Raw genomic sequence first — 72,089 nt, 5'->3', positions numbered from 1 at the left:
AAAAACAATTGTGTTCATTGTCCGTAGCTTATTCCTACCCATACCACTACCCAATGGGGCACTCTGTTCACAACGTAGACATCAACAAACTGCTCGCCCAAACGCCATACAGTAGAAACCGGGATTTATCTGTGAAACTCACTTCTCCAGCGTGCCATCGAAGGTGAGCACTTGCCCACTGAAGTCAGTTACAACACCAAACTGCAGTCAGGTCAAGACCTTGGTGAGGACGACGGGCACGCAGATGAGCTTTCTGATAGTTTGTGCAGAAATTATTCTGCTGTGCAAACCCACAATTTTATCAGCTGTCCGGGTGGCTATTATCAGATGATGTGGAGGTCCTGGGCTGGCATGGTTACACACGGACTGCCGTTGTTAGGATGGTCAAACGTACAGCAAAATTCTCCAAAACGACATTGAGGCAGCTTATGGTAGAGAAATTAACATTCAATTCTCTGGCAACAGCTCTGGTGGACATTCCTGCAGTCAGCATGCCAATTGCACACTCCCTCAAAACCTGAGACATCTGTTACATTGTGTTGTGACAAAAAGCTGCACATTTTAGAGTGGCCTTTCATTGACGCCAGCACAAGGTGCACCTGTGTAATCAGCTTCTTGATATGCCACATCAGGTGTAGAAATGTAAACAAAATTGAGAGAAATACATTTTTAAGCGCGTAGGGAACATTTCAGAGATGTTCAGAGATGTTTCAGAGATGAGCTGAAATAAAATATGGGACCAACACTTTACATGTTGCATTCATATTTTTGTTCAGTGTACATTCATGCACATACCAAAAAGGGTGGTATTTCTCAGGATACTGACCTTCCCATACTTGCTGAACAGAGTCTTCAGATCAGTCGCTCTGGTGGTGGAGGAGAGCCCGCTAACCCACAGGTTTCTGCCACTACTAGCTGGAGCATTGCCTGCAGGGGCTTTTGGACCACAGACAAACATGACTAAGGTGGACATTCAACTCAGAGCTGATTCAGCACCTCATTCAGGTGAAAGCACATTATCTACAATGGACATCCCAATCACAAAATGATAGGGGGGACAATATTCACACTTACCCTTATCCTCTTTTGAGTCAGGCTTGCTACCCTTTTCCTCATCAGAACTAAAGGCAAAGAGAACACACAATTAATATTTGTATATTGAAAAAGGTGTGGGGGAGGGGGTCTCATCCAGATGAATTATACTTACCCTGTGCACACAGGAATTATCCCCAACATATACAACATCAGTGATTGGGTTGGTGTCAATGTCACTAGGCTGCCTTAAATGGCCAAAGAAACTCCCAATAGACGCAGTAAAGAGGTCAATGGAACGTAGACCATGAGGGCTAGAAGGATGCCGGAACGGTGCCCATTTGAATTGATTGGGCTGCATGGCTGCATTACATTTAGTAGCAGTGCATTTTCAGGTTTAGAAGTGACTGCTAAATGCTAAGTCCTGTTCGTATAAGCTGTAATGCAGTTGGAAAAGATGACATTAACATTCATTGTGGTTGACATCCATACAAGCATTAAACTCAAATTTTACCTAATAGTGTAAAAAAAACAAATAGCCTGAAAGGAGAGTAATTTTGCTTGGGGGGGGGGGCAACGAAGAGATTTGGGATCTTTCCCCCACGCGTTTCCATTGTTTTGGTCAAGTTCCATTGACCTCTTTACTGCATCTATACATTACTTTATGATGGTTAAGAGGTGAGGTATAGGTGGGGAATGACAAAATGAAAACTTGACAAATGCGCAGACCATTTTGCCTCCAAAAGAGCACCAAAACTTGCTAAAAAGGAGCCAATGCAACAGATAGCCATTGTTCTAGTAGACAGAAAACAACAAACCTCTTTTTCTGATCATCGCCCTCAACAGAAGAGGACTCTTTCACTGCCGTTGATTCTGCAGCGTTCTCTTCAGTCTTGTCTTCCTCCTCACCCTCAGCCTTAGAAACCATTTCAGAATCAACAGCGCTTTCGCCCTGCTCGTTTACACTAACAGCCTGATTACTTTCAGCGTCAACCGTCTCTTCAGGGACATTTTGCGTGTTCTCAGCATCTTTAATTTGACGTTCAGTTAGCTTAGCAACGTCCTTGTCGCTAGTCGACAGTTCAGTCTCTACATTGATGGCCTCCTCTGCATTAGTGGTGTCGCACACATCGTCTTCCTCTGCAACATTGATCGTGTCCCCGATGGTGCCTTGATCTTCAGTTGGTGGCTCCTGGCACTCTTCATTTAGTGGCTCAGATAAACAAGACCCGGCTACTTTCTCATTTTCTACGGATTTAACAGGAATAGAATGGCAGAGTTTAATTACTTCTGAAACACAGCAATGGTTAACGTGGAACTGGCAAGGCTGGAAAAGGACGTGGCCCTCCGCTGTCATTGAACTATGTATACACAGATATACACGTAACAAGAGACTGGAAAAACCAAAGAGACTGACCAAGCAGTATAACTCCTCATTCAAGTCGACCATTTCAGTACACCTGATCGCAAGGTAGAAAAAGATCTGATCTGAAGAAAGCCACAAGATCAGCAGAGGCACAAGGAAGGTCCGTCTTCATGCAATTGCTGACTTCATGAGTGTCCATAATGTGGTAAGTGACATCGAATTCAGAATTCCATTAGTCTCATGTCCAGTGAGAATACTAGTCAGTCCTAAAAAGGCTTTTGAATGGTTGGTTTCAAATGGGCCTCAGTCTTCTTTTCTTCTGGCTCTTTGTGTGGCAACCTAAAAACACTGCATATCACTTGCAACATCTCACTAACTACATCTTTAATTACTGGCTCTGTGCTTCAGATTGTTAACCAGTTCTGTGTTAATAATAGGAGGGTGCCAAAAATGGACAGAATAAATGTGAGTATTTAACAATTTTAGTTAACAAGCATCAACACACAGTCAGCAATTATCTTTGGATTTCCAGTCTCTGACCAACCACAGCAATAATTTGTATCTAAAGGACTTGCATTCCAAGGTTTACACTGCAAAAGGAAAGTGTGCATTCATATGAACTTCCAACCACTTCTCAAAAGGTACCTATTTCTTCCTTTGAGTCTTCGGGATCCAGAACCTTCTCTTGAACCTAAAGAAATAAAGGGAAAATGTATCTAGTGTAACATTGGTCAGTACCAACCACAAATGGCTTTTTACAGTCACTTAGTGTTTCTTCATTCCAACTACAAACAAATGACCAACTATACCTCCTTTGCTGATGGGCAAGTGAGATCTTCATTAACTTCCATGTCTGCTACTTTAGTCTGTACATCCTAGTTTTAGAAAGAGGAAAAAAAAAAGAATCACACACCAGCATGGTGCAACATTTCAAAAACAAGATAATATTGGCAACATCATTAGACACGACTGTTCCACACAACTCTTGCGCATGTGTCTCACCTCTTCAGGTTTGGCTTTGCCCATTGGCCCAGTAGAGCCAGAGATACCGATGTCGTGTTCATCTTCATTCAGGACTTCATCCGTGTCATACTCATCCTCTCCTGGCACACCGTTGTCATTCTCAGCTTCATCAAGCACATTCATATCCAGGATGTCCATGTCCTGCATGTTCTCCATGTCATCCTTGAAGGGAAGTGAATTCATCAATAGATTGTTATCCAGGGACACTAACAGTAGAGCAAAGCGATTACATTAGATCAAAACAGGTGATTCAACGGTTGATACACACCTGCCCATCACCTGAATCTTCCTCCATGGTGCAGTCCTCTGGTTCATCGTTCTCCTGTTTTTTCCCTGCAGAAGAGCAATGTCTCATTTTAAGTCTCTCTGTAATATATTTTATCTTTACTTCAAGATATTATTGTTGACTTAAGACCGTTGCTCCCACCCCTTTAACATACCTTTGGAGGTCCGTTTAGCCAGTGCCTTCTTAGGAGTTCCATCGAGAACAACCTCCATCTCATCTGGATTTCCACCCTCTTCTTCAATCGCCTGTGGAGAAATTGATGATGACATGGTGAATGAATGATGTTATCTAGCTACCTAGCCAACTATGTTAGATCTGGTTTCAGGAGTTAAGCCAATTTGGCTATCAAACACAGGGCTATGTGGTGCTGGCTGGTGGAATTATTGTTACTTAACGTTAGCTAGCTATGTATACATCTTTATATTAACTTTATTTAACTCGGCAAGTCAGTTAAGAAAAAATTACAGCCTACACCGGCCAACGCTGGGTCAATCGCGTGCAGCACTATGGGCCTCCCAATCACGGTCGGTTTAGATAGAGCCTGGATTCGAACCAGCTAGCTGCATGCCTAGGCCGTGTTTCGCAAACCTCGATTTTATTTAACTAGGCAGGGCAGTTAATTACAAAATATTATTTACAATGACGGCTTACTTATAATGCCCCCCAGGCCAAACAATCCCATTGCCCGAACGACACTAGGTCAATTGTGCGCCGCCCTAACCTCTCAGTAAGTTACCCTCCATTCAACGTATTTTATGTATTCTAAAACGAGAACGTATGATTCAAATGGTAGAACTAACCACCAAGATGTTTGGTAGTTGAATCGGGTGTGCTAGTTCTAGAATACGGAGTAGGGGTACTCGAGGAAAGGGAACCATGTGGCTAACGCCACGCAAGGCCATGGTTCACTAACGTTCACTTTCCATTTGGAGTAAATATCAAGTTTAGCTAATGCTAGTGGTTATAGCTAACTATTGATAATTATATTAACTAATTCAATTATACTGGTTCCACTTAATTGTGGAATTATCACGAAAGGTCATCTCAGTTGGCAAAATACCAAGCACATTAGCACAGCTATCCATCTACTAGTTAGCATGTCTACCTTTTTCAGCCTCTCAGTCAGCGTACTCTTGATGCCAATGGTGTCCAGATTTCGCCTTTTTAATTCGGCTTTTAAGTCAATGACTCTCAACTCCGACAATTTGCGAATCGCTCCCTCCGGAATCTCAACAGTCCCAGCTTCTCCTGCCGAAGAGTTTTCAGCCATTATTACACTGAGAAAACGCAACAATAAAAGTGTTTGCAATCACGGAATAGCTGCTCTCTTGCGCGAAAACAGGCGGTCTACTGTTACAAAATGGCGTACTTTGAAAAGGACATTTCACTGCGCATGCGTTTTTTGATAACAGTTTGTACCTGAGGGCAGTAGGTGGCAGTGTTCTTCCTCTTCGATGAAGTTTAACGGCGGTTGGCATCCAATAAATGCTGCATTACCGCCACCTACTAGACTGGAATAAAACTCCCTTATACTTTACTTGATAAACAAATACCCGACCATCTAACACTACACTCACAAAAAATAACATCACCATACTCCACTATTTAAATCTATTTAATCCTACCTCATGCCAAGAACCTGAAAGGATGGGACACCACCACTTAACACACCCAAATACCTCTCTGCAGCTGCCACCACAACCTTTTCTGCGACTTACGTTCCATCCATGCAATACAGTTGATAACCATCGCTATAAATGCAAAAATTCCAATATTACTGAAACATATATAACTTATTGGTCTATCCCTCTTTACTGGTACATATCTACTACTCACACCACTCCTCTCAGGATCCGTCCGCCTTGACCCATATTCCTCTACTTTCTTCACTGCCTCAGCATAGGACAACTTCTGCACTACTCTAACCCTGGAAACCTCGACCGGCCTCTCTCGCACGGGTAATTTCTGATACCCAGCCCCATGGGCACCCCTAAAATTAGCACATACCACTACTTTCCCCATTGATACACATCCCTTTGTCTCATGGCCTTCTGCACATTTCTCACACTTAGGAACCTCCATCCTACACACTGCTGCCACAAGCCTATAAGCTTGACACCTGCAACAATGTAATATATTCGGCACAAAAGCTTGTACAGGATAACTTATATATCTTAACATCATCACTTTGTCGGGCAAAGACTCAACATCAAAACTCAAAAGAACAGACAATGACTATTCACTTTCACCACTCACGCCAACCTGTCTCGGTCGCACCAAACGACTAGCATCACAAACACCTGGGACCTTTCCCCTTCAGTTGGTCAACTTTTACATTTACTGCTACCCCAGTAATCACTCCATTCAATGGCCCGCTTTTCTTGAGAGCAAAACAATTCACATTTCCTCGCCTCCATTCGATTAATGCAGAGCGCCTTCTCCCTCTGACCAGGTAAAACACAAACAATTATCACAAGACCACTTCTGGTTACCCTCACCGATTCCACAACACCCAACTCTGTTTTCAGCCACCCTGAAACCACAAATGGATCAGCCAAAAGGCAAGGGTCCACTTTTTCCAAAAACGTCACTTCTACTATCACAGACTCATCTTTATCCTGACCCTCGGTGCAAGCCTCAGGCTCCGAGAACTTCACCACACCTACCACCTCCGATACTTTGACCTCATTCACTTCTATTTCTCCTCCTGTCTTCAGCTCACTCTGCTTACACTTTCTACCATGGTTTGTTAAAGAACAAACCATCTCCCTTTTTTCACCATTTTGAACTGACTCAAGCTCATTTTGAACTGACTTGCCCTCCCTCTCTCTCTTAGACCTCCTCTGCCTCTCTTTTTCCCCCGCCATTCCTCCTCTGTATTCCAAGTATACGTTTCCTTATGATAATACTGCACTTCTCCTGACATACATCTGGTTCTAGCCTTCTCAAGGGATGCAATTTAAACAGCTGTCAACAATCTCCATACAATCAGCATGAAACCCTCAGAATTTAGTGCTCAACAGTGCATCCCGCTTATAAAGCAGCTGCTTCGTCTTAATGTTCTTCTTTATCAAAAGCTACCGCAACACTTTTCCATTTCAAACAAGCACACTCATCGAACCACCATCCCGGGCAGTGTCCTTGTTAGGAAATGATTTGTTTATATAGTATTAAAGGGAAATTTGAAATTCTGAATGTTCAAAAAACAGTTTAATAAGTGATTTATGTTTTTAATAATGACTAATATTTCATACCACAATGTGAAAATAATGTAATAATACCATGCCCAAAATGTAATGGTTCTGCTTTGAACTATAGAAAAGGCTCTATGTTTTCATACAATTTTCACAAACACCCATTATAATTATTATTGTTTTTTAATCTCTGTATCCTTTAACATATAAACAATGCAGGTTATAGGATCAATTTGTTGTAATGCTAGTTCAAATGAAAATCAAATCCAATTTGATTGGTCACAGACACATATTTAGCAGATGTTTTTGTGGGTGTACTGTAGCGAAATGCTTGTGTTACTAGTCACAATAGTGCAGTAGTATTTAACAATTCACAACAATACACCAATCTAAAAGTAAAATAATGGAATTAAGAAATATATATTAGGATGAGCGATGTCGGAGTGGCATTGACTAAAATACAGTAGAGCAATAAGTTGCACAATAAGTTAATGTGTATGTCTGTAGATAAAACGGAATGGGTTGCACGCTTACGTTCCACAAATTGACAGGACTAACATGAATGGAAGTTTTGCATGTTACTGAACCAATATGTGAGGTCCTCTACTTGACCATGAGGTAGGTTGTCGTGAGAGGCTGTGGGGAGTCAGAATCAAACAACTCTGCACTGTCATCCTCTACCTGTAGATTGACCTTCCCAGTGAAAGATGGGGTGACAGACTTGCCTGGCTCAGAGTAATATGACCAGGAGGTGGAGGCTGAGACATTGCAGGAAGTCTCTGAGACAGGGAAGCTTGGCCCAAAGCCCTTTGGGAAGGAGGAGGAATGGCTGAATGAGTGAAGGTCAAGTGAAGAGAAGGCTGAGTTGGAGCGGGGAAGCCGAGGTTCGTGGAGATTTAGTTTGGATACCAGTGGTTTGCCCACAATGACAGTTTGCTTTTCTTGGACCTCCTCATCCAAGTTCGTATACTGATACTGAAGGTACACAGTGAATGTCAGCTCCTTCTGTAATGAGAACAAGCTAAGACAGATGCATCAGAGCTCATAAAAAGGGATAGTCACATAGCTCATATAAACCACCGGCCTACACAGAGAAGGGATTCATAATCACCTTCAGCAAGGTTCCTACAGGGTTGCTGGGCTCTCCCATATCCAATATATTGTTTTTATTTTTAACTTTGCATCGTTGGGAAAGAGCTCGTAAGTACATATTTCACGGTAAAGTCTACACCTGTTGTATTTGGTGCATGTATAAAATAAAATGTTATTTGATTTTGACAAATCTGGTAACAATGATATCCGATTAGGATTTCCAATACTAACACTGGTCCCACTGTTTTGTGGAACCGCCAATGTGTGTCAGTGTGTAATTTGAACCCTCACCTTGAGTCTCTGTACGCCCTTCAGGTGGGTGTAGAGGCCTGGAAGCTCTGTGGGCAGAAGGATGTCCATTGGCAGTAAACTCCCTGCATCTAGGAGGCTCTCCTGATTACCCATCTTCAGATCCATATCCAAACCCTGCCATCACAAAGAACACAATAGGAAACAGGAACTAGTAAGATTACATGTCTACATGACAGAAACATATTACTGCGCTAGATTGTGCAGCAGTGGAAGACTATTGAACATATTAAGATGTTTTGACAATGGAGCAGCTAACCTCAGCAAAGTCTGTGAGATTGGCAAAGCAGGACCCAATGTCCTTGGTCTTCTCCAATATTCTGGTGTAGATGATCATGATGTTGGAGAACTCTGCTGCGAAGCCCAGCTACACCTTCACGCCACAGTCAAACTGCAGGTTACGGTTCTCTGGAAGAACTGGACAGAACTGGACACTGCAGGTTACGTGCTGAGGTGGTCTCTGACCAGCAAGAGCTCTGGATGCGGTCAGTGAGAGCACGTAGCTCAGACAGATTACTGCTTAACCCTAGAGCCTGCCACACTCGCGTGATCTCACACAGACCCATGTCTGTACAGATACATGAACCAAACAGAGAAACTACATTAACAGTCTTTTTTTTACAAGGTATATTGAATGTAATCAGTAATAGTGATACCTTTAGCCACCCTGTCCAGCATGACTGTGACCTTCTCGTCCTCCATGACTCTCTGTTTGAGGAAACTGATGAAGATTCCATTGGACACATCGTCTTTGTTCACCTCAAAGGCCTTTGCATCCACACGCCGAGGCATAATCAGAGATTCACATTCTGTGATACGTGTATTTGAGTGAAGGAGGTACTTTTAGGCGGCAGAGAAGAATCTCACGTGGCAATACCAAACACTAAGTTTGAAGTCACTTTCAGTTGCCCTGGCTGTGGAGGGATGCCGTCATTCAAGTTTCTCACAAGTCCTCAACTGGCAGCTTCATTAAATAGTACCCGCAAAACAGCAGTCTCAAAGTCAACAGTGAAGAGGCAACTCCAGGATGCTGGCCTTCTAGGCAGAGTTGCAAAGAAAAAGCCATATCTCAGATTAGCCAATAAAAATAAAAGATTAAGATGGGCAAAAGAATACAGACACTGAACAGAGAAACTCTGTTTCAGAGAAACGTCTCGGGCTCGGCCACTCATCTCTGACTTGGCAAAATGTCAGTGTTATAGTTGAACCACACCGCATTTTGGCAGATGTCTCGAGTTCATGCCAGATATGGGTCGAATCAGGAGAAAGTGATGCTGGCTAAGCAAGCAGTCATGTACATTACCTTATTATGTTCTAATATCATAGTTTATCATGGAGTTAACTGCGCTGGAGCTAGCTGACCGTACCAGGCGGACATGTGCACACTGGGAGAAGATTAAGCTCTCTTCATATTTGAACCTGCAGGTGCAGTGTCCATGGTAGGTTGGGGTTAAAGGGCAAAGGACCAGCTCTGGACTGCTTCCACCCAGAACCTGTTATCTCACTCACTGCCCAGTGGCATGGAAGCATCTTCTTCATGTTTTGTGTGTTGCATGTCTAAAATGCTTTCCTCAAATCAAAAGCACTTTTCACTGTATGTCGGAACTGGGTATATAATGACGGCAATATGCAATGGACTGACCTCTTCTTTGCCTCTGAACCACTGGTAGCCAATAGCAGTAGGACCACTGGCCTTACAGACCAGCACCACCTGCCTCCCTCTGTAGCATGCTGGGCCTTGGGCTGCATTATTATCTGGATCAGCTCCATCACTACACACGCACAAACACACACACCAGGTAAGATGACTGAGAGGATGCCTGTAGTGTTGATGTTTTGCCAAAATGGAGCTAGACTATATAGAGAGAGAGAGAGTCAGGAATTTGTTGAGGTTTTGACTATTTGTGGCAGTGAGGTACTGGACAGCGTCATGGTGCTCCATTGTCTTCAAGCAGTGCAGCAGGAAGCCCAGGGTGAAGGAGCGCTCAGACAGTCTCTCCCAGGAGGTAGCGGCCAGGGCTGCCTGTCGGGCTGAGAATCTGGAACGAACAGCTGATCATCTCATTCTCACTGTCAATCAATGGTGGCAAACCGTCAGGTCAGGAGAAACATTCATTCTCTCCATGGGTCTTTATGCCATCTTTCAGACTTCCACAGCTTCACAACATCACAAATTAAAAAGTTACAGATTGACCGTTATCATTGGGTAAAGATGACAAAGATTCTTCTGTGAAGAATATGAGGTATGGATTTACATATCAACATCAAATCTGTAATGATTATGAGTCAATGTTTTTAATATTGAGTGTTTAATTTCAAAGTCTTACCTGCAGCGGAATCGAAATTGCTGTGATAACATTGGCAAGTTGTCGCCATCCACATTTGGCATTGTCCAGCATGTCAGCTAACCTGTCCTGAGCTCCTTCACTTAAAGTCCCATTCCAGTCACCAGTCATCTATCTCTAATCTGTCTTTAAACAATACTGTTGTTTGGAGGGAAATAACAATTGTAAATAATGGTCATTGATCCTAGTTCAGTTCTCAAATTAAAACAATTTTAAGCGGTAATTTGACTGCAACAGTGGTCATCCAGAGTCCAGGGTGCCAGTCACACCTTGAGTGGCTGTGATGGCAGAACACTACAGAAGACACTGTCACAACTTTCACTTGCTGACGCTTAGTGATTGGTATGCAAAGCATGCAAAAATAACATCTGGTTTGATTTTACGTAGCCTCGCTAAAAGCTATAACATGTATACAAAAAAAAGCTGCTCTACCCCCAAAAGATTAACACATTAGATTATAACAACAAATAAATATCTGCCAACTGCTGTAGCCTATTTATCCAAATTTACCAAAAAACTGAAAGCGCATCCATTTACTTGTGTTCTATTCAGATGCTTACGGAATAACCTAAGATTCATTTCTTCATCCACGTAAACTACTATTTTTATCTCAAAGCATACAAACCCCTGCTTCTTTACCGATTCCCATGATGTTTTCGATTAGATAAGTTGTTCAATAATTTACAGAGGAAGAACAGACAGACCGAACTCTCTACTAGTTCAGAAATCTTTATCTCAAAAGTAGCCTACAGTAATTTGCCTTTGCCAATCTCGTCTTAGAGAAGGTGAAAATAGACTAAACCTATCTATGCCAATAGATTCACACCAACCCACAGCTTCAGGGGGAAATATACAGTATATCTAAGAATGCATTGACAGGTAGCCCCTTTTCTGATTTTTTTTCAATAATTTATTTTTTGACCAATCAGATCCGCTCTGGAAAAGAGCTGTTGAGAAAAGATCTGATGTGCTTGACCAATTAGTGGAAAAAATATCAGAATTGTGAACTCAGCCAGAGAAGCTTGGAATGATCAACAAACTCAACCACATGTTGCAGATTAATCAAAATAATAATAAAAAACAGAAACAGTCATTGAATATAGAATGATGTTTATTCACCATCGATAGACAAACTCTTGCATGAAATAAATAGACCTCAACGGGTATTTATTCAGGTGTTCACTCTGATAAATGACAAGAATAAACAAGGCCTTCATTTTTCTGAAAGTATCTAGCACCGCCATGCATGGATCACAGAGTATTCCAGATGCCATCTGCAAGATGGGAATCAAAACTCCTACTCTCACATAACATGTAAAAATGTAATGTGTGATATTTTTCAAAGAAGCTTATAGATGGTAACATTTGAGATAAGAAATCAAAAGGCAAAAGTTAAGATTAATAAAAAATCCAGGTCTTTCTTTTTGACTTTACTTACAACAAGTCCAAGTTCTCAAGTTGATTGGTGATTCCTTTTCAGCAGAAAGATGACATACTGACTGACAGTATTGAGTCAGTCAGGTTACAGCTATGCTGTAGTGTCTGGTGTACACAGATCTGCAGAGAGCAGCTGATCACTGAGGGGCTCTCTTTCACTGGCTCTGGGTCCTACAGCTTCTTCCCTTTGTGTAACCTGTTAAAGCGCAACATGTGCTCCTTCCTCAGGACCTTCCAGTACTCATGGCTATCTGGCTCCAGCTCATGGATATTCTTAGGGGGACCCAGCTGCAACCGGAACAGCCTGGGGGGCAAGAGAGGTAGCAGCTTGGTGTCACTTAAATTGTTCATGTGAAATGCTTTGTAATTATTAATTAATAACATTATATGTTTAAAACAAAACCTGCTATTCATGGACATGAAGTTGTGCATTAATAAAATATCCCAGAAAAACATAACTGATCTCCAGCTATCTTCTCAAGGTAGTACCATATTTGAGCACTTACCACTCTGGGTACTCCTCGGGAGGTTTCAGTGCAGGGTCGTCTCCTTGCTTAAAAATGTTGACTCCAACAGCGTGAGAGGTGAGCTTCACAGGGTCCTTACAAACCTCCGGTCCCTTCAGCACATCTTTCACCATACCCTTGCCCTTCCCTTTGGCAGCTGGGAGAGAAAGTAAGTTGGGATGAAAACAGGTTATGACTCATTCTATACTTTAGCACGGCTTTCACTGGTCTTATTACAAAACATGGAACAATGAGTTAGAGAACATGAACTAGATTGGACTTCTGCTTTGTTCTAGCCATCTCTCCCCAGTGTTTTTGATAAACATATATGAAATTGTTTCCATTTATAGATTTTTTTTTTACAAAACTTACAAACAGTTACATTTATTAACCGATTAATTGATCTGGAAATGCAATAGCATATATTTAACATCATTGGCTCAAGATATTGTCCTGAATGCTAAGTGGCAAGGAAACACTCCGATTAAATTCTAAAGATCCAGTGCCTTGAGATAAACTTCACAGTTAGAGATAACATGCAAAAGCAAGGCAGATGCTATGATTATTATATTATATTATTATTATATTATGATTCAGTGGGTGGGTGTGAAATAATGATTTTGATTGCACATGCATTCACGCAGGAAGTTATGACAGGAACTGTGGTACATAGCAAGTAGCTAGCTACCTCACTATATTGATGCTATAATTATTCATACTGTAATCAAAGAAATAACATTGCTCATCATGCCTGTAATGTACCTGTTCCTGGGTTCATCACCCAGTTATCTTTTTTAATGGTAACTAGCTAGCTAGAGACATTTTCTTGGAAACATGTTATCCACAGCACCATTTTATTTTGGGGGAGAAGGATTTTTATAGACGCCATTTTACTTACCAACTTTCTTTGCATATCCACACGTCGGAATTCTATACAACAGGTTACTCATACAAAATCTCACAGGTGTATTGGTCGCAAAGCATTTAATTCTCATTGTAGAGCAGAATAATCCGTACCCTGCCATCCTTTCTTGCGGTAAGGGATAACACAAATGGCCACCATGCATGTCTTTGACATTCATAATCGCCACTTCCGGGTAACTTCTTCCTCTAAGGAAAAACGAGCGTATCAGCCGTCGCTGATTTTATATTGCACGTTACTGCCACCTGCTTGGAGAAATGCATGCGATCGATGTGCCTCTATGCGACAGCAAAGTACCAATCATTAAACTCATCTGCATAACATCGAGAGAGGAAGATATCCACAACAACAGGTTGACACAGAAATCTGGTGTAGGTGGTTGATCAACACTGGACTGTGACTGGATCAGAGATGGATGGAAAGGTAGAGGGGTTAGTAGTTAAGGAGGACGGGATGGAGTGTAGTGATGGAGTGGAAAAAAGTAGAAGTATAGTAAGAGTAAAGGTTAAGAAGAAGAGGAAGCCTGAGGAGCCTTTGCAGGTCTTGTCAGAGGAGAGTAGTGATGATGAGGGAGGTTCGGTTCACAGTGTTGTACTGAGAGAAGTGGAGTTCAAGGTGTTGGTGAAATTTAAGGATCAAGGTGGACTTACGGTGGTGAGGCCTATTGCGTTGATGAGGGATTTGGAGAGTAAAGTAGAAGAGTTTGTGTCTGCTAAAGTTCTTCGTGATGGAAGTTTGGTGGTGGTGCGTTTCAATGCTAAACAGTATGAGTTGGCACTCAAACTCAAGCAGGTATGTAAATGTGTGGTTGATAGTAGCATGCCGGATCAAACTGGACGGAAGTGGGCGAAGGGCATTATTACACGAGAAAGGAAGAAGGTGGATAGCTTGTCAATGCTACTCAACTTTGAGGATCTGGTATTGCCAGGAAAACTTAGGATTGCGGAGTCAATCACCACCTTCCGGAGACACCTGAAACCCCACCTCTTTAAGGAATACCTTGGATAGGATAAAGTAATCCTTCTCACCCCCCCCCCCCTTAAAAGATTTAGATGCACTATTGTAAAGTGGCTGTTCCACTGGATGTCTTAAGGTGAATGCACCAATTTGTAAGTCGCTCTGGATAAGAGCGTCTGCTAAATGACTTAAATGTAAATGTAATGTAAATGATTGGGTATATGAGTTACTATGTGTGAGCATATGTTCCGAAACCATTGCATTGCTATAACTGTCAAAGGTTTGGGCGTGTAGCTGTGGTGTGTAAAGGCAAAAGGAGATGTGCGAAGTATGGGGGAGAACATGCATTGGGGAGATGGGGTCCAGTTAAAGTGCTGTAACTGTGGGTTGCCCATAGTGTAGCATGTGGGGGTTGTTCAGTGATGAAAAGACAGGTGGGAAGTGCAGCAGGTGAGGAGTGAGCTTAACATCTCGTATGCAGAAGCAGTGAAGGTAGTTCACACAGAAACAATCGGGGCACCTAGAAGAGCAGGTATTCCAGGGCCAATTGGGATGTAGGTTGGGCATGATGGGGGGAGCAGTCCATAGAGATAAGGTGGCAGGGAGAAGATGGGGGTGTGTTACCTTTATAAAGTGAGGGATCCCTAATAGGTGTGTGGGAGAGGGAGTGGAACAGGAGTATGTAGTGGTGGAGGTGTGGTTGGGAGGGGGGAATATGGTAATAGTGAACTTTTACAACCCGTGTAAGAGACTGGAGTTGCGGGTCCTTGGGAATGTAGAAGGTCAAGATAGGAGATGGGTAATGTGGTGTGGGTATTTTAATACTCATAGTACACTCTTGGGAGGGTGACAGACTTAGGTAAATGGACAAGTGTTGGAGAAACTACTGGATGAGAAAGGGCTTGTGAGTCTTAATGACGGCTGGGGAACAGGATTGACCCAGTAACGAAATGAATCTGCTCTGGATCTTACTTTGATCTCAAGTTCAATGGCAGGCAGATGTGTTTGGAAGGTTTTGGAAGAATCTACAGTGGGTAGTGATCACTATCCTATCATATGTACTGTAGGAATGAGGGAGGAAGAATTGGTAGGAAATGGATTGAGGAGATGGATATTTGGGAAAGCGGAGTGGGTTTTGTTTCAGGAGTTGAGTGAACAGGAGTTGTCTCAGGTAGATCTTAATTCAGCTATAGAAACAGTCGATACAATAAGAGGAGCAATAGTAGGAGCCGCAAGGCAGGTGGTACAGAGGGGAGAAAGAGTAACGCAGTCCAATAGTGGAGTGATGAGTGTAGAGAAACAGTGAAGAGTAGGAAAAGGGCTTTCAGAATGTTGAAAACATACCATAATTACAGCTAAGAGGGAGTATTGGAGGACATCCGGGGGGTCCTGGATCAGAGAGAGATGGTGGGGGATACATTGAATAAACCTTTTACATTGGCTGAGATGAAGAGAGCATTAGCTAGAACTGCCTGGAAGTTGGAAGCAGGTGGTAGTGGTGCCAATACGGAAACCTGGAAAAGACCATACTAGTCCTTCAAGCTATAGGCCGATAGAGTTGACATCTCATGCATGTAAAATTATGGAAAGGATGATAACGGAAAGACTGATGTACTTTCTAAAGAGTAGAGGACTGTCACAATATCAAAGGGGGTTCAGAAAAAGCAGGGGGAACGATGGAACCTGTATTGTGTCTCGAGTCAGTCATACTTAAGGCACAGGCAAGGTAGTGGTAGCCATTTTCTTTGATGTAGAGATGGCTCGTGATATGATGTGGAAGGAAGGCCTACATATCAAGCTGGATAACATGGGGGTTGGACAAAGGGTTTTTAACTGGATACATTTGATTTTTGGGCGATCAATACGAGTGAGGGTGGGGAGCTCTGTCAGAAAGCTATGAGGTAGATAATGGTACCCACCAGGGAAGTGTCATTAATAACAGCTGGTGCGCGATGTCTAACATTAAAGTCTCACGGTATTGCTCGCCTAAGGTGGAGTACCTTATGATAAGCTGTAGACCACACTATCTACCAAGAGAGTTCTCATCTATATTATTCGTAGCCATCTATTTACCACTGCAAACCGATGCTGACACTAAGACCACACTCAACTAGCTGTATAAGGCTATAAGCAAAGAAGAAAATGCTCATCCAGAAGCTGCAAACCATTACGGACTACAAAGGGAAGTACAGCCGGGAGCTGCCCAGTGACACGAGCCTACCAGACTAGCTAAACTACTTCTATGCTCGCTTCAAGGCAAGTAACACTTAAACATCCATGAGAGCAACAGCTGTTACAGAAGACTATGTGATCACGCTCTCCAAAGGCCGATGTGAGTAAGACCTTTAAACAGGTCAACAGTCACAAGGCTGCAGGGCCAGACGGATTACCAGGACATGTACTGTGAGCATGCGCTGACCAACTGGTGAGTGTCTTCACTGACATTTTCAACCTCTCCCTGTCCGAGTCTGTAATACCAACATGTTTTAAGCAGACCACCATAGTCCCTGTGCCCAAGAACACTAAGGTAACCTGCCCAATGACTACCGACCCTTAGCACTCACATCTGTAGCCCTGAAGTGCTTTGAAAGGCTGGTCATGGCTCACATCAACACCATCAAAAATGATGCAGAAAAATTAATCCATGCTTTTGTCACTTCTAGGTTAGACTACTGCAATGCTCTATTTTCCGGCTACCCGGATAAAGCACTAAATAAACTTCAGTTAGTGCTAAATACAGCTGCTAGAATCCTGACTAGAACCAAAAAATTTGATCATTTTACTCCAGTGCTAGCCTCTCTACACTGGCTTCCTGTCAAAGCAAGGGCTGATTTCAAGGTTTTACTGCTAACCTACAAAGCATTACATGGGCTTGCTCCTACCTACCTCTCTGATTTGGTCCTGCCGTACATACCTACACGTACGTAACGGTCACAAGACGCAGGCCTCCTAATTGTCCCTAGAATTTCTAAGCAAACAGCTGGAGGCAGGGCTTTCTCCTATAGAGCTCCATTTTTATGGAACGGTCTGCCTACCCATGTCAGAGACGCAAACTCGGTCTCAACCTTTACGTCTTTACTGAAGACTCATCTCTTCAGTGGGTCATATGATTGAGTGTAGTCTGGCCCAGGAGTGGGAAGGTGAACGGAAAGGCTCTGGAGCAACGAACCACCCTTACTGTCTCTGCCTGGCCGGTTCCCCTCTTTCCACTGGGATTCTCTGCCTCTAACCCTGTTACGGGGGCTGAGTCACTGGCTTGCAGGGGCTCTCTCATGCCGTCCCTGGGGGGGGGGGTGCGTCACCTGGGTGGGTTGATTCACTGTTGTGGTCAGCCTGTCTGGGTTGGTGCCCCTCCCTTGGGTTGTGCCGTGGCGGAGATCTTTGTGGGCTATACTCGGCCTTGTCTCAGGATGGTAAGTTGGTGGTTGAAGATATCCCTCTAGTGGTGTGGGAGCTGTGCTTTGGCAAAGTGGGTGGGGTTATATCCTTCCTGTTTGGCCCTGTCCGGGGGTGTCCTCGGATGGGGCCACAGTGTCTCCTGACCCCTCCTGTCTCAGCCTCCAGTATTTATGCTGCAGTAGTTTATGTGTCGGGGGGCTAGGGTCAGTTTGTTATATCTGGAGTACTTCTCCTGTCCTATTCGGTGTCCTGTGTGAATCTAAGTGTGCGTTCTCTAATTCTCTCCTTCTCTCTTTCTTTCTCTCTCTCGGAGGACCTGAGCCCTAGGACCATGCCCCAGGACTACCTGACATGATGACTCCTTGCTGTCCCCAGTCCACCTGGCCATGCTGCTGCTCCAGTTTCAACTGTTCTGCCTTACTATTATTCAACCATGCTGGTCATTTATGAACATTTGAACATCTTGGCCACGTTCTGTTATAATCTCCACCCGGCACAGCCAGAAGAGGACTGGCCACCCCACATATGCTCTCTCTAATTCTCTCTTTCTTTCTCTCTCTCGGAGGACCTGAGCCCTAGGACCGTGCCCCAGGACTACCTGACATGATGGCTCCTTGCTGTCCCCAGTCCACCTGACTGTGCTGCTGCTCCAGTTTCAACTGTTCTGCCTTATTATTATTTGACCATGCTGGTCATTTATGAACATTTGAACATCTTGGTCATGTTCTGTTATAATCTCTACCCGGCACAGCCAGAAGAGGACTGGCCACCCCACATAGCCTGGTTCCTCTCTAGGTTTCTTCCTAGGTTTTGGCCTTTCTAGGGAGTTTTTCCTAGCCACCGTGCTTTTACACCTGCATTGTTTGCTGTTTGGGGTTTTAGGCTGGGTTTCTGTACAGCACTTTGAGATATCAGCTGATGTATGAAGGGCTATATAAATAAATTTGATTTGATTTGAATTTAATTTGATTATCCCAGAAACCCTAGACCCACTCTAATTTGCATAATTCCCTGACAGATCTACAGATGATGCAATCTCTATTGCTTTGCACACTACCCTTTCCCACCTGCATAAAAGGAACACCAATGTGAGAATGCTATTCATTGACTACAGCTCAGCGTTCAACACCATAGTGCCCTCAAAGCTCATCACTAAGCTAAGGACCCTGGGACTAAACACCTCCCTCTGCAGCTGGATCCTGGACTTCCTGACAGTCCGCCCACAGGTGGTAAGGGTAGGTAACAATATATTCTCCACGCTGATCCTCAACACAAGGCACCCTCAAGGGTGCGTGCTCAGTCCCCTCCTGTATTCCCTGTTCACTCATGACTGCACGGCCAGGCACGACTCCAACACCATCATTAAGTTTGCTGAAAAGTGACTATGCCTCCTGTGATGCATAGTCACTTTAGCATATTACCTTGACTAACCTGTACCCCCGCACATTGACTCTGCACCGGTACCCCATGCATAATATCGTTGTTGTTATTTTATTGTGTAACATTTAATTATTTACTTTCGTTTATTTAGTAAATATTTTCTTAACTATATTTATTGAACTGCATTGTTGGTTAAGGGCTTGTAAGTAAGCATTTCACGGTAAAGTCTACACCTATTGTATTCGGCGCATTTGACAAATAAAGTTGAATTTGTTTTGATTTTGATATGATTAGTCCTTTGTTGTTTTCCATTATGATTGACAATGTATTCTCTCAGGTGAGATCTGATATTGGGAGGTCGTTGTTTGCGGATGATGGGAGTGCTGTGGAATCGAGGGAGAAATATTACCCATAGAGCCAGAAGAGTTCAAGAAGTGATGAATGAAGTAGAGCAGTGTTCCCTCAGGTGGGGCTTCAAGTTTTCAATTGAGAAAACACAGAATGTATTTTTTTTCTGGAAGGAAGGTTGGGGAGGAAATATACTTGAAGTTGTATGGAAGGAATCTGGGGAGGGTTTAGGTTCCTGGGCTTCTGGTTTGACACTTGAAATGACATGGACGGAGCATATTAAGAGAGTAGTTGTCAAAGGAAAGAAAATATTAATATAATATTATATATTAATATATAATATTGCTTGTCAGTAGTGGAGTGGGGGCAGATAGAATGGCATTGAAAATTATATACACTGCTCAAAAAAAATAAAGGGAACACTTAAACAACACAATGTAACTCCAAGTCAATCACACTTCTATGAAATCAAACTGTCCATTGACAATTGACAATAAATTTCACATGCTGTTGTGCAAATGGAATAGACAACAGGTGGAAATTATAGGCAATTAGCAAGACACGCCCAATAAAGGAGTGGTTCGGCAGGTGGTAACCACAGACCACTTCTCAGTTCCTATGCTTCCTGGCTGATGTTTTGGTCACTTTTGAATGCTGGCGGTGCTTTCACTCTAGTGGTAGCATGAGACGGAATCTACAACCCACACAAGTGGCTCAGGTAGTACAGCTCATCCAGGATGGAACATCAATGCGAGCTGTGGCAAGAAGGTTTGCTGTGTCTGTCAGCGTAGTGTCCAGAGCATGGAGGCGCTACCAGGAGACAGGCCAGTACATCAGGAGACGTGGAGGAGGCTGTAGGAGGGCAACAACCCAGCAGCAGGACCGCTACCTCCACCTCTGTGCAAGGAGGAGCAGGAGGAGTACTGCCAGAGCCCTGCAAAATGACCTCCAGCAGGCCACAAATGTGCATGTGTCTGCTCAGACGGTCAGAAACAGACTCCATGAGGGTGGTATGAGGGCCCGATGTCCACAGGTGGGGGTTGTGCTTACTGCCCAACACCGTGCAGGACGTTTGGCATTTGCCAGAGAACACCAAGATTGGCAAATTCGCCACTGGCGCCCTGTGCTCTTCACAGGTGAAAGCAGGTTCACACTGAGCACGTGACAGACGTGACAGAGTCTGGAGACGCCGTGGAGAACGTTCTGCTGCCTGCAACATCCTCCAGCATGACCGGTTTGATGGTGGGTCAGTCATGGTGTGGGGTGGCATTTCTTTGGGGGGCCGCACAGCTCTCCATGTGCTCGCCAGAGGTAGCCTGACTGCCATTAGGTACCGAGATGAGATCCTCAGACCCCCTGTGAGACCATATGCCTGTGCGGTTGGCCCTGGGTTCCTCCTAATGCAAGACAATGCTAGACCTCATGTGGCTGGAGTGTGTCAGCAGTTCCTGCAAGAGGAAGGCATTGATGCTATGGACTGGCCCACCCGTTCCCCAGACCTGAATCCAATTGAGCACATCTGGGACATCATGTCTCGCTCCATCCACCAATGCCACTTTGCACCACAGACTGTCCAGGAGTTGGCGGATGCTTTAGTCCAGGTCTGGGAGGAGATCCCTCAGGAGACCATCCACCACCTCATCAGGAGCATGCCCAGGCGTTGTAGGGAGGTCATACAGGCACGTGGAGGCTACACACACTACTGAGCCTCATTTTGACTTGTTTTAAGGACATCACATCAAAGTTGGATCAGCCTGTAGTGTGGTTTTTCACTTTAATTTTGAGTGTGACTCCAAATCCAGACGTCCATGGGTTGATAAATTTGATTTCCATTGCTAATTTTTGTGTGATTTTGTTGTCAGCACATTCAACTATGTAAAGAAAAAAGTATTTAATAAGAATATTCCATTCATTCAGATCTAGGATGTGTTATTTTAGTGTTCCCTTTATTTTTTGAGCAGTGTATATATATATATATATAGCGTTGTTAAGGTCATCAATGGATTATGGAAGTATAGCATATGGATCAGCAGCTCAAACATAAAAAAAATGCTAGATGTTATCCAGGCCAAAGCCCTAAGAATATGTTGTGGAGCACTAAAGACCTCCCCGGTGGCAGCAATGCAGGTAGAGTTGGGAGAGATGCCGTTTAAGTTAAGAAGACAGCTGGCCATGACATATTGTGTAAATCTAAAAGGACATAAGGTTACATATCCTACAAAAAAAGGTGAACTAAATCTGAATACAAGCTTTGGGTGGATAGGCAATTGCATGGCGAGAGAGATGGGGTTGTTTGGGAGGGAGTTCAGCCCCTTTGCGGTTCTCGCTGCTTTCCCACCTTGGTTTGTCCCTCAGTGATAGATCTAGGGTTGCTTGAGAAGGTGTTGAGGAAGGAGTTGATTCAGTTGTAAGTGAACATTTAAGAACACAATATTTTTATATTTTATACTACACTATTATATACTATTATACACTATACTATTATATACTATTATATATATATAATATTATATACTTTAATATATTCACAGATGGATCTAAGAACCCTAAAACAGGGACGACGGGGCAGTGACGAAAAGAGCAACGGATAATTTATCTGTTTATACAATGGCCATACTATTGGCTGCAGAGAGGGTAGAGGAGATGAGGTCAGAATTCATGTGTGTCTCAGAGCGGAAAGGTTGTATTGCATGAGGTTTTGCAGTGCTTGTATAGGGTGAAACAGATGGGGTAAATCCTACCCAATCATCCCTTCTCCCTAAGGAAACGAAATACATAATGAAATACTACATCCCTTTTAGATTTCCCCAGCAGTTCATTTAATCTTGGCCTTTCAACCCCATTACTCCTCAAATCCAATAACAATCACTCCCTTTCTCTCACATATTTCTGGCACTGAAATAGAATATGTTCCACTGTCTCCATCTCCTCCTGACTATGATCACACCTCCCCCCAGTCGGATGTTTCTCCACCAATTTCAATGTACTATTTAGCCTTGTGTGTCCCAGTCTCAGCCTTGTGAATACACTTTCCTTCCCTTCTCTCTCGGCCTGAGGACTTCCCTGCCCCCACCTTTTCCTGGATCTTATACAGGTGTCTTACCTTACTCTCTCTGTTCCACAATTCTTGCCACTTTTAACCACTGTTCTTGTTAACCCCTTGGCTTCTGCTTTACTGATTGACAATTCCATCGCAACATTAGGATGTTTAAGAGCCTGCTTGGCGATAATACCCACTTCCTCATCCCCCTCTACTCCCGCGTGAGCTGCTACCCAGAGGAGCATTACAAATACCCCCATCGATTTAGACCTCCACTGTCTCTGATCCACACTCCAGTCTCGTTGGTGGCGGTAATGCGCCTTAAAGTTGTTTGCCAACCGCAATATAAATCCACAGAAGAAGAAGACGACGAATTCACAACAACAAAGATGTCGGATCAATACGCCACCGTTCAGAAAGGCTCCCTGAAATTGAAAGGGATTGGAGTTGTTTCCGCTGGTAAAAAGTATGTATTTCATGTTATTATTACTTATAAGTCAGTGTGCTCTAAAACCTATGTATCTCTTTCACCTTGGTCGGACGTGAAAGAGTAGCTAGCTCTGGCCCCATTAACCAGCTAAATTCGCTAACCAGCTAAAGTTAGCTTCGCTACAAGCTCACATGGTAACAACGGCAACATCATCGGTTGTTCACTGTAAATTGTTACATACGTAGCTAGTGTCAGCCTATTTAAATTCATGTAGCTTTAAGTGCAAGTAATCAGACATGTAGGCCTAATATAGTATTTCCCTCAAAGCTTTAGTTGGTGTAACGTTACCGACCATTTTATGTATTTATTAGAAAGAAGAAGAAGGACAAAGAGACGAAGCGTTTGGAGCAGCAAATTAATACAAATCGAAACGAAGAGGAGGAGACCAAGAGTGGATACATTGACAAAAGAACACCAGCTCAAATTGCATTTGACAAGATGCAAGAGAAGAGGGTAATACTCATTGTTCTAGATAAATGTATTGTCCAACTGATGTTAAAGCATTGAAATAGATACAATGTTGGTCATGGGATGAAATACTTAGTTTACCATTACCCCCCCCCACACACACACACACCTTTTTAATTTATTTCAGCAAATGGAGAGGATTTTGAACAAAGCAGAAAAAACTCACAAGAGGAGAGTTGAGGTAAGACATTTTATGCAGTTACTGTAATTCTGAAAATATGCTTGGGGAGAGTTGAGTTGTACAAACCCCTGGCAGTTACTATAAACAACAGTATTTTTGTTGCAGGATTTCAACCGTCACCTGGACAGCCTGACAGAACATTACGATATTCCTAAAGTCAGCTGGACCAAATAAAGAGGACTACTGGATCACTTTTATTTTAGAATATGCTTTAGAAATTCCTTTTATGCCCATTGTGACACATGCTGTCATTTGTTTATTAATATGTCATTTGGGTCAGTTCTTAAATTCACTCTGGCTATCTCCTCAGATTTAAGACTACTCTCGTCTGTGTGCCAGAGCGCAGAATAACGGCTGAATTTGATCATGCTCAGCACCTGTTGAATATGGTAGTTTGTTGCCAGCAGCACAGTTACTCACCAACGCTCTGGATAACAAACAGCCTAACTAGCTCTGCTAGGGAGAGTAAAATGATCAGTGAGGTGTTCTCTCATTTGTCTGGAAGTAGTTAGCCAATGTTAACCAGTTAGCTTGGGTGCTTGACTGCTGTGTGAGGTCAGAACACTCAAATTAATCCTACTCCTCAGCCAGAGCTTCCAGTGTATGCTCTGAATTCATGAACATACAATCAAAGTTCTGAATTTACAAATGCACAAAGTGCACTCCGGCACTCCAGAGTGACTTTACGAACACACCCTTTGTGAATACATCTGTTCCATATGCTGAATTATACTAGATTACACAGGAATGCTGTTGTAATCATGTGTATTTGATTAAAGTGAGTTACCTTTCATTGTATTTGGAAATTCACTCATTTATACACCATAATATTGACTGTTGGAGTTGGCTGTGTGTAGTTAATTGCTGTAAAGATGGCATTTTCCACAGGCCAAACTGCAGAGCCATCTATTTGTGAAGTAGAGGCATGGAGATCCTACAATTATTATTATAGCCCCAAATTGTTTGAGTAGGTGTGCTGATCTCAGATCAGTTTTGGCCTTTAGATCATAATGCATATGATTATGTACAGATCCTTGATCAGCATTCCTATTCTGAAACACTTTGTGTATGTGCCCTGGTCTCTTATACCACCACATGCATAAGTAAGTACTGTGTATTCTCCAAGGTAATTCAAATTTGTAATAGAAAACAATATGGACCAAATGATGTCGTATGAATGAAACATTTTGTCTTGGAAAAGGTGGTGCTAGAACAGTTTCCAACTCTAGCAGCAGTTTCGGGGTAGAGAGAGGTTTCAAGGGCAGCATGGAGGAGCATAAAGTGATTCTGAAGTTTAGGGAGGAAGGGGGAGTTGGGGTGATGAGTCTGTGAAGGTTGTGATACAAGAGTTGATCGGGGAAGTTGTCAATGCTAAAGTGTTAAGAGATGGGAGCTTGTTGGATTTCTGTAAGGACATGGCGCAGAGGGGAAAAAGCTCTGAGTGAAGTAGATAGGGAAGTGTAAGGTGGTGTCGCAGCTGGCCTGACCAAGCAGGGAATCAGTGTATTAAAGGGGTGATGACGGGTGCCTTGGCACTAAAGAGGTAAGCGTCAACTTGAGAAGACATTGTAAACGTTCAAAGATTCAAAGCAACAAGGGGTGATGTTAGTGTAGATAGCCAATCTATTCTGTTACACTTCAATGACCGGGTACTGCCAAATATAGTAACCATAGGATATATGAGCTATTATGTGAGGGTTTATGTCCCGAAGCCTTTAAGATGTTATAACTGCCAGAGGTTTGTGCATGTGGCAACAGCATGTAAAGAGAACTAGGTGTGGAGGGGAGGATGAGTATGGCAAGTGTGGGGATGGTGTACAACCAAAGTGCTGCAGCTGTGGGGGTGCTCATAGTGTGACATGATGGTTGTGAGGCAATGAAGATACGAGAAAGCTGGTGACATTCATAGTAAGAGCTATCAATAGCACTGCTAAAGTAGTGTCTAAAACAGAGGATTCAGCTCATAGTGAAAGCGGCTGGGAGACATCAGTTTATGATAGTTGACATGGGAAGAGGTTTGAGATCACCTCATCAGCCGAGGGTGAAGTCATGCATTACTGGATGGCCAAGTGATGGAAAATCTGATAGAAATGAAAGATCTGGTGTGCCTGAATGATGGCTGAGGGACCAGGATTGATGTAGCCACAGAGAAAGAGTCTGCCATGGACGTCACTGTTATCTAGTGCGATGGCAGGAATCTGTAAGTGGGAGGTATGGGAGGAGTCAACAGTAGGGAGGGATCATTACCCCATAGAATGAGCAGTAGGCCGGAGGGAGGTGGTGTTAGTGAATGGAGTAGGCAGGTGAATGTTTGGAAATGGGATCCGTTTCAGGAGCTGAGTGAGCAGGTGATGACTTGGGTGGATAAGAGCAGGGATGTGGATAGTATGAATAACTGGGTGAGAGCAGCTTTAGTGGGGGCAGCTACTGAGGCTATACCTAAGAGTTCAGGGAGGTGGAGGAGGAAAGCAGTCCCATGGTGGATGGAGGAGTGTGGAACAATGGTGTGGAGTAGAAACAGGGAATTTAGAGTACTGAAAAGGATGCATAACTACCAACATCTGATTCAGTATAAGCACGCCCTGGTGAGGAGAGTTATCTGTCAGGCAAAGGTCATATTGGCGTCGGTTCTGTGACACTGTTGGAAGAACGACATGTGTGGGAGATGATGAAGAGGATGAGCGGAGTCACAAGGTGGTGGGATTATCCATTGTTGACGAGTGGAGATGATATGGCAGTAACATACGAGGAGAAGGCCGAGATAATTGCCAAAGCGTTTGTCCAAATGCACAGCTTGGCAAATTTGTCAGAGGAGGGTGGGAGAGAGAGAACGAGAGAGGAGAACCCTGGAGTGCTGGATAGTAGGGAGTATGTAAATGATGCATTGAATGCACCATTTACCATGGCAGAGATGAAAAGGGCAATAGGTAAGGCTGGGTTAACTTGAGGTGTCCTATGTTATGTTGGCCCATCTTAGGGATGAGGCACTGGATAAGGTATTTGTGTTGTACAACAGAGTGTGGTAGGAGGGGAAACTACCAGGCAGCTGGAAGGAGGCAGTAGTGGTTCCAATCCGGAAGCCAGGGAAGGACCCAATGAGGCCAACAAGCTATCGGCCAATAGCTTTAACAACACATGTACTGTATATAAGATTATGGAGTGTTTGATTTCGGAGAGGCTAACTTACTTCCTGGAGAACAGTGGTTAGTATTGCCCCGTCAGAGTGGGTTCAGGAAGGGTAGGGGAACTATGGACCCAGTGCTCTGCTTAGAAGCAGAGGTCAGGAAGGCTCAGGTGAACAAGGAGACTGTTGTAGCTATCTTTTCAGTTGTGTAAAGTATTTAAGTAAAAATAATTTAAAGCACTACTTCAGTAGTTTTTTAGGTTATCTGTACTTTACTATCCATATTTTTGACAACTTTTACTTCACTGCATTCCTAAAGAAAATAAGGTACTTTCTATTACATACATTTTCCCTGACACCCAAAAGTACTTGTTGCATTTTGAATGCTTACCAGGACATTTTACAATTCACACTTCACAGAAAATATCCCTGGTCATCCCCACTGCATCTGATCTGGTGGACTCACTAAACACAAATGCTTCATTTTTAAATGATATCTGAGGGTTGGAGTGTGCCCCTGGCTATCCATAAATAAATAAAAAACAAGAAAATCATGCTGTGTGGTTTGCTTAATATGATGAATTTGACATTTACTTTTGATACTTAAGTATATTTAAAACCAAATACTTTTAGACTTTTACTTAAGTAATTTTCTATTACTGTATATTTGCTTTTACTCAAGTATGACAATTGGGTACTTTTTCCACCACTGGTCTTTTTTATGTGTAGAAGGCATATGATATGATGTGGACAGAGGGGTTGTTAACCAAGCTTGATGTTATGGGGGTAGGAGGAAGAATGTACAACTGGATAAAGGATTTCCTGTTTGGAAGGTCTATCCAGGTGAGGGTGGGGAAGACTATCAGACAGCTACCTGGTGGATTACGGTACACCACAGGGGAGCGTCATTAGTCCTCTGTTCTCAATTTTGATCAATGATGTTTACTCAGGGACAGACGGATATTGGGAGGTCATTATTTACAGATGATGGGACCCTTATGGAAGAGGAGAAGAAATGTGAAATTCATAGTCGTGAAGTTACAGGAAGCAATTGATGAGGTAGAGCGGTGGGCATTAATGTGTGGATTCAGGTTCTCTGTAGAGAAAACTCAGACAGTGTTCTTTACCAGGAGGAAGATGTGGTATACTTGAGATTATTTGGAAGAAACTTTGAGAGGGTGGGGTAATTCAGGTTCCTTGGGGTATACTTTGACACTAGACCTGGGCAGAACACATTGAAAGAGTGGTGGGAAAGTGTAAGAAGGTGCTAAATGTGATGTGCTGTCTGATGGGGACGGAGTGGGGGGCTGGGCATTCCTCACTGAGGACCATGTATGTTGCATTGATTCGATCTGTAATAGACTATGGCAGTATAGCATATGGACTTAATTTAAAGATTAGATGTCACACAGGGGCAAGAACTCAGAATATGTAATGGGGTGTTTTTGACCTCCCCAGTGGCTTCGCTACAGGTGGGATATGCCATTGCAGATTAGGAGACATCATCTGGGAATGAATTATTGGGTCAACCTACAGGAACATGGGGTGTCTCATCCTGCGAAAGGGATTTTACAGGCATGCTGGGAACATGAGTGAGGACAGAACACAAGCTTTGGGTCGGTGGGTAATACCCAGGTGAAGGAGATAGGACTATATGGAAGGGAGCTCAGTCCAACGGTAGCTATTCCTATAAATCCACCATGGCTACTCCTGCCTCCAGTAGTTGATCTAGAAGTGTTGGAGAGACTACAGAAAGATAGGGATGGTGTTGATCCATCTGATTTGTTTAAGAGACAGCTGGATACTGTGTATTAGGATTTTGTGGCCATTTACACAGATAGTTCAAAAGATAGTGCAGGAATGTGGGGTGGCAGTCAGGAAACATATTACAGATCATCTTGCTTTATATACGGCGGAGCTGATGGCCATACTGTTGGCCTTGCAGTGGGTAGAGGAAGTCAAGCCAACCACAGTAGTTATTTGCTCTGATTCATGCGCAGTGTTGATGAGTCTGAAGTCCTTTAGCTCAGGTAGCAGACAACTCCTACTTTATGAGGTACTACAAATCCATTGTAGGATTAGACAGATGGGAATACAAATAAGATTTACTTGGGTCCCAGACCATGTGGGGCTGGAGGGGAATGAGACAGTTGATGTACTGGCTAAACAAGCACTTAGTAGTAGGGATGTTGTAGTTTCAGTAAGCAAAGCAGAGGCAAAAAGCCTGATATGGACAGTGATGGTGGAGAGATGGCAGGAGCAGTGGAATAGAGATACTAAGGGCAGGCATTTATTTCAAGTTCGGGGGAAAGTCGGGGATGGGAGGACGGCAGGAAGGGACAGAAGAGAGGAGGCTATTTTTAAAAGATTACGGGTGGGACACAGCCAGTTGAATAAGACTTTAAATGTGATAGGAAAGCATCCAACGGGAAAGTGTGATTATTGCCAGGAAACAGAGGCCGTGGAGCATGTATTGCTACAGTGTGGTTAGGATCAGAGGGATAGAGAGAGGTATGCTCAAGTATGAGGGAGAAGGGGATACAGGAAATTAGTTTAAAGAGTATATTGGGTGGAACTTCATTAGATATAGTCTCAAGTACTTTATATTTTTTGAGCAACGGCTCACACTTTTGAGCAACGGCTCACACTCGAGTAGAGTAGGTGGCGGTAATGCACCATAACGTTGGATGCCAACCGCCGATAAACCCTACCGAAGAAGAAGAAGAAGAAGGCAGTGACAGCTTCCCGGAAGTGGAGCATGTAACGGTTTTTTTTTTTTGGAGCATGTAACGTTTTGTGTCTTCTGGCTTGTGAAGTGACGTGTGTACAAAACCTGGTCAATGGTAGCGAAAAACACCTAGCACCCCTAGTTGGATGCTACCGTACCGCTACATATTTTTATATTGTACTGTTTAGATATTATAAATATATTTATCACCAACTCGTAGTGAGTTACGGCGAACTAGAAGCAGCATGTCAGCAAGTGCGGTTTACGTGTTAGACCTCAAAGGCAAGGTAAGAGGACATGACAGATTTGGGTTAGCTAACGTTAGCTAGCTAGCTAAATAACAAGTGTTTCACATTTTAAATGTTTAGCTAATAATGCATTGCACGGTTTGATGGACAACTTACAATATAAAGCTAGCTAGTTTACGTTATAAGAAAAATATAGAATATTGAATTTGAGAGCTTTATGTTGACATGGGGACAGTAGTGATGGGAAACCGTAGCTTTCTGAAGCCTTTAGGGCTTTTACCAAATTGTGCCAAAAAACGGTTAATTACGCTGAGCTTTTAATAACAATGCACGTTAGCGATGATCGTCGGTACCAAGCGCGCCGGTTGTTAAAATGTATGAACTCACAGCGTCTGCTAAATGACTCAAATGTAAATGACATCTGCTGGTCAGCAATGAAAAGTACCGTTTGATGTTTTATACGTTTTTTCCACACTATTCATCAAATTTGAATGGTGCAAAGGTTAGTCGCTAGTCTTCGTAGCCTACAATTAGTTACCATTATATTGCAGATTCGTACCTTACATTATGCTTCCCTTTTTTTGGCTGTTAAACCCTTTTTTTGCTATAAAAAAAGGAATTTATGGCATTATCTAAGCCCCATAAGACAAGTAATTGTTTAAAGCTGCAATATGTAGGTTTTTGGGCGACCCCAAAAAAATCGCATAGTTATAGATTTGTCATTCTCGGTGAAAGCAAGTAAGACGAGGTAGATCTGTTCTATGTGTGCTATGTGTGCTATTTCTATGCTTCACGGTCTTAAGTTTTATTTTCATTATTTTACTTTCTGTTTTGTACCTGAGCTTCAAACAGCTAAAATACAATATTTTTGGTTATGGAAAATATATTTCACAGCAGTTTAGATCGACCTGGCCAAGGCTTTCGACTCTGTCAATCACCGTATTCTTATCGGCAGACTCAACAGCCTTTGTTTCTCAAATGACTGCCTCGCTTGGTTCACCAACTACTTCTCAGAGTTCAGTGTGTCAAATTGGAGGGCTTGTTGTCCGGACCTCTGGCAGTCTCTATGGGGGTACCACAGGGTTCAATTCTCGGGCTGACTCTTTTCTCTGTATATATCAACAATGTCGCTCTTGCTGCGGGTGATTCCCTAATCCACCTCTACGCAGACGACACCATTTTGTATACATCTGGCCCTCGTTTGGACATTGTGTTAACTAACCTCCATATGAGCTTCAATGCCATACTATACTCCTTCTGTGGCCTTCAATTGCTCTTAAACGCTAGTAAAACCAATTGCATGCTTTTAAACCATTCGCTGTCCGCACCCCCCCGCCCGACTAGCATCACTACTCTGGACGGTTCTGACTTTGAATATGTGGACAACTACAAATACCTAGGTGTCTGGTTAGACTATACACTCTCCTTCCAGACTCATATTAAACATCTCCAAACCAAAACATCTCCAATTCTTATTTCGCAACAAAGCCTCCTTCACATAAGCCGCCAAACAAAACAACAGTCATTATGGCCAAATGGTTCTATTTTTGTTTCATCAGACCAGAGGACCTTTCTCCAAAAAGTACGATCTTTGTCCCCATGTGCAGTTGCAAACCGGAGTGTGGCATTTTTATGGTGGTTTTGGAGCAGTGGCTTCTTCCTTGCTGAGCGCCCTTTCAGGTTATGTCGATATAGGACTCGTTTTACTGTGGATATAGATACTTTTGTACCTGTTTCCTCCAGCATCTTCACAAGGTCCTTTACTGTTGTTCTGGGATTGATTTGCACTTTTCGCAACAAAGTACGTTCATCTCTAGGAGAAAGAACGCAACTCCTTCCTGAGTGGTATGACGGCTGCATGGTCCCGTGTTGTTTATACTTGCGTATTTTGTTTGGAGGAAAAAGGGGAAGGCTTTGCAAGCTGAAAAACACCATCCCAACCTTGAAGCACAGAGGTGGCAGCATCATGTTGTGGGGGTGCTTTGCTGCAGGAGGGACTGATGCACTTCACAAAATAGATGGCATCATGAGGGGGAAAATTATGTGGATAAATTGAAGCAACATCTAAAGACATCAGTCAGGAACTACAAGCTTGGTCACAAATGGCTCTTCCAAATGGACAATGTCCCCAAGCATACTTCCAAAGTTGTGACAAAATGGCTTAAGGACAACAAAGTCAAGGTATTGGAGTGGCCATCACAAAGCCCTGACCTCAATCCTATAGAAAATTTGTGGGCAGAACTGAAAAAGAGTGTGCGAGCAAGGAGGCATACAAACCTGACTCAGTAACACCAGCTCTGTCAGGAGGAATGGGCCAAAACTTATTGTAGGAAGCTTGTGGAAGCCTACCCAAAATGTTTGACCCAAGTTAAACAATTTAAAGGCAGTGCTACCAAATACTAATTGAGTGCATGTAAACTTCTGACCCACTGGGAATGTGATGAAAGAAAAAAAATCTGGAATAAATAATTATCTCTACTATTATTCTGACATTTCACATTCTTAAAATAAATTGGTGATCCTAACTGGCCTAAAGACAGGGAATTTTTACTTGGATTAAATGTCAGGAATTGTGAAATTGAGTTTAAATGTATTTGGTGTGTGTAAACTTCCGACTTCAACTGCATGTTATTTTTTACTCGTTATTGTTATTCAATCTGCATTGCTGGAAAAGGACCCGTGAGTAAGCAAGGCCGTCATTGAAAATAAGAATGTGTTCTTAACGGACTTGCCTAGTTAAATAAAGGTATTAAGACATAATAATAATTCATATATATATATATATTTCTTTTTTTATCAGCAAATTGGCGTCCAAAAATACTGATTTCCGATTGTTATGAAAACTTGAAATCGGCCCCAATTAATCGGCCATTCCGATTAATCGGTCAACCTCTAATATAGACTTTCTTTTTTCCCTATTGTGTTATTGACTGTACGCTTGTTTATTCCATGTGTAACTCTGTTTGTGTCACACTGCTTTGCTTTATCTTGGCCAGGTCGCAGTTGTAAATGAGAACTTGTTCTCAACTAGCTTACCTGGTTAAATAAAGGTGAAATAAAATAAAATAATTCTCTACACTTCACTTGCCTGTTTTGTCACACATACTGAAATTAGGCTAACTAACTATGGTACATTGTAAGTACGGTGATCAGTAGAGGTCTGTGCTTGAAAACAGCTTGGAATCATAGAGTTCACCATAACCACGGTGAAATCGGTGGCATCTCGCATTTTTCAATACGTTTGAAAAACCATGTGATCAAACTAATCTTCGGACGTCATTGATCACGTAATAATGTTCCTTTTGAAATTATCAGATCAGTAGTGCTTTGAAAACCGTGGGAAAGTAATATTACTTAGCTAGCTACCCCACCAGCTGGACTGGTTTTGAATGAACTGTTTCATTGGATCACGTGATGCATTAAAGACTAATTCTGCATGATTATGATAATGGTGGTGGCCTTGTGAATAGTAGGCTGTATTACAAGCCTGCCAAGAGGTGTTATCATCCATGGTTGTCAAGACCACCAACAGTTGCTGAAACGTTGCTCAATTGAGATTACGGGACCTAACGTGTGCCAGGAAAACATTCCCCACACCATTACACCACTGTGATCAGCCTGTACCTTTGACACAGCCACAATGTGGCCATGGACTCATACAGCTTATGCCAAATCCTGACTCTACCATCAGCATGACGCAACAGGAACTGTAATTCGTCGTACCACTCCTCAATTGTCCAGTGGTGATCGTGTGCCCACAAGTCGCTTTTTCATATTTTTTTCTGATAACCCTGTATGGGCCTCTGCTGCAATAGCCCGTCCGTGACAAGGATCGGCGAGTTGTGCGTTACGAGATTCCCTTCTGCACACCACTTTTGTACTGTGCCATTATTTACCTGTTTGTGGCCTGCCTGTTAGCTTGCAGGAGTCTTGCCATTCTCCTTCAACCTCTCATCAATGAGCTGTTTTCACCCACAGGACTGCTGATGACTGGATGTTTTTTGTTTGTTGCACCATTCTAAGTAAATCCTAAACATTGTTGCGTGTAGAAAGTCCAACGCCTGGCACCGACGATCATACTATGATCAGTCGCTTAGGTCACTCGCATTGCCCATTCTAACGTTCAATCGAACATTAACTGAATGCCTCTGTCTATCTGCTTTTTATAGCAAGCCACGTCCACGTCACTCAACGTACATGGGATCAAACCATTTGAACGGGGTGGTGTGCCTAAAAAAACTGTCCGCTGTGTGTGATGGCTCAAATGCATAGTCCAATTATGATGACTCATGTAGATTTTTGTGTTCCATATCAAGGACACTTGACTTGCCAGTAATTCCTGTTCAGGATGTCGTCAGGAGACTCATGCCATGTAGATGTCCTAACATGATGGATAGAGAAAGTGATAGTAACTTCCTGTTGATTTGTTTCACCTTTTCAGGTTCTGGTTTGCCGTAACTACAGAGGAGATGTGGACATGTCAGAGATTGAGCACTTTATGCCCATCCTTATGGACAGAGAGGAGGAGGGTAACTTATCCCCTATCCTGGCCCACGGAGGTGTCCGCTTCATGTGGATCAAACACAACAACCTGTACCGTATCCTTACTGCCACTCACTCATCCTTTCACAAAATGTGTTTACAAGTACTGCCTCAATATTCCTTTGCCTTTCCAATATTGGTAAAGGGGAGAGTGATGGTTGGTTTGAATGCTTAGGTCACATATACTACTACTCCTTTAGAGCTCACAAACGGATCACTTCCAGTAAATAACAATTTCAGTTATTTCTCAAACTGACCGCCTTTTCCAGCTCATGTGGGGCTGATAAGTAAAACAAACATCAACTTCACCTTAACATATTTTCAATCAGTTGTAGCAACGTCTAAGAAAAATGCTTGTGTCTCACTGGTCTTCTCTTTCCTCTACAAAATTATTCAGGTGAGTTGCATATTTTGGGTGATGAAAATCATAGTCTTATTTGGCCAATTATTACCCATAGGTTATTACAGATGTTTAACTGGTTAGCTATACCACATTTCTTGTCTTAGAATTATTATATGAAGCACTGCTACCAACTTCATGAGAAAATGCAGGTGGGTAACTTTATTCAAGTCCTTTGTCTCTTCAGGTTTTCTCAGAGTATTTTAAGGAGTTGGAAGAGGAGAGTATCAGAGATAACTTTGTCATCATCTATGAGTTAATGGATGAGTTGATGGACTTTGGCTACCCCCAGACCACTGACAGCAAGATCCTTCAAGAGTGAGTATCCTCTCCGGCCCTTAATCAGTCTCCTGAACGCTGTACCAACCCATGTTTTGCTTCCATTAAACATTTTCATATTCCTCCAAGTTAAACACATGATACATAGTGGTATACAGTAGTGTATGTACCATATATCTATAATTTCACCCAAGTACCCAGTATGGCTGCAGACAGAGTGGTATCTTTCATTGTTATCCTATCCTCTCACCCTGTTTGTCTCTGTTGGTTTTTAGGTACATCACCCAAGAGGGGCACAAGCTAGACACTGGGGGCCCGCGCCCCCCTGCAACCGTCACCAACGCAGTGTCCTGGAGGTCAGAGGGCATTAAGTACAGGAAGAACGAAGTCTTCCTGGACGTCATTGAGTCTGTTAATCTTCTGGTGAGGCGCCTTGTCATGTCGTGTTCTAACACTCCCTTCCCTCTAATACAGTCGTGCCTTGCAATGTTTATTTTAGTCTATGACAAAATCATTCAGTGTTTTAATGAAATACTATCAACCGTTTGAACTTAGGCACATTTGAGCAATTGTTGTAAAATGTTTGATACTTCTCCTTTTCTCATGTATGTGCAGGTCAGTGCGAATGGTAACGTGCTGCGCAGTGAGATCGTGGGCTCCATCAAGATGCGGGTGTTCCTGTCAGGGATGCCCGAGCTGCGTCTGGGGCTCAACGACAAAGTTCTCTTTGAGAACACTGGCCGTGAGTTCCTCTGCACTGTTTGCCACTGGATGGGTTACAGTTCAGTTAAAAGACAAATGCATGTAGATTTCAAAGCTGTTTCTGTATGGATTCTCAGCCTTAACTTTAGACACTTAGCCATCGATGCATGATTTGCAAGACAGAGTTGTTGTGCACACATATCTCAAGTTAGGATTCAGCTCTTACCTCTAATCTATTTCAATTAAACATAGCTTTCATTTTTCTCAGAACTGTACATGTACCAAGTCCGATCCTCTAATGCCCTTTCCAACTCTCCATATTTTTCTATTGCTGTGCTGATCACAGGAGGGAAGAGTAAATCAGTGGAGCTGGAGGACACCAAATTCCACCAGTGTGTGCGTCTGTCTCGCTTTGAGAATGACCGCACCATTTCTTTCATTCCTCCCGATGGAGAGTTTGAACTCATGTCCTACCGCCTCAACACACACGTATGTACTATATCAGAGACGGGACAGTTTAATTGCATAAGATGGGCTTGTCATTATAGTTTGTTTTCTCAGACAAAGATTAAGTGTAGTCTTAGACTAATAATGGAGTTTCTCCATTGAAATGGCTTTAATAAATATACAGTGCATTGGGTAAGTATTCAGAACCCTTCACTTTTTCCACACGTCATGTTACAGCCTTATTATAAAATGTATTAAATTGTTTTTTTCTCGACTCAATCTACACACAATACCCCAAGATGACAAAGGAAAAACAAGTTAAGACATTTTTGCGTCTTCTTGGGTATGACACTACAGGCTTGGCACACCTGTATTTGGGGAGTTTCTCCCATTCTTTTCTGTAGATCCTATCTAGCTCGGTCATGTTGGATGGGGAGCGTCGCTGCAAAGCTATTTTCAGGTCTCTCCAGAGATGTTTGATCGGGTTCAAGTTCCGGCTCTGGCCGGGCAACTCACTGACATTCAGAGACTAGTATTGTCTTGGCAGTGTGCTTAGGATCATTGTCCTGTTGGAAGGTGAACCTTAGCCCCAGTCTGAGGTCTTGAGCGCAAGGATCTCTCTGTACTTTGCTCCATTCATCATTCCCTCAATCCTGACTAGTCTCCCAGTCCCCACAGCATGATGCTGCCATGGTCATGTGGTGTTTGGCATTCAGGGCAAAGAGTTGAATCTTGGTTTCATCAGACCAGAGAATCTTGTTTCTTACTTCCTTACTGATGTCTTGAGATGCTGCTTCAATATATCCACAATTTTCCTGCCTCATGACGCCATCCATTTTGTGAAGTGCACCAGTCCCTCCTGCAGCAAGCACCCCCACAACATGATGCTGCCACCCCTGTGCTTCACGGTTGGGATGGTGTTCTTTGACTTACAAGCCTCACCCTTTTTCCTCCAAACATAACGATGGTCATTATGGCCAAACAGTTCTATTTTTGTTTCATCAGATCAGAGGACATTACTCCAAAAAGTACGATCTTTGTCCCCATGTGCAGTTGCAAACCATAGTCTGGCTTTTTTATGGCGGCTTTGGAGCAGTGGCTTCTTCCTTGCTGAGCAGCCTTTCAGGTTATGTCGATATAGGACTCGTTTTACTGTTGATACAGATACTTTTGTACCTGTTTCCTCCAGCATCTTCACAATGTCCTTTGCTGCTGTTCTGGTATTGATTTGCACTTTTCGCACCAAAGTACGTTCATCCCTAGGAGACAGAACGCGTTTCCTTCCTGAGCGGAATGACGGCTGTGTAGTCCCATGATGTTTATACTTGCATACTATTGTTTGTAGAGATGAATGTGGTACCTTCAGGCGTTTGGAAGTTGCTCCCAAGGATGAACCAGACTTGTGGAGGTCAACAATTATTTTTTCTGAGGTCTTGGCTGATTTCTTTTGATTTTCAAGCAAAGAGGCACTGAGTTTGAAGGTAGGCCTTGAAATACATCCACAGGTACACCTCCAATTGACTCAAATGATGTCAATTAGCCTATCAGAAGCTTCTAGAGCCATGACATAATTTACTGGAATTTTCTAAGCTGTTTAAAGTCACAGTTAATTTAGTGTATATACTGACGCACTGGAATTGTGATACAGAGAAATAATCTGTCTGTAAACAGTTGTTGGAAAAATGACTTGTCATGCACAATATAGATTTCCTTACAGACTTGCCAAAACTATAGATTGTTAAGAAGATATTTGTGGAGTGGTTAAAAAAAACAAGTTTTAATGACTCCAACCTAAGTGTGTGTAAACTTCTGACCTCAACTGTACATAAAAATATTAGTCTCAAGGTCAATGGGGGTGCCACAGGGTTCAATTCTCGGGCCGACTCTTTTCTCTGTATATATCAATGATGTATACAGGGTAGCCTAGTGGTTAGAGCGTTGGATTAGTAACCGAAAGGTTGCAAGTTCGAATCCCCGAGCTGACAAGGTACAAATCTGTCGTTCTGCCCCTGAACAGGCAGTTAACCCACTGTTCCTAGGCCGTCATTGAAAATAAGAATTTGTTCTTAACTGACTTGCCTAGTAAAATAAAGGTCAAATTTTTAAAAATGTTGCTCTTGCTGCGGGTGATTCCTGATCCACCTCTACGCAGACGACACCATTCTGTATACTTCCGGCCCGTCCTTGGACACTGTGCTATCTTTACCCTAGTAAAACTGACTATCCTACCGATCCTCGACTTCGGCGATGTCATCTACAAAATAGCCTCCAATACTCTACTCAGCAAACTGGATGCAGTTTATCACAGTGCCATCCGTTTTGTTACTAAGGCACCTTATACCACCCACCACTGCGACCTGTATGCTCTAGTCGACTGGCCCTCGCTACATATTCGTCGCCAGACCCACTGGCTCCAGGTCATCTACAAGTCCATGCTAGGTAAAGCTCTGCCTTATCTCAGTTCACTGGTCACGATGGCAACACCCACCCGTAGCATGCGCACCAGCAGGTGTATCTCACTGATCATCCCTAAAGCCAACACCTCATTTGGCCGCCTTTCCTTCCATTTCTCTGCTGCCTGTGACTGGAACGAATTGCAAAAATCGCTGAAGTTGGAGACTTTTATCTCCCTCACCAACTTCAAACACCTGCTATCTAAGCAGATAACCGATCGCTGCAGCTGTACATAGTCTATCGGTAAATAGCCCACCCATTTTTACCTACCTCATCCCCATACTGTTTTTATTTATTTACTTTTCTGCTATTTTGCACACCAATATCTCTACCTGTACATGACCATCTGATCATTTATCACTCCAGTGTTAATCTGCAAAATTGTAATTATTCGCCTACCTCCTCATGCCTTTTGCACACATTGTATATAGACTCTCTTTTTTTTATACTGTGTTATTGACTTGTTATTTGTTTACCCCATGTGTAACTCTGTGTTGTCTGTTCACACTGCTATGCTTTATCTTGGCCAGGTCGCAGTTGCAAATGAGAACTTGTTCTCAACTAGCCTACCTGGTTAAATAAAGGTGGGGGAAAAAAAGAGGATTGTGGATATGAGGGTTTAAGTGAGATTGCTTATAACAGTGCCACCTATAGGCCAATCAGTACAATTCTTTTTGACAAAGTTACTCATTGTATGCCAAAATTGACTATATCAAGGACAAATAATAATCTCAGAATAACAATAGTTTCGCTGTGAACCCCTCGTGATAGCTTTATTTGTATAGCGCTTTTCAATACAAGTACTTCACATCATAAAATAGAGTACTTACAAAGAAACAAAGACAGGAGGAAGGAGAATGAAAAAAAGATGACCAAATAAAGTCATACATTGAAATCATACATTAAAAGCAGCTTTATAAAAATCTATAGCTACTTTATTGGGTAACCGACCAAATTCAGAGATGTGAGTTAGACCTTTCATTCCCGTTGAAAGCAAGTGTACAAAGCGGTAGATCTGTTCTTTGTGCCATTTCTATGCTTCCCGTTCTGAAGTTTCGTTTTTGTTTCTTTTGGTTTTGTACACCAGCTTCAAACAGCTGAAAATACCTTGAACTAAAATATAAACGCAACATGTAAAGTGTTGGTTTCATGAGCTGAATAAAAGATCCCAGATATTTTACATACATACAAAGCTTTTTTCTCCAATCTTGTGCACATTTGTTTATATCCCTGTTAGTGAGCATTTCTCCTTTGCCAAGATAATCAATCTACCCGACAGGTGTGGCATATCAACAATCTGGTTAAACAGCATCATTTCACAGGTGCACCTTGTGCTGGGGACAAGGCTGCTCTAAAATGTGCAGTTTTGTCACACAATGCCAAGTTGAGGGAATATGCAATTGACAAGCTGACGGCAGGAATGTCTACCAGAGCTGTTGCCAGATAATTGAATGTTAAATTCTCTACCATAAGCCGTCTACAATGTTGTTTTAGAGAATTTGTCAGTATGTTCCAACGACCTCACAACCGCATACCATGTGTATGGTGGTGGTGTGGGCGAGTGGTTTGCCGAGTCAACGTTGTGAACAGAGTGCCCCATGGAATGGGCAAGCATAAGCTACGGACAACAAACACAATTGCATTTTATCGATGGAAATTTGAATGCACAAAAATACCGTGACGAATACCGTTTAAAAAAATAATATGTGACCAACAGCTGCTTATTCCCAGTCATGTAAAATCCATAGATTAGGGCCCAATGAATTTATTTCAATTGACTGATTTCCTCCTATGGACTTTAACTCAGTAAAATAAGTGACGTTGCATGTAGCGTTTTATTTTTGTTAGTATACAATATTTTGGGGTATAGAAAATGTATTTCGCAGCAGAGTGTACTTTTTGTTGTTGCTACGATGCTGGATGCTTCTCATCTGGTGTCATCAATAAAAACAATAATACATGCGCTGGGGTGAACATTGGCATAGTTTCGTCTTATGCAGATTTCAGCTTTAAGGTATTCATATTTTTTTGTGCATATATGAGAAAGACATGTCAAAGCAGAAATGACCCTTTCGTTGTATTGTTGAGAAGTTTTTTTTTTTTCATGCCTTAGAAATGTGTTTTCCCCAGGTGAAGCCCCTGATCTGGATAGAGTCGGTGATAGAGAAACACTCCCACAGCAGGATCGAGTACATGATCAAGGTAAACACCAGCACTGCAACATTACCCAGCAGTTAAGATAACAGTGTGCTTAGGTATCAACACAATAAGCATGATCTTCTGAAATACAATATATTGATCTCACTCACTCAGGCTAAGAGTCAGTTCAAGAGGCGTTCCACAGCCAACAATGTGGAGATTCACATTCCAGTTCCCACAGACGCCGACTCGCCCAAGTTCAAGACCACGGTGGGCAGTGTCAAGTGGATCCCAGAGAACAGCGAGGTCGTCTGGTCCATTAAGTCATTCCCGGTTAGTACAACAACACACTGGACTGCATGCTAGAGTAGGCCATAGTTTCAAAGTGTGGGGTTCTTTGAGTGACTGAACATCATAACCACAAATACAGATCTCAAGTGTCACAACTAACCTGGATAAATGTGTGTGTGTGTGTGTGTGTGTGTGTGTGTGTGTGTGTGTGTGTGTGTGTGTGTGTGTGTGTGTGTGTGTGTGTGTGTGTGTGTGTGTGTGTGTGTGTGTGTGTGTGTATAAAAACCAACACCATGATCCTAACTGTTGCTCTTTCATCTTGTCCCAGGGGGGTAAGGAGTATCTGATGAGGGCTCACTTCGGTCTGCCCAGTGTGGAAGCAGAGGACAAGGAGGGGAAGCCCCCCATCAGTGTCAAGTTTGAGATCCCCTACTTCACTACTTCTGGCATCCAGGTAAGATGCCTACCTCGCTGAAGTACCTCTTATATCCACCAGGGGTGTCTTGTTGCTTTTAGTAGTGGGAAACGGGTAATCATTCTAACACATGATGGAGCTATTGTAACACATATGAGGTCTGGCTGTTCAAGCTGAGACCTGAGGTGTATCTGGTTTGGTGTACTTGATTTGCTGTGACTGGTGCTGTTTATGTAGTATTTTGACTACATACTGTATGACACTGTCAGTTAACACAGGGAGAACAACATCCTTTCATCACCATAGTTTGTCTGGTGGGTCTCTATCAGAGATGTTCGTCTCTGTCACGAAGCTACACTGGAGAGCTTAGGAGTTGACAAGTTGCTCTCTTTCTGGTAAACAGCAGAATGTGTGCACTGTATCCAGAAAGATCTGCACAGGTGCTGTATAGCCAGCATTAGGCAATTGCCCCCCAAAAGTAAAAAAAAAAATGCACCACACACACTGCTTTTAGCACTCAAAATTGCCTTGTTGCATTGAGACATTGTTTTGACAAATACTGTGACATAATGGTCCAAGCTTGTTGATGGGATGGTTAAGAGAAGAACAATTAGGAGCACAGTACAGTGTGCAGGTCTGTATTGTTGTGGGTCAATGTCATTCTCTCCTTGACAGCCCTCTGGGAGCTGTGGGTCCCCTGATAGATCCAATCAACCTCCAGATCTGCCACCGGGGAAATTACTTTGTAGCCCAGAGAATCAAAGGAAAGCCTTTTCATTGCCTCAGGGGGTTCTCTCGCCTCGTGTCTTTGTATGCTCTCAGGACAGCCTAAATTTGTCGGGCTGGGCAAGGTGTCGAAAGCATTTCGCAGGGATATTGGCCCATGTTGACTCCAATGCTTCTCACAGTTGTGACTCGTTTCTCTGAACAGGTGAAGAAAAATATCACCAAATCCACTGGGGAAACTTTACATAGGATGAAGATGCACTACTCCGGCACCTCCGTACTACCTGTTGTTGGTGTGGGGAGGATTGGTGTGGTGGGTCCATGGGGGGCTTCTGATAATTTCATATCGAACTAGTTGTTAGAAAAACGTCCAAATCAGATGTTAGTTTCTATATTTATTGAATATGATATGAATCCTATAAATTAAAATGGTCAATTTGCATGCAACCAATTAGTTTAATTTCTCAGATCAAATTATATTTCAACAGAATGTTACAATTACCATAATTGCATCTGTTTCTAACAACAAACAATTTCAGACCAATCTGAGATGGTGGGTGTCAATCCTCTAGTGCTTTCTGAGGTGAAACGACCCGGATCATGTTTTGTACTGGACGCAGCACATTCAATAACATCCCACACATAATTGAGGCAGGGGATTAAATTACACTTTGCTTGAATTTCTCTGGAAATCAGGAAGTTTTGGCACTAATGGAAAATGAGGGACTTTGTAATGAAATCAAGCGACGGAGATATTGATAGTGTCTTCCTGTTATGTTCTACCAGAGAACGGTCACTGAAAGGTTTCATCATCACTCCAAGATGCTCTCGTTAACGTAGCAACACATTGGCCTACTTAACCCCAGTAATGGAACCTTGAGGAAAGAGTTGCTTGTAAACCACAGCTCCTCAAAATAACTCACTCAACAAGAGATCAATGGAGACATCATCAGAGATGCCGCTGGAAGCTGCTATTTAGGGAGTTTGCTTGAGCTACTGTGTTTTTTTGGCTCTGGCTGACCCCAAGGCCGCTTCGCTGGTGTTCCAGGTCCTCTTGAATTGTGCGAACCCCTGAGCCCACCGCACGCCACCAAGGATCTCTTCTAGCATGGAGGGAACGTTTAGGCAGCTTGGACTTATCATGTGAAATCCATAGATTAAGGCTAAATGTAATTTATTTCAATGGACTGATTCCCTTATATGAACTCTAAGCCAGTTAAATTAATTGTTTCATGTTGCGTTTATATTTTTGTTCAATCTTGTTTATCAACATTTTAAGCTAAAATGTCTGATCTGTTGTATGATCCTATTGCTTTTTAAATGATTTTGGGTGTAGCTTAGGCCTACTGGTTGTTTGGGATCAATCATCTGACAACTCCCAGTCTGTTTGGCATAAGTTATTTCTTTCTTGCACAGAACGACAAGCTGACCAATAGAATAGGTATACTTTTCTACTATGGAGGATAGTAGATTGACATAGGTTTGATTTTGCAGTTCGTTTCTCGTCTTGTTGGCTGAGGAAAAGTAAATTGAGATCGGAGTTCGTTAAGGACGCACACTTGCATCCTGTTCTGCTAAAATGAATTAGGCCTACTGTAGTCTGCATGTGATTTCAGTCATTCTGAGCATTGTGGGTGTACGCCCTAATCAGGTCATGCATCCAATGCATATTGGTCCGGTACATTTCTTAAATGTCCAGAAAATTAAAATGCTGCCAGTCAAGTGTCCGGCGTCACATTTTCCTAACGGAAACCCTGGTGTGTGGGCATATGTGTGCGTGCCTCTGCGTATGCTTGGCTACATGTGTGAGTGTGACTGTGCGTGCTCACTCTCTCCACGCTCCCATGTCTCTCGCACACGACACGCGGCACCAGCAAAAAAAGAAAAGAAAGAGGAACCACATCAGCTCCTTAATTAGACAGTGTGGTATATCAGAGTGTATCAAAGTGGTGTTTAACCCCACTGCCAGCCGTGCCAGGCATACAGGCAGATGTGCATCAAGCTCAGCCATACCCCATCTGAGGTAGAAACGGGAAGTTTAACACCAGAGTGGTTGGACTGCTGTAGAGGCAGGGGCTGCATTCTTTCTTTATTACCTGCTGATGGTAGGGGAGCCACATCAGGGTTCATCTTCCCCCTCAAGGGGATAATTATAGCTAGGTTCCCCCTCCCTTCAGACACAGTGGCGTGACCCACCAGCCCCTCAGAGATGTACTCCATATGGGCCCAGTCAACCATCAGAACAGAACACATGACCAACTGCAAGTTATCATGTACTATAAATTGTACAATAAATACATCATAGTCCATATCATGACAGATATCCTGAAAAATAGATATTATATTCAGGTGCCCAATAAAGTGATTGATTGGATGTGCCTTTGCTGTAAGTTTTGTAAGCACATGATCATTTGATCTTAATTTCATGTAAATAAACAGTCGTTCCTGTTTTGGGGTGGCACAGGTAACCTAGTGGTTAGATCAGTAACCGAAAGGAAGCTGGAATGAATCCCCGAGCTGACAAGGTAAAAATCTGTCATTCTGGCCCTGAACAAGACAGTTAACCCACTGTTCCTCAGTAGGCTGTCCATTGTAAATAAGAATTTGTTCTAAACTGACTTACCTAGTTAAATAAAGGTTAATCAAATTATTTCTGTTTATTTTATTATTGGACATCTATCAGTAGGCAGTAGAGCTGTCATGTAGACCTAGTTGTTTCAAAGAAGAACTTCAAAAACAAGTTTATTGGACCCTGGTTGACAGATTCAGTGCCTATTTTAGCTTCAGCATTAATTGAAGCTATTGATTTGATCAGCATGAGGCAAAGAGCTATTGAAATGGTGAATGAACTACCAGAGCCTGGAGAAAGCACTTATTAACATATACTGTCTCTGTATTCACATTCTGTACTATCAGAGACATCCTTGAAGACTGACACATTCATCCCGAAGCTAAATATGCTGTATTTCAAGAGGGTGTCCTTGAAATATGGCATATTTAGCTTGCTCCAAATCTGTCTGAAACCTTTTTTACCAACTGTGTGAAAAATGTTGCCAAATCGGGTCTGCTTTGGTCTTACAGTAGTTTATAACAACAAACATCTCAATTTGTAAGGCTCCAGACAACTTAGATATAGAGTATAGTAGGCTACACCTCGATTTAGCTGTGTTTTTATTACAGAATCACATCAGCCAACCTTCTTACTGTCTGTGACTAACTGGTAGTGTAGGAATATGGAGCTACCAATTTCACCACAGGCCATGTAGAGTTGTAGACAGGTCAACTAATGTTGGAGATGTCAGAAGTAGAATAATGCTTTGTCCTTGTTTCACCCTGTGGGTACTATTTCTGTATCTCTGGCGGTTTCTCACTATGACTCTTGATGATTAAAACTTTAGAAACTATGAAATATTAGGGAATTTTAAATAGGCTCAGTTAAGGTACCACGTTTAGGCAAGATGAGACTAAAGGTTAGGGTGATTCTTGCTGATTTAAAGTATGAATGTATTGATGAGGCCAATAGTGCGCAAAGCTGTCATCAAGGCTACTTTGAAGAATCTCAAATATAGAATATATTTTGATTGGTTTAACACTTATTTGCTTACTACATGATTCCATATGTTTTTTTTTCATAGTGTTGATGTCTTCACTATTATTCTACAATGTAGCAAATAGTCCAAATAAGGTGTGTCAACTTTTGACCGGTACTGTACATCATGCATAATCTTTATTGTTATGTAGGTCTATGTATGAGCTGGTAGCACAATTGAGGTTAGCTAGGGCCACTGTCAGTGATAACCACCAGGCCTTTCTGAATCGGCCTTGTAGGCTTGCTTTAACTGCTAGCTCTCCTGTTCTGCCAATGACAACCACTGGACCTGACTGATGTTAGCTTTGACATGCCAGCACTGAGATCCTCCTGTTCTCACAATGAGAAGAGCCTCTACTGTCTAGACTGCAGACACACACACACACACTCGCACAGCTCTGAGACAGTTCAGAAACTCCTCCCATATGCATATAGACCTATTCATTTTGCATTGTGTATCGGTCGTGTGATCTGCCTCAAACACCCTTTAGATCTTAAATTACACTTGGAATTGGCGTTGTGCGTAAATGGGAGGAGATTTACAGTCTAAATACAGCGCTAGTCTGACATGAATAATGTCTAGTCAGCAGACAGATTTACTTCGGTGGAGTAAATTGTGTTTGTATCCTACTAGGTTGCCTTTGCACCAGTTTATGGGAAATAGCCTTTTCATAGGGGAATGCAGCAGCCCCCTCTCTGTAGCCGTTTTGGTATTCTATTAGGATCCCCATTTAGCTGTTGCGAAAGCAGCAGCTACTCGTCCTGGGGTCCACACAACTTGACATAATACCGAACATTAATAGACAAGAACTGCTCAAGGACAGAACTACATCAATTGTTTAATTGTTGCCTGTTATGAGACAAAGCAATATTGTGTTTCTTGGAGGTAGGTAGTGCCCTAGTACTAGCAGTGTTCACACCTTTCTGAGAGGAAGATCAAATATTTAGTTTGGGTGGCTGACTGCATGCCTGTTGCATCTTCATCGGGACCACCAGACAGATCAGACCTAGAGGTGCTCTTTAAGGGCCTGTGATGTCCTGGCTTTCTTCATTATGGCCCAGTTATGATTGATGGTACCCTTGGTGTAAGTGTTTCACTCCCAAATGCAAAAACTATCATCTTCCCCATATGGTGTTGATAAAAATCTCAGTTTTTATGTGAAGAGAGCTGGGCTGCGGTGTGGTGTGCTGAGTCCATTTACACATTGTCAAATCTGCCTGTCAGTGTATTTCTCTGGGCTGTTATTGCAAGTGTTTTATCTTGGGGAAGATTTAAGACTTAATCCCCCCACTCTCTGTTAGAATCTCTGAATGCCTGAAGGTGGTCCTCGTTTCAATGAGAGCCCGGCCATGTATGGTCCTTCTGTAGCTCAGTTGGTAGAGCATGGCGCTTGTAACGCCAGGGTAGTGGGTTCGATCCCCGGGACCACCCATACGTAGAATGTATGCACACATGACTGTAAGTCGCTTTGGATAAAAGCGCCTGCTAAATGGCATATATTATTATATTATTATTATGTAACAATGAGGGAATATGAAGCTCAATTAATTATGAGCACCACGAAGATAAGCATATTAAATGGATACTTCTGGATTTTGACGTGCTAGCAGTTACCATAGACTTCTAGCCATTGTGTTAACGCTAGTTGGCAATTGCGCTAACGCAAGTTAGCAACTTCCTTTAAACTACACGCTGACATAAAAATGTTATCCACAAGTTCATCTGACTCTAGGGAAGTGGATAAAAGGCTTTATTGAACAGTTAGCCCCCTTGTGGTATGGCTCAATTTGGATTTGGTCAATTCTTGCAATATGTGTTCCCTTGGTGGATCTTATTCAATAGGTTGTAGTTTGAAGAATTGATGAAATTTCACATAGGACCGGGAAGTGCTAGTTCCCCACTTTTTGTTTTAATATCGAAAATGTTCTTAACCACTTCTTCATACCAGCTTGTTTCTAGAATGTGAGAAGTTCTCATCTGCAGACATTGACTTGTGTTTCAGCCAGGGCATATTTGACCTTTGTGGTTGTTGCCTGAAACGTGGCATTGTTAAAGATAGTATTTGAGAGAATATAAACAATAAAATCATCCTGGTAAAAACAATGCAGTATCATGTTCAGTAAACATGATTTTGTTCTATTCATTATAGTGTTCTTTACAACCCCCCACCTTCCTCACTTGAAACACGGTTTGCTCTGTGTGATGAAAGTCTTGTTTTTTAGGTGCGCTACCTGAAGATCATTGAGAAGAGTGGCTACCAGGCTCTGCCATGGGTTCGATACATCACACAGAATGGGGGTAAGGTTGAACATTCTCCACACCATGTAGTAATAATAATAAGCATTCACTCTCTTCTCTCAAAGAAGATTTCATCTCAGCCCATTATACTGTAATAATGATCTCTCATTATCATACCACCCACTAAACATCTGCATGTAAAACACCCTGTCAACTACCATCAATCCTATGTGTTGAATTGTGCATGTATCTGAACAGCCATGTGGCTCTGCTCCGGTCCTCCGTGGTTCCATTGGCTCTCCTGCTCTGTTGCCCCTCACATTAAATGTCTTGGCCTTTTTATTGGTTTCAATAGTTTTAGTAATTGCAGCACTGAATGTTGCTTCTGATACCTTTTTTTCTCCCTGCCATGGACTATATCTAGGAGACTCACTGCTAGCAAGGGGTCTGTAATGCCAGTAGATTTGGTTATTTTCTCTCCCCTCTTCTACTGTACAGTACATAATAATAATAATAATAAATATATGCCATTTAGCAGACGCTTTTATCCAAAGCGACTTACAGTCATGTGTGCATACATTCTACGTATGGGTGGTCCCGGGATCATGTTGTGAGGTTCTACAGTACAGTCTGCAGTCCGTCTCTCCAGGCCTCTCTTCCTGATAAGGTTATCTGTGCAGATGGTCTGAGACAGGGCCCCTCCCACCTCTGATTGGCAGGAAGGAAGTAGCCAGGCAATAGCGTTGTTCTTGGCGGCCGCTGGCCAGCTGTCATGCTGTACTACACCCCATCGAATGGCTGTCTGAATTATAAAGCAGAGCAAACCCAGCCAATCTTAATTATCTCCGATATCAACCAGAGGAAGGCATTCATCTCCACTTGACTGGGCGCTTGTTTTGATACTTTGTCAATCAGGGGGGGGGTTGAGTCTTTTGGTCCGCACAGTCTTTTGTCTGCTCTGTGCAAGGTCAGACTACAGGTCCTGTGTCTGTTTTTGTCTGCGTGTGTGACTTGAAGATACAGTTGAAGACTAGCCTATTTGGAATCACTGACTCGCTGATGGAATTCATGTCAATCGTTTTACTACAATAAAAGTAGATTAAACTGACAAACTGTATCTCCAGTAGAGTTGGGCGGTATCCAGGGTATGACAATAGATTTCATACTGGAGAGGTTATACCTTAACTGTGAGTGGATCGCTGAATACCTACAGTAGATGTACCATGCATATACACAGATAAAACATATATATATTTAAGAATGTTGCCAGCATGCTGCACTGTTGTATCTCACCAAAAGGAAAATTCTAGCCATCCTTTTCCATACTAAGCATCTGTATTTGTCATGTGCATGTGTGGCGTATTCTATTGGTTCCTCTTAGAGTTCAAAGAATACTAGAGCTTTTGTTTGTTCCTAATTAATACAAAATCCAACTATTGTTCATCAAACCTGTTATTAACTTCATGTGTTTATGTAAGCTGTCACGGCAATCAAGCAAAACCGGAGATCACTGATCTGTAATTATAAACTATGTGTGAAGGTGCTTGTAATTAACTGGGAAGATGAGACCACATTCACCCCCAACGGCCCAACTGAATACAAGCCAACGCCACCTGATCTGAGTACTTGCATCATCTTGATGAGCTCTGGATTTTAGTTGCCACACTGGGCACCCGTTTCCAGACGGTTTCCTTGCCAGTGTCCACCGCAGACTGCTACCACACAACCGTTTTATTTAATTTTGTTCAAGAAAGTGATGCAGCCTTCTCAGACTGAATCATCTGTCAGTTATGTCATTTTAAAGAGCAAATGTTAGACATCCTTAATATTATGCGTGGCACCATGTGGTTTTATTAATCTCATTCATTAACATTTACAACGTCAAAGGGAAAGAAGTGAATCATTATTGCCCAGCCTATATGACATCACTCTGTTATCAAACAATGAAAGACGAAGTACTTCAAATTCACTTTCAAAAAGAAGCAGTGTTATTTTATGGGGAAGTGATACACTTCACTGTACAGCAGTGGCCCTAAGTCAACTAGAGGCCCTGATCTCTTTGGTGTTTTCTTCAGGCTGATTGAAAATCCTTGTCAGATTTGCATTGGCCTGGGGGCCTTGATGTGGCCTTAGGTTCTGATTGGCATGCTGATGGCGGTTGCTGTGGGGTCACAGGTCTGTGGTTTAGCTTCACCCCTGCACCGACAAGCACTCTGTTGTGGACGACAGCGTGCGAATGGCACATCATCTGCGTGTCCCTGTGTGAGTGTCGAATGGCCAGGAGCCTGAGTCAGCAAAGCCACGCACTGTCTCCATCTCCACAAGAAAAACTGTGTGTGCATACGTTTTTGGGGAGAGGGGCTCATAGGACAAAATTAGAGATCTCCCATGAGCGGGCAGTAAAGGCCTGTAAACACAGCCTATCAATTACCACAGCCAAAGTAGTCCTAGACTTAATCTGTCTTATTCTACCCCTTTTCATGTTCTCTCTCAAACGACATCGGGAACCAGCATGTGTTTGATGGTTACGAAGGGGGGAAACCAGTAGAACCATTGTCTAGCCTGTGGCATGTGCTTGCTACAATTTAAAAATAGTTCATTCATCTGAGTCTAAGACTGGATAAGAGTTCTGTTAAGTATCATATTTTTTAAGAAATGTCATATTACAGAGTAGTATTTTGAAGTTTATTAGTTGTTAAATGTTTAAAAACGGTGAAAAAGTCTTCTGTTTTATGCACATGAAAAAAGTATTTCAAACTAACAATATGAATCCCAACATTTAGAAAGCCAACCGTTGAGTTTCACTAGAAGTAAACGTGAAATTTAAAGCGTGTGTGTGGCAGGGACTTGTGGGCGTCTGTGTTAGACTCTTCATAACTACTGAATTTGGCACAGAATTTCTCCAACCACCGTCACAAATAAATTACAAATATGTCAGTAGTGTGTTTCAAAGTCAACTCACGTCACGTAACAATACTATTGGGCTCCATGCACTATTGTTCCAAGTGCCCTTGGTTCCCCTAGCAACCACATAAACACTGTTCCACCTTAACCTTTGCACTTAATTGCTCTTAAAGCAGATACGGTTCAAGGCAAATTAAAACCAGATACGCTGGGGGGGCAAACCATTTCATCACTCAACGTCTAACCTTCCACACATCACACTGTTTCCAGAACTGTTTAAAAAAAAAAGTTATTACATACATTGATGCTGTTTCTTAGGCTAAAGAGTGATTTTTGGCGAGGTTTCTACTAACAGACTGTACTGATCTCGTTAAATCTGGCCCATGCTGCTTGCTTTCCCACGTTGTGACGTGTAAGAGGACACACAAAGTCCACAAACATAGAGAAGTACACAAGCCAGTGTGTGGGTGGATGGGGGGGGGTGGATGTCATGCTCACCTCTACTCAAAACTCTGAGATTCCTGAACAGATAAGCAGTCAGAACTTGGCCTGAGCAGAGAAACCAAACTCGACACAGCTGTGTGCTTCCCATTGTAAATCTGTGTAGTTTGTTTACAACTCGTACTGCCAAGCAAAGCACCAGGGAAACTTAACTCAACATCTCCTTACTTTACACACAATCTTTGGTCTTAGGGAACCAAAATAAGGAAACTTATCCTTGAGCTGGTTCTGCTGGTTGAATCAGTTGTCTCCTACATACTTGTCCTCTGTTAGTTTTACAGTGGGTGGAGCCAGCTCCCAAGAGACACATCCGGTTTTCTTTTGTTTGGCTCTAGGAATAATATTGAAACACTAATTCATTTTGATGAATTATTTTCCATTGTGAGTGTTTGAGGTTAAGGTGGAAGGGTAGGGTAGGGTAGGAAAACGGCTTCTCTAAGCATTCGCTTTTATGGCCAAACGGATTTATTACATATCCATCAATATCCATGTATGACTGTGTGCTAAATTGATGTTACTGATTAGATCACTAATGATATTGGTTTCCATTTTCTTTTCCAGATTACCAGCTCCGAACCCAATAGAAACTGCAGCAGGAAAGGCGCATATTTCTATGGGTGGAACATTGTTGGTCACGGATGTGTAATTACTTTTAGTCTTTTGTCATGGACATTTGTTGTCAATTGACTTCATTTGTTTTCTTTTCAAGTTTGAAGTTTGTTTCATGTTTAGTGCCATAATACAGAAATTATATTCCTCTGAAAATTCTAAATATACGTTTTTATTTGGTTAGTTGTGCTCTAAAAGTAGTGAGATGTATGATATTTCTATAGTAGGTCAGTTGCAAATAATGAATACAATTGTTGATTCTCTACTTACCACTTTTCCATCTAAATCACCTGCTTGCAATGTGGTCATATATTTTAAAGGTCAATTTCAGGTGTTAAGTTGAGTGTGACCAAGAACCAGTGAAGTGTTATAGAAGTTTAATGTGAATTTACACACAGCGTTCTTCATTTGATGGTTTTCCTGATTACTTAGTGATAGCCTGATGCAAGGCTGAAAAAGATCTTCAATATATTGTCTGGTCCGGAATCATCGGACATCAGTCTGTATGGCTGTTATGATGAGAATGAGGTGCATTGGTGCATTTGTGCAGATCGAAGTGAGCACTTAAAATGGTCAAACTATAATAAAATATTTGCCACAAGTTTTTATTGCAGTTCCTTTAGGCCACCATTACCTCAGTGAATAATCAAATCCTAAATGTTTATTGGGATGTATTAAGTTCCTAATTAGCTGTTGATACAATTATATATTTTTCTCATTTTCATCTATTGATTTATCCACATTATTCAGTGGAATACAACATGCTCAATGGAAGGCAACATTTTTATAAACTGTTCTGAATGAAGCTAGCTATAAATGGTATTGTACATTGCTAGCATATATTTTAGGTGACTTGTGTTAACAGTTGACTGCCATGGTTGCTTCAATAAGTTCTCAAAAACTAGGCCAAAAGCTTTAAACCGCTGTGGCCAGAGCTTTTGCATATGCAGAAAATGTCATCGATTTTGACACTTTTTTTTTACACCTTTAGTTCACATCCAATTGATCTTTTAAAATGAAGGTTTTGTTGTACTTCATCATCCAACCAAACTTTTGCTTACGTTATACTTATGACACAAGGAACCCTTCAATCAGTTAAAATTAGGAAACTTCTTTTAGCAATGGTATTGACTTGCCTATATTATCCATATCTTTAAAATCAAGCGTCTATATAAGTTTTATCAAAAAGAGCTTGACTGTTTCCTTTTGTATTAAACTATTTTCAACTTAATTGCAGGCTTTCTACTGCATTGTTGTCTGCAGCATGTTTAGGCAACATTTGAATACTTAAAAAATGCATCCCTCCTTTGAAGTAATCACTTATCTGACTTGACTGCATCTGTGAATGCGAAATAGTGACACCCCTGCTTTCACCTAGCCAAACTTGTTCGATCAATGATTAATTTCAAGAAAGTGTGGGAGGATGCATTTTCAAAGTATTCCAAAATTGAATAGTTTTATGCTAACAGGTATTTGATATCTATCAATACAGCCCATTTGTGTTACATCACAACTCTGAGGAGAGTAGAAAGTGAAGTGTCAGTGAGTTTAGATGCTGTGTTGCGTGCATTCCTCATGCTCCGGCTCCAGATCAGAATGGTGTATCCCTGCAGACCACTGGGGTGTGAATAGCATGCAGGCCTGTGAGTCTCTTTCTCACTCTCTAAAACAAATCTATCTGCCATTGTACCAGTTAATGAGCTTTAGATCATAATGGTGATACAAAGACCAGTTCTGCATAGCTGGTCTGCCCTTTACACACCAGAAGTGTGTCTCCTCGTGGATATGTCTCCTCAGATATGCATATACGAGGCTGGCGTGTGGACAAATAAGACAAAATTGGCCTTCTGGAAACAAATGTTCAAACTTCAGAACATGAACTGGATCAGCTAGAAAAGCGACAGAATAGTGAGAATATTCTCCCTTCCGGAAGATGGGGGGGGGGGGCGGGGACAAATCAATTTGATATCAGAGGAGCTTGACGTGGATGTATCACTGGAGGATCTAGAGTCATGCCATCAGATCGGCGTGAAGCAGAAGAACGCTAAATACCCACGCATGATCATATGTAAACTGGAATTCTCAGACCAAAGTCAACTTTCTTGATGGCACGGGGGAAAGGAGATCAGGGTCCAGGTGGGAAAGGGAAGTGTGGAGTGCATTAGAGATTGTATCATCTGTGGATCTGTTGGTGCGGTGTGAAAATTGGAGTGTGTTTCTTGGATAATGGTGTTTCTCGGAGCCATGACCAGCCTTTCGAAGCATTTCGAGGCTACAGACGTGAGTGCTACGAGTCAGTAGTCATTTAGGCAGGTTACCTTAGTGTTCTTGGGCACAGGGACTATGGCGGTCTGCTTGAAACATGTTGGTATTACAGACTTGGGCAGGGAGAGGTTGAAGATGTCAGAGAAGACACTTGCCAGTTGGTCAGCGCATGCTCTGAGTACACGTCCTGGTAATCTGTCTGGCCTTGTGAATGTTGTTTAATGGTCTTACGTTGGCTACGGAGAGCGTGATCACACAGTCGTCCAGAACTGTTGATGCTCTCATGCATGTTTCAGTGTTACTTGCCTCGAGGTGAGCATAAGTTATTTAGCTCGTCTGGTAGGCTCGTGTCACTGGATAGCTCTCGGAAGTGCTTCTCTTTGTAATCTATAATAGTTTACAAGCTCTGCAACATCCAATGAGCGTCGGAGCCGATGTAGCGTGATTCGATCTTAGTCCTGTATTGACGCTTTGCCTGTTTGATGGTTCATCGGAGGGCATAGCAGTTTTTCATATAACCTTACGGGTTAGAGTTCCGCACCTTGAAAGCGACAGCTCAACCCTTTAGCTTAGTGCGAATGTTGCCTGTAACCCATGGCTTCTGGTTGGGGTATGTATGTACAGTCACTCTGGGGACAACGTCCTCAATACACATTGATAAAGCCAGTGAATGATGTTGTGTACTCCTCAATGCCATCGGAAGAAACCCTGAACATATTCCGTTCTGTGCTAGCAAAACAGTCCTGTAGTTTAGCATCTGCTTCATCTGACCACTTTTTTAAAGCTTCCTGCTTTATTTTTGCTCGTAAGCAGGAATCAGGAGGATAGAGTTATGGTCAGAATTGCCAAATGCAGGGTGAGGGAGAGCTTTGTACGCGTGGGTCTCTGCGTGTGGAGCAGAGGTGGTCTAGAGTTTCAAATCAAGTTTTATTTGTCACATACAAATGGTTAGCAGATGTTAATGTGAGTGTAGCAAAATGCTATAAAGTATACACACAAGTGTAAAGGAATGAATAAGAATATGTACATAGAAATATTGAATGAGTGATGGCCAAACGGCATAGGCAAAATACAGTAGAGGGTAGAGTATAGTATATACATATGAGATGAGTAATGTAGGGTATGTAAACATTATATAAAGTGGCATTGTTTTAAAGTGGCTAGTGATACATTTCTTACATAAATTGTTCCATTATTAAAGTGGCTGGAGTTGAGTCAGTATGCTGGCAGCAGCCACTCAATGTTAGTGATGTTGTTTTTACCTCTGGTTGCACATTTAAAATGTTGATAGAAATTTGGTAACTTTTTTTAACCTCTAGTGACACCCCATCCCGTGAATGGGACCGTTGTCATCATCTGACACCAATTAGCATAACGCAACAGACAAATCTTCCTAGATAATATTCCTATTCATGAAAATCACAATATTGGAACACAGCTTAGCCTTTTGTTAATCACCCTGTCATCTCAGATTTTCAAAATATGCTTTACAGCCAAAGCTAGACAAGCATTTGTTTAAGTTTATCGATAGCATAGCATCATGCCTTGCTAGCAGCAGGCAACCTTGTCACAAAAATCAGAAAAGCAATCAAATTAAATTGTTTACCTTTGAACTTCGGATGTTTTCACTCAGGAGACTCCCAGGTATATAGCCAAAGTTCATTTTTCCCAAAATATTATTTTTGTAGGCGAAATAGCTCTGTTTGTTCTTCAGGTATGGCTGAGAAATCGACCAGCGAAAAATATTCCAAATTAGCTACATAATATCGACAGAAACATGGCAAACTTTGTTTAGAATCAATCCTCAAGGTGTTTTTCAAATATCTATTCGATAATATAGCCACCGGGACAATTCGTTTCTCAGAAGCGATTGGAATAATGGCTACCTCTGTACTTTACTCACTTTTCTCCGGGAGCATCATGTGACCACTTGCGCAATGTCGCCCCCTACGGGTATTCTTCAACATAAATGCGTAAAACTACGTCACAATGCTGTAGACACCTTGGGGAATGTGTAAGCTGGTTCATAGCACATTCACAGCTCAATGGGGACTCATTGGCACGCAGCACTTTCAAAATATGGGGCACTTCCGGATTGGATTTTTTCAGGCTTTCGCCTGCAACATCAGTTCTGCTATACTCACAGACAATATCTTTACAGTTTTCGAAACGTTAGTGTTTTCTATCCAAAGCTGTCAATTATATGCATATTCTAGCATCTTGTCCTGACAAAATATCCCATTTTAAAACGGGAACGTTTTTTTCTCAAAAATGAAAATACTGCCCCTAGAGTCGCAACAGGTTTTAAGGTTCCCTGCATTAAAGTCACCGACCACTAGGAACGCCACCTATGGATGAGCGTTTTCCTGTTTGCTTATGGCGGAATACAGTGCATTTAGTGCGGTTTTAGTTCTAACCTCGCTCTGTGGTGGTATAAAGACAGCTACGGAAAAAAAACGGATAAACTCTGGGTAAATAGTGAGGTCTGCAGCTTCTCTGAAGACACTCCACCTCAGGCGAGCAAAACTTTGAGACTTCCTTAGATATCATGCACCAACTGTTGTTTACATAAATGCATAGGACCCACCCCGTGTCTTACCAGAGGCTGCTGTTCTGTCTTGCCGGTTTAGTGTATAACCCACCAACTATGGTCTTAATGTCATCGTTCATCCACGACTTGGTGAAGCATAAAATATTACACTTTTTAATGTCCCGTTGGTAGGATATACATGCTTTTAGTTCGTCCCATTTATTTTCTAGCTATTGAATGTTAGCTAGCAGAACGGAGGGCAAGGGCAGATTCGTCACTCGTCGCCTGGTCTTCACAAGGCACCCTGATCTTTTGCCTCAATCTACGTTTCCTTCTCCAGCGACTCACAGGGATCGGGACCTGGCCGGATGTCAACAGTATATCCCTCGCGTTCCGACTCATTGCGGAGGAATTCTTTGTCCAGTTTGAAGTGAGAATTCCCAGTTCTGATGTTTAGAAGCTATTTTTAGTAATAGGAGACGGTAGCAGCAACATTATGTACAAAACAAGTTACGAACAACTCAAACAAACATAATGGCATGATTGGTTGAGGGCCGATAAAACGGCCCTACCCACCGGCGCTATCATATCAACATCTCTCCAGAGATGTTCAATCCCTTTACTCAGTACTGTGTTGAAACGCCTTTGGTAGTAATTACAGTCTTGGGTATGAGGCTACAAGCTTGGCACAACTGTATTTGGGGAGTTTCTCCCATTCTCTGCAGATCCTCTTAACCTTTGTCAGATTGGATGGGGAGTGTTGCTGCACAGCTATTTTTAGGTCTCTCCAGAGATGTTCAATCAGGTTCAAGTCCGGGCTCTGGCTGTGCCACTCAAGGACATTCAGAGACTTGTCCCGAAGCCACTCCAGCATTGTCTTGGCTTTGTGCTTATGGTCATTGTCTTGTTGGAATGTGAACCTTCGCCCCAGTCTGAGGTCCTGAGCACTCTGGAGCAGGTATTCATCAAGGATCTCTCTGTACTTTGCCCCGTTCATCTATGCCTCAATCGTGACTCGTCTCCCATTCCCTTCTGCTGAAAAACACCTCCACAGCATTATGCTGCCACCACCAGGCTTCACCGTAGGGATGGTGCCAGGTTTTCTCCAGACATGTTACTTATTGGCATTCAGGCCAAAGACTTGAATCTTGTTTTCATCTGGCCAGAGAATCTTGTTTCTCATGGTTTGAGAGTCTTTCTTTAGGTGCCTCTTGGCAAATTCCAAGCGAGCTGTCAAGTCCATTTTACTGAGGAGTAGCTTCCGTCTGGACACTACCATAAAGGCCTGATTGGTGGAGTGCTGCAGAGATGGTTGTCCTCTGGAAGGTTCTCCCATCTCCACAGAGGAGCTCAGAGTGACCATCAGGTTCATCTCCCTGACCAGCTCCTCTCCCCCGATTGCTCAGTTTGGCTAGTCAGCCAGTTAAAGGAAGAATCTTGGTGGTTCCAAACTTCTTCCATTTAAGAATGATGGAGGCCACTGTGTTCTTGGGGACCTTCAATGCTGCAGAAATGTTTTGGTACCCTTCCCCAGATCTGTGCATCGACAAAATCCTGTCTCGGCGCTCTACAGACATTTCCTTCGACCTCATGGCTTGGTTTTTGCTCTGACATTCACTGTCAAATGTGGGCCCTTATGTAAACAGGTGTGTGCCTGTCCAAATCATGTCCAATCAATTGAATTTACCACAGGTGGACTCCAATCAAGTTGTAGAAAAATCTCAAGGATGCTCAATGGAAACAGGATGCACCTGAGCTCAATTTCAAGTATCATAGCAAAGGGTCTGAATAGTTATGCCAATAAGGTATTTATGTTTTTCATTTTTAATACATTTGCAAAAATGTGTAAGCCTGTTTTTGCTTTCATTATGGGGTAGTGTAGATTGATGAGAAAATAATTTAAATATTTGCGTAAAGCTGTAATGACAAAATGTGGAAAAGGGGAAGGGGTCTGAATTCCTTCTGAATGCACTGTAATTAAATGCACTAAAGAGGAACAATGGATTCATATTGAAGATGTGCATGCTCATCCCTAGAATATATTTACGTGTCTATTTTCAAAGGTTAAAGCTAAGAACATTAACTTCATAGTTAAGAGCACTATAACAATGTGGAAGAAATTGAAACATATTTTAAAGAACCAATATCTCTCCCTAAAAACACAATCATTGGATAGCTTTGCAGAATTCACAGCTAAATTGGTCAGAGTTAAAAAGTAATTTTGGACTGACCAATGTAGATAGTTTCAAATACATGCACCTCAAGTTGCATTTCACAAAATGTTATTGGAGTCAGAAAAGGATGTTCATGTGATGGGTAAGATATGCAAACGCTTGGAGAGAGCATATCCAACTGATGTTGGCACAAGATGGAGGGAAAGTTGGACCATAACTATTGTTGAATACAGTTAACGAAAATGTATTCTTAATCCACTTTAAATTAATTTATAGTATTTATTATACAAGTGACAAAATTCACAAATTCCAAAGCACAATGGCAGAGTCATGTCTCAATTGTAAAACTTAATGATCCAATTATCCAGGCTTTCTGTGAATACTGTGAAGTCCAAAAGTTATGGGCAGAGCTTGAAAGTTGGCTGTCAGAAGTATTACAATGGAAATGTACTATTAATCTGTCTGCATATTTCAAGACATGGCATATGGGGGTGTAGTGAGATACCCAATGGGCTGGACGATTCTCTTCTCATCTTGAAAAAATGTATATTAAAAACATGGAAATCACTTCATCCGCCATCATTAACATAGTGGAAGAATCGAGTGACTTGTTATTTAAATGGGTGACTGAGAAAAGCCATGTGGCAAACAATAACACAAGCACTAGGGACGGAGGCGTGAGCATGCGCTTCTGGCCACAGTAGATGTAATTGTTTGTGTGTGTGTTTTTTTGCGTGTAAAAAATACATATAAATCTATTTTTGTGTCTCCTCCCCCTTTCCACTGATACAATGTAACAACAAAACACAACAACATTGCCTATAAACCAAAGGCTGCCAGTGTATGGATGGTTGGCTGTGTATGAAGGATAAAACTAAAAAAATGCCTGCAAACAAGGGGTCTGACTTGCATTCTCATGGACCAGGAAGTGGCAGGCTGTTTTACCTGTCAACACACCCACACACACACACGCACAGAGAGATAGAGAGTCTGATGCTGTCTATGTGTTGAAAGCTGGACAGGGCCAGTCAGTCTGCCATTGAAACCTATGTTACACATGGTCTGAGGGGGGTTTGTGACTGTGTGAATGCTGCAGCTCCAGCATGAGCAACTGTGAGGTTACATCCGGAGTCACAAACAGCATTTTTGGGGGAAAAGCCCTGGAATGTGGAGAAGGAAGTGATTCAAAGAGGAGATTATACTGGGAAGCATGGGGCCTCAGCTAGGTTCATTCCCCAACACACACAAACACACACACAAATAGGACATACATTGTGTTCAGGTGTTCCCAGACCTGTAGTAGGCCATGTGTGTTCGTTTGTGAGGTAATCAAGTGCACCTCCATATACAGTAAGCAGCACATCCAAGTACAGTAAGCAGCATTTCAAACAATGGACTCTACTGGTCTCAAGGCTTCTATATTGAAGTTAAGAATGACTTCCACCTGCTTTTGTTTTTTAGTAAACAAATACAACTTCATGACCGAGTGCTTTGAATGCACTGAATTGTTGCATTGTATAAATGCATGAAAGAAGCTTATAAAAAAAACATCACCATACAATACATCCTGTTAATGCATGCAAAAACATTGGGATCAAACATGTATTCACATGTAACAAATGTTTTTAACCTCGTATTTGTCTGGGTTTTGTCTTGATAATACTGAATCCTTCAGTGTTTACCTATCAGACAGAGCAGAAGGAAGGCAGAGCACTTGTTTCATGTGAATGGCGGTGGCTCTCAGACAGACACATCTCCAGACTGCTGGACTATCACCTTATTTCAGTGGCTCTCCTCAGTATGCCTGTGGTAATTAGGCTACTACTACTGGATCTGCAAAGGAAGCTTCAAAGTGGATGTTCAATACAAGGTGTTTCTTTATTGTTAAATGGTACTGCACACGGTGCTGCATTGAAGCCTTCACCAGTTGGCGCCGTATTTCTCTTTATGAGACTCTTGAATAATGTGGGAGTGTACCGCCCAGCCCCATTTAAATGTAAATACTTTACAGTACAACAGAATAGAAAACGGGGGCGAAAAAGGGAGATCCATACAGTACACAGAAAAAAAGGGGGGGGAGGTCTAATTTCAGTGATTTGTCTCTCAAATGGAGTGATGGATGTAGGAGTGTGTTGATGCTCAGATCACCAAATAAGGCTGATGCTCCATTTACTAGGACTTAAGACAGGCATTTATACTTTAGGGGAGAGAGTAGGTGAAAGAGTTACAGAAACTGTAATATACTGAAATGCCAGTAATAACATTCAATAAATAGTCCATCTGGATTCCATTCCACTGTTATGTGGCATGTTCATGTGGAATTATATAGGAGCAGGGAGGAGTGTATAAGCATGCACAGGCACAAGTGAGGTCCTCACTTACTGGGCTCTTTAAAAAACACTCTCTTCGGCATAAATTAATAGCAACACGTTGCATTAAACCTCTTTGTGGACATTTTGGGAATCCACGGTAAAGATTTGATTTGATGGAATCCTGATAGTCTGTCCACAGCTATAATGTAGACACACTAGTCTGTCCTACAACAGCTATAATGTAGACACACAAGTCTGTCCTACAACAGCTATAATGTGGACACACTAGTCTGTCCTACAACAGCTATAATGTGGACACTAGTCTGTCCTACAACAGCTATAATGTGGACACTAGTCTGTCCTACAACAGCTATAATGTGGACACTAGTCTGTCCTACAACAGTCATATAATGCACCAATTTGTAAGACACTGCAAAATGACTTAAATGTAATGTCTATAATGTGGACACTAGTCTGTCCTACAACAGCTATAATGTGGACACTAGTCTGTCCTACAACAGCTATAATGTGGAGATACTAGTCTGTCCTACAACAGCTATAATGTGGACACTAGTCTTTCCTACAACAGCTATAATGTGGACACACTAGTCTGTCCTACGATGTCATAAGGTGAACGCACCAATTTGTAAGTCGCTCTGGATAAGAGCGTCTGCTAAATGACTTAAATGTAATGTCTATAATGTGGACACTAGTCTGTCCTACAACAGCTATAATGTAGAGACACTAGTCTGTCCTACAACAGCTATAATGTGGAAACACTAGTCTGTCCTACAACACACTAGTCTGTCCTACAACAGCTATAATGTGGAGAGACACTAGTCTGTCCTACAACAGCTATAATGTGGACACACTAGTCTGTCCTACAACAGCTATAATGTGGACACACTAGTCTGTCCTACAACAGCTATAATGTGGAGACACTAGTCTGTCCTACAACAGCTATAATGTGGACACAAGTCTGTCCTACATAATAATGGGACACACTAGTCTGTCCTACAACAGCTATAATGTGGGACACTAGTCTGTCCTACAACAGCTATAATGTGGAGACACTAGTCTGTCCTACAACAGCTATAATGTGGACACACTAGTCTGTCCTACAACAGCTATAATGTGGACACACTAGTCTGTCCTACAACAGCTATAATGTGGACACACTAGTCTGTCCTACAACAGCTATAATGTGGACACACTAGTCTGTCCTACAACAGCTATAATGTGGACACACTAGTCTGTCCTACAACAGCTATAATGTGGACACACTACTACACTACTGTCCTACAACAGCTATAATGTGGACACACTAGTCTGTCCTACAACAGCTATAATGTGGACACACTAGTCTGTCCTACAACAGCTATAATGTGGACACACTAGTCTGTCCTACAACAGCTATAATGTGGACACACTAGTCTGTCCTACAACAGCTATAATGTGGACACACTAGTCTGTCCTACAACAGCTATAATGTGGACACACTAGTCTGTCCTACAACAGCTATAATGTGGACACACTAGTCTGTCCTACAACAGCTATAATGTGGACACACTAGTCTGTCCTACAACAGCTATAATGTGGACACACTAGTCTGTCCTACAACAGCTATAATGTGGACACACTAGTCTGTCCTACAACAGCTATAATGTGGACACACTAGTCTGTCCTACAACAGCTATAATGTGGACACACTAGTGGACACACTGTCCTACAACAGCTATAATGTGGACACACTAGTCTGTCCTACAACAGCTATAATGTGGACACACTAGTCTGTCCTACAACAGCTATAATGTGGACACACTAGTCTGTCCTACAACAGCTATAATGTGGACACACTAGTCTGTCCTACAACAGCTATAATGTGGAGACACTAGTCTGTCCTACAACAGCTATAATGTGGACACACTAGTCTGTCCTACAACAGCTATAATGTGGACACACTAGTCTGTCCTACAACAGCTATAATGTGGACACACTAGTCTGTCCTACAACAGCTATAATGTGGACACACTAGTCTGTCCTACAACAGCTATAATGTGGACACACTAGTCTGTCCTACAACAGCTATAATGTGGACACACTAGTCTGTCCTACAACAGCTATAATGTGGACACACTAGTCTGTCCTACAACAGCTATAATGTGGACACACTAGTCTGTCCTACAACAGCTATAATGTGGACACACTAGTCTGTCCTACAACAGCTATAATGTGGACACACTAGTCTGTCCTACAACAGCTATAATGTGGACACACTAGTCTGTCCTACAACAGCTATAATGTGGACACACTAGTCTGTCCTACAACAGCTATAATGTGGACACACTAGTCTGTCCTACAACAGCTATAATGTGGACACACTAGTCTGTCCTACAACAGCTATAATGTGGACACACTAGTCTGTCCTACAACAGCTATAATGTGGACACACTAGTCTGTCCTACAACAGCTATAATGTGGACACACTAGTCTGACACACTAGTCTGTCCTACAACAGCTATAATGTGGACAACAGCTAAGTCTAGTCTGTCCTACAACAGCTATAATGTGGACACACTAGTCTGTCCTACAACAGCTATAATGTGGACACACTAGTCTGTCCTACAACAGCTATAATGTGGACACACTAGTCTGTCCTACAACAGCTATAATGTGGACACTAGTCTGTCCTACAACAGCTATAATGTGGACACACTAGTCTGTCCTACAACAGCTATAATGTGGACACACTAGTCTGTCCTACAACAGCTATAATGTGGACACTAGTCTGTCCTACAACAGCTATAATGTGGACACACTAGTCTGTCCTACAACAGCTATAATGTGGACACACTAGTCTGTCCTACAACAGCTATAATGTGGACACACTAGTCTGTCCTACAACAGCTATAATGTGGACACACTAGTCTGTCCTACAACAGCTATAATGTGGACACACTAGTCTGTCCTACAACAGCTATAATGTGGACACACTAGTCTGTCCTACAACAGCTATAATGTGGACACACTAGTCTGTCCTACAACAGCTATAATGTGGACACACTAGTCTGTCCTACAACAGCTATAATGTGGACACACTAGTCTGTCCTACAACAGCTATAATGTGGACACACTAGTCTGTCCTACAACAGCTATAATGTGGACACACTAGTCTGTCCTACAACAGCTATAATGTGGACACACTAGTCTGTCCTACAACAGCTATAATGTGGACACACTAGTCTGTCCTACAACAGCTATAATGTGGACACACTAGTCTGTCCTACAACAGCTATAATGTGGACACACTAGTCTGTCCTACAACAGCTATAATGTGGACACACTAGTCTGTCCTACAACAGCTATAATGTGGACACACTAGTCTGTCCTACAACAGCTATAATGTGGACACACTAGTCTGTCCTACAACAGCTATAATGTGGACACTAGTCTGTCCTACAACAGCTATAATGTGGACACACTAGTCTGTCCTACAACAGCTATAATGTGGACAACACTAGTCTGTCCTACAACAGCTATAATGTGGACACACTAGTCTGTCCTACAACAGCTATAATGTGGACACACTAGTCTGTCCTACAACAGCTATAATGTGGACACACTAGTCTGTCCTACAACAGCTATAATGTGGACACACTAGTCTGTCCTACAACAGCTATAATGTGGACACTAGTCTGTCCTACAACAGCTATAATGTGGACACACTAGTCTGTCCTACAACAGCTATAATGTGGACACACTAGTCTGTCCTACAACAGCTATAATGTGGACACACTATAATGTCTGTCCTACAACAGCTATAATGTGGACACACTAGTCTGTCCTACAACAGCTATAATGTGGACACACTAGTCTGTCCTACAACAGCTATAATGTGGACACACTAGTCTGTCCTACAACAGCTATAATGTGGACACACTAGTCTGTCCTACAACAGCTATAATGTGGACACACTAGTCTGTCCTACAACAGCTATAATGTGGAGACACTAGTCTGTCCTACAACAGCTATAATGTGGACACACTAGTCTGTCCTACAACAGCTATAATGTGGACACACTAGTCTGTCCTACAACAGCTATAATGTGGACACACTAGTCTGTCCTACAACAGCTATAATGTGGGACACTAGTCTGTCCTACAACAGCTATAATGTGGACACACTAGTCTGTCCTACAACAGCTATAATGTGGACACTAGTCTGTCCTACAACAGCTATAATGTGGACACACTAGTCTGTCCTACAACAGCTATAATGTGGAATAGTGGCTATAATGTGGACTAGTCTGTCCTACAACAGCTATAAATGTCTGGAGCACACTAGTCTGTCCTACAACAGCTATAATGTGGACACTAGTCTGTCCTACAACAGCTATAATGTGGACACACTAGTCTGTCCTACAACAGCTATAATGTGGACACACTAGTCTGTCCTACAACAGCTATAATGTGGACACACTAGTCTGTCCTACAACAGCTATAATGTGGACACACTAGTCTGTCCTACAACAGCTATAATGTGGACACACTAGTCTGTCCTACAACAGTCTACAACAGCTATAATGTGGACACTAGTCTGTCCTACAACAGCTATAATGTGGACACACTAGTCTGTCCTACAACAGCTATAATGTGGACACACTAGTCTGTCCTACAACAGCTATAATGTGGAGACACTAGTCTGTCCTACAACAGCTATAATGTGGAGACACTAGTCTGTCCTACAACAGCTATAATGTGGAGACACTAGTCTGTCCTACAACAGCTATAATGTGGACACACTAGTCTGTCCTACAACAGCTATAATGTGGACACACTAGTCTGTCCTAACACACTACTACAACAGCTATAATGTGGAGACACTAGTCTGTCCTACAACAGCTATAATGTGGAACACTAGTCTGTCCTACAACAGCTATAATGTGGACACACTAGTCTGTCCTACAACAGCTATAATGTGGACACTAGTCTGTCCTACAACAGCTATAATGTGGACACACTAGTCTGTCCTACAACAGCTATAATGTGACACACTAGTCTGTCCTACAACAGCTATAATGTCTGGACACTAGTCTGTCCTACAACAGCTATAATGTGGACACACTAGTCTGTCCTACAACAGCTATAATGTGGACACACTAGTCTGTCCTACAACAGCTATAATGTGGACACACTAGTCTGTCCTACAACAGCTATAATGTGGACACACTAGCTATAATGTGGTGGACACTAGTCTGTCCTACAACAGCTATAATGTGGACACACTAGTCTGTCCTACAACAGCTATAATGTGGACACTAGTCTGTCCTACAACAGCTATAATGTGGAGACACTAGTCTGTCCTACAACAGCTATAATGTGGACACACTAGTCTGTCCTACAACAGCTATAATGTGGACACACTAGTCTGTCCTACAACAGCTATAATGTGGACACACTAGTCTGTCCTACAACAGCTATAATGTGGACACACTAGTCTGTCCTACAACAGCTATAATGTGGACACTAGTCTGTCCTACAACAGCTATAATGTGGACACTAGTCTGTCCTACAACAGCTATAATGTGGACACTAGTCTGTCCTACAACAGCTATAATGTGGACACTAGTCTGTCCTACAACACTAGTCTGTCCTACAACAGCTATAATGTGGACACTAGTCTGTCCTACAACAGCTATAATGTGGACACTAGTCTGTCCTACAACAGCTATAATGTGGACACTAGTCTGTCCTACAACAGCTATAATGTGGAGACACTAGTCTGTCCTACAACAGCTATAATGTGGAGACACTAGTCTGTCCTACAACAGCTATAATGTGGAGACACTAGTCTGTCCTACAACAGCTATAATGTGGACACACTAGTCTGTCCTACAACAGCTATAATGTGGACACTAGTCTGTCCTACAACAGCTATAATGTGGAGACACTAGTCTATCCTACAACAGCTATAATGTGGACACTAGTCTGTCCTACAACAGCTATAATGTGGACACACTAGTCTGTCCTACAACAGCTATAATGTGGAGACACTAGTCTGTCCTACAACAGCTATAATGTGGAGACACTAGTCTGTCCTACAACAGCTATAATGTGGATACTAGTCTGTCCTACAACAGCTATAATGTGGACACTAGTCTGTCCTACAACATAATGTGGAGACACTAGTCTGTCCTACAACAGCTATAATGTGGAGACACTAGTCTGTCCTACAACAGCTATAATGTGGAGACACTAGTCTGTCCTACAACAGCTATAATGTGGATACTAGTCTGTCCTACAACAGCTATAATGTGGAGACACTAGTCTGTCCTACAACAGCTATAATGTGGACACTAGTCTGTCCTACAACAGCTATAATGTGGACACTAGTCTGTCCTACAACATAATGTGGAGACACTAGTCTGTCCTACAACAGCTATAATGTGGAGACACTAGTCTGTCCTACAACAGCTATAATGTGGACACACTAGTCTGTCCTACAACAGCTATAATGTGGAGACACTAGTCTGTCCTACAACAGCTATAATGTGAGACACTAGTCTGTCCTACAACAGCTATAATGTGAGACACTAGTCTGTCCTACAACAGCTATAATGTGGAGACACTAGTCTGTCCTACAACAGCTATAATGTGGACACACTAGTCTGTCCTACAACAGCTATAATGTGGACACACTAGTCTGTCCTACAACAGCTATAATGTGGACACACTAGTCTGTCCTACAACAGCTATAATGTGAACACTAGTCTGTCCTACAACAGCTATAATGTGGACACACTAGTCTGTCCTACAACAGCTATAATGTGGACACTAGTCTGTCCTACAACAGCTATAATGTGGACACTAGTCTGTCCTACAACAGCTATAATGTGGAGACACTAGTCTGTCCTACAACAGCTATAATGTGGACACTAGTCTGTCCTACAACAGCTAATGTACACTAGTCTGGACAACACTAGTCTGTCCTACAACAGCTATAATGTGGACACTAGTCTGTCCTACAACAGCTATAATGTGGACACACTAGTCTGTCCTACAACAGCTATAATGTGGACACTAGTCTGTCCTACAACAGCTATAATGTGGACACACTAGTCTGTCCTACAACAGCTATAATGTGGACACTAGTCTGTCCTACAACAGCTATAATGTGGAGACACTAGTCTGTCCTACAACAGCTATAATGTGGAGACACTAGTCTGTCCTACAACAGCTATAATGTGGAGACACTAGTCTGTCCTACAACAGCTATAATGTGGACAACACTAGTCTGTCCTACAACAGCTATAATGTGGACACACTAGTCTGTCCTACAACAGCTATAATGTGGAGACACTAGTCTGTCCTACAACAGCTATAATGTGGAGACACTAGTCTGTCCTACAACAGCTATAATGTGGACACACTAGTCTGTCCTACAACAGCTATAATGTGGAGACACTAGTCTGTCCTACAACAGCTATAATGTGGACACTAGTCTGTCCTACAACAGCTATAATGTGGACACACTAGTCTGTCCTACAACAGCTATAATGTGGACACTAGTCTGTCCTACAACAGCTATAATGTGGAGACACTAGTCTGTCCTACAACAGCTATAATGTGGAGACACTAGTCTGTCCTACAACAGCTATAATGTGGAGACACTAGTCTGTCCTACAACAGCTATAATGTGGACACTAGTCTGTCCTACAACAGCTATAATGTGGACACACTAGTCTGTCCTACAACAGCTATAATGTGGGACACTAGTCTGTCCTACAACAGCTATAATGTGGACACACTAGTCTGTCCTACAACAGCTATAATGTGGAGACACTAGTCTGTCCTACAACAGCTATAATGTGGAGACACTAGTCTGTCCTACAACAGCTATAATGTGGAGACACTAGTCTGTCCTACAACAGCTATAATGTGGGACACTAGTCTGTCCTACAACAGCTATAATGTGGACACACTAGTCTGTCCTACAACAGCTATAATGTGGAGACACTAGTCTGTCCTACAACAGCTATAATGTCTGTCCTACAACAGCTATAATGTGGACACTAGTCTGTCCTACAACAGCTATAATGTGGACACTAGTCTGTCCTACAACAGCTATAATGTGGACACAGTCCTACAACAATAATGTGGAACACTAGTCTGTCCTACAACAGCTATAATGTGGACACTAGTCTGTCCTACAACAGCTATAATGTGGAGACACTAGTCTGTCCTACAACAGCTATAATGTGGGACACTAGTCTGTCCTACAACAGCTATAATGTGGACACACTAGTCTGTCCTACAACAGCTATAATGTGGACACACTAGTCTGTCCTACAACAGCTATAATGTGGAGACACTAGTCTGTCCTACAACAGCTATAATGTGGAGACACTAGTCTGTCCTACAACAGCTATAATGTGGAGACACTAGTCTGTCCTACAACAGCTGGACACACAGTCTGTCCTACAACAGCTATAATGTGGAGACACTAGTCTGTCCTACAACAGCTATAATGTGGACACACTAGTCTGTCCTACAACAGCTATAATGTGGACACTAGTCTGTCCTACAACAGCTATAATGTGGACACTAGTCTGTCCTACAACACTATAATGTGGACACACTAGTCTGTCCTACAACAGCTATAATGTGAGACACTAGTCTGTCCTACAACAGCTATAATGTGGAGACACTAGTCTGTCCTACAACAGCTATAATGTGGAGACACTAGTCTGTCCTACAACAGCTATAATGTGGAGACACTAGTCTGTCCTACAACAGCTATAATGTGGAGTCTGTCCTACAACACACTAGTCTGTCCTACAACAGACACTAGTCTGTCCTAATGTGGAGACACTAGTCTGTCCTACAACAGCTATAATGTGGACACACTAGTCTGTCCTACAACAGCTATAATGTGGACACACTAGTCTGTCCTACAACAGCTATAATGTGGGACACTAGTCTGTCCTACAACAGCTATAATGTGGAGACACTAGTCTGTCCTACAACAGCTATAATGTGGAGACACTAGTCTGTCCTACAACAGCTATAATGTGGACACTAGTCTGTCCTACAACAGCTATAATGTGGAGACACTAGTCTGTCCTACAACAGCTATAATGTGGGACACTAGTCTGTCCTACAACAGCTATAATGTGGACACACTAGTCTGTCCTACAACAGCTATAATGTGGAGACACTAGTCTGTCCTACAACAGCTATAATGTGGACACACTAGTCTGTCCTACAACAGCTATAATGTGGACACTAGTCTGTCCTACAACAGCTATAATGTGGACACTAGTCTGTCCTACAACAGCTATAATGTGGACACACTAGTCTGTCCTACAACAGCTATAATGTGGAAACACTAGTCTGTCCTACAACAGCTATAATGTGGACACACTAGTCTGTCCTGGACAACAGCTATAATGTGGAGACACTAGTCTGTCCTACAACAGCTATAATGTGGACACACTAGTCTGTCCTACAACAGCTATAATGTGGACACACTAGTCTGTCCTACAACAGCTATAATGTGGACACACTAGTCTGTCCTACAACAGCTATAATGTGGACACACTAGTCTGTCCTACAACAGCTATAATGTGGACACTAGTCTGTCCTACAACAGCTATAATGTGGAGACACTAGTCTGTCCTACAACAGCTATAATGTGGACACACTAGTCTGTCCTACAACAGCTATAATGTGGACACACTAGTCTGTCCTACAACAGCTATAATGTGGAGACACTAGTCTGTCCTACAACAGCTATAATGTGGAACACTAGTCTGTCCTACAACAGATAATGTGGACACACTAGTCTGTCCTACAACAGCTATAATAATGCTATAACGGAGACACTAGTCTGTCCTACAACAGCTATAATGTGGAGACACTAGTCTGTCCTACAACAGCTATAATGTGGGACACTAGTCTGTCCTACAACAGCTATAATGTGGAGACACTAGTCTGTCCTACAACAGCTATAATGTGGAGACACTAGTCTGTCCTACAACAGCTATAATGTGGACACACTAGTCTGTCCTACAACAGCTATAATGTGGACACTAGTCTGTCCTACAACAGCTATAATGTGGGACACTAGTCTGTCCTACAACAGCTATAATGTGGACACTAGTCTGTCCTACAACAGCTATAATGTGAGACACTAGTCTGTCCTACAACAGCTATAATGTGGAGACACTAGTCTGTCCTACAACAGCTATAATGTGGAGACACTAGTCTGTCCTACAACAGCTATAATGTGGAGACACTAGTCTGTCCTACAACAGCTATAATGTAGGTCCTACAACACTATAATGTGGACACACTAGTCTGTCCTACAACAGCTATAATGTGGACACTAGTCTGTCCTACAACAGCTATAATGTGGAGACACTAGTCTGTCCTACAACAGCTATAATGTGGACACTAGTCTGTCCTACAACAGCTATAATGTGGACACACTAGTCTGTCCTACAACAGCTATAATGTGGAGACACTAGTCTGTCCTACAACAGCTATAATGTGGACAACACTATAATGTGGACACACTGTCTGTCCTACAACAGCTATAATGTGGACACTAGTCTGTCCTACAACAGCTATAATGTGGACACTAGTCTGTCCTACAACAGCTATAATGTGAGACACTAGTCTGTCCTACAACAGCT

At 42.4% G+C, this 72,089-nt stretch overlaps 4 protein-coding genes and 1 pseudogene across 5 annotated transcripts in view; 2 read left to right on the top strand and 3 right to left on the bottom strand.

Annotated features, from left to right (window-relative positions):
* LOC123998855 (scaffold attachment factor B2-like) overlaps positions 1–5,071 on the bottom strand; it is a 9,518-nt gene extending 4,447 nt beyond the window's left edge. For both annotated transcript variants that reach the window (XM_046304063.1, XM_046304073.1), the window contains exons 1-9: positions 4,813–5,071; positions 3,862–3,952; positions 3,690–3,754; positions 3,401–3,583; positions 3,208–3,273; positions 3,044–3,089; positions 1,851–2,280; positions 1,075–1,121; positions 827–936 (exon numbers count right to left, since the gene is read on the bottom strand). In XM_046304063.1, the coding sequence (XP_046160019.1) occupies positions 827–936; positions 1,075–1,121; positions 1,851–2,280; positions 3,044–3,089; positions 3,208–3,273; positions 3,401–3,583; positions 3,690–3,754; positions 3,862–3,952; positions 4,813–4,977 (1,203 nt within the window). In that variant the 5' untranslated portion in view covers positions 4,978–5,071. The remainder of the gene's footprint in view (positions 1–826; positions 937–1,074; positions 1,122–1,850; positions 2,281–3,043; positions 3,090–3,207; positions 3,274–3,400; positions 3,584–3,689; positions 3,755–3,861; positions 3,953–4,812) is intronic.
* Positions 5,072–7,504: 2,433 nt separating this feature from the next.
* LOC123989629 lies at positions 7,505–10,691 on the bottom strand (annotated as a pseudogene).
* Positions 10,692–11,740: 1,049 nt separating this feature from the next.
* Positions 11,741–13,693, bottom strand: mrpl54 (mitochondrial ribosomal protein L54). The gene is made up of 3 exons (XM_046293273.1): positions 13,489–13,693; positions 12,591–12,747; positions 11,741–12,388 (listed from the first exon to the last, which is right to left on the bottom strand). The coding sequence occupies exons 1-3, from the start codon at positions 13,670–13,672 to the stop codon at positions 12,256–12,258; spliced, it is 474 nt and encodes a 157-aa protein (XP_046149229.1). The 5' UTR covers positions 13,673–13,693; the 3' UTR covers positions 11,741–12,255.
* A 9,092-nt stretch (positions 13,694–22,785) lies between these two features.
* On the top strand, positions 22,786–24,568 carry fam32a (family with sequence similarity 32 member A). The gene is made up of 4 exons (XM_046304051.1): positions 22,786–23,102; positions 23,438–23,579; positions 23,722–23,775; positions 23,881–24,568. Exons 1-4 carry the CDS (start codon positions 22,801–22,803, stop codon positions 23,947–23,949), a joined length of 567 nt encoding a protein of 188 aa, XP_046160007.1. The 5' UTR covers positions 22,786–22,800; the 3' UTR covers positions 23,950–24,568.
* A 5,073-nt stretch (positions 24,569–29,641) lies between these two features.
* LOC123998839 (AP-1 complex subunit mu-1) lies at positions 29,642–52,713 on the top strand. The gene is made up of 12 exons (XM_046304038.1): positions 29,642–29,914; positions 34,317–34,473; positions 34,747–34,814; positions 35,005–35,135; positions 35,372–35,519; positions 35,712–35,838; positions 36,145–36,287; positions 40,830–40,901; positions 41,013–41,171; positions 41,458–41,583; positions 48,083–48,158; positions 52,065–52,713. Exons 1-12 carry the CDS (start codon positions 29,873–29,875, stop codon positions 52,085–52,087), a joined length of 1,272 nt encoding a protein of 423 aa, XP_046159994.1. The 5' UTR covers positions 29,642–29,872; the 3' UTR covers positions 52,088–52,713.
* The last annotated feature ends 19,376 nt before the right edge of the window (positions 52,714–72,089 follow it).

Source organism: Oncorhynchus gorbuscha, linkage group LG02 (genome assembly GCF_021184085.1).
Source record: "Oncorhynchus gorbuscha isolate QuinsamMale2020 ecotype Even-year linkage group LG02, OgorEven_v1.0, whole genome shotgun sequence".
Classification (NCBI taxonomy): domain Eukaryota; kingdom Metazoa; phylum Chordata; class Actinopteri; order Salmoniformes; family Salmonidae; genus Oncorhynchus; species Oncorhynchus gorbuscha.
The sequence above is the reverse complement of the archived record's forward strand: the minus strand, read 5'-3'. Positions and strand labels throughout refer to the sequence as shown.

Coding starts and splice junctions, on each gene's coding strand:
- mrpl54 (XM_046293273.1), bottom strand. CDS start 13,672: ATGAATGTCAAAGACATGCATGGTGGCCATTTGTGTTATCCCTTACCG. Junction 12,748..13,488: donor TGGATATGCAAAGAAAGTTG/GTAAGTAAAATG, acceptor TTTCTCTCCCAG/CTGCCAAAGGGAAGGGCAAG. Junction 12,389..12,590: donor CCCGAGGAGTACCCAGAGTG/GTAAGTGCTCAA, acceptor CTTGCCCCCCAG/GCTGTTCCGGTTGCAGCTGG.
- LOC123998839 (XM_046304038.1), top strand. CDS start 29,873: ATGTCAGCAAGTGCGGTTTACGTGTTAGACCTCAAAGGCAAG. Junction 34,815..35,004: donor TCCTCTACAAAATTATTCAG/GTGAGTTGCATA, acceptor TTGTCTCTTCAG/GTTTTCTCAGAGTATTTTAA. Junction 35,839..36,144: donor TCTCTTTGAGAACACTGGCC/GTGAGTTCCTCT, acceptor TGCTGATCACAG/GAGGGAAGAGTAAATCAGTG.
- fam32a (XM_046304051.1), top strand. CDS start 22,801: ATGTTTAAGAGCCTGCTTGGCGATAATACCCACTTCCTCATCCCCCTC. Junction 23,103..23,437: donor GTTGTTTCCGCTGGTAAAAA/GTATGTATTTCA, acceptor TGTATTTATTAG/AAAGAAGAAGAAGGACAAAG. Junction 23,580..23,721: donor ACAAGATGCAAGAGAAGAGG/GTAATACTCATT, acceptor AATTTATTTCAG/CAAATGGAGAGGATTTTGAA.